A 57775-nucleotide genomic window follows, 5' to 3' on the forward strand; every position below is an offset into this window, starting at 1 on the left:
AGTATGAAAAAAAGCGTTTGTTGATCAAACTTGGAATGAACTGAATTGATGCACACATTATGTAATCGGTCATTTCTTCCCAACCAGTCAACCGAATCAAATAAGTTTTTCGTATGTGATGCACAACAAAATAAGCTATACGCTACATTTTAAATTGTGTGATTCTGATGTCTATTTCTTGACTTACGTTCAATTTTATTTGCTCGGTAATTTTTTCTGGGACACCCTGTATGCACTGACATTAGCTGGTGTCTATAGGGTAAACACGGATTTTGAGTTCAAGGTCATGAAGGGGTAAAATAGGGTTGATTACTGAAAATCACCTTAAAGTTCACTTTTTCCTGCATATTAAGTGCTGTGATCATCATAATAAAGCCAAAATGACTATAGCATTGGGTGCATATAGGGTTATAATCAGATTTGGCTTGGACATGGGAGGGGTCTCTTTTGGGGTAAAAAGGGGTAAAATTTTGAAATTTGCCCAATTCAATTGAAAATTAGTATATATAATCACGGTAGGATTCAAAATATGACGGAGGTCATTTCAAGGTCACCAGAGGTCAACCAAAGGTCAAAAGGGGGTAAAATTGAACATTTTATCCAATTTAAATGATTTTAAAATGAAAATTGCAATTTCGCAAACCAAACACTTTCTAACGGTGATTGTAAAACAATTTGCCTAACTTAACAGCCAATATAACAGAGTTAGGCACTAATGCAGGCTACTCTACACACCGTTAAAAATCATAAGATGTATATAAGATGTATAGCAGAGAGTTGATATTCTTGAGAGGGCACTCTATTCACGTGGTTTCTTTTCCAACGCTAAAAGATCACGAATTTTGGTGGTTTGCAAATGAAAAGTGTCCGCACTATCGATTGATTACGTAACTGTTATGAATAATTTATTAGGTTTTTCAATGCAATCGCCTCGACCCATTAATACATATTATCTGTATTATCAAAGTACTTGGAATAGCAATCCGGTGAGTTCACTGAACTACGCCCTAATACTGATGGCGTTTTAATGGCGTTTAATGGCGCTAATCCTCTCCATACACAGATGAACAAATACAATAGATGAAGGTCAACACGTATGACCTCCTATGTGACATGTTATATGTGATGTACAAAAACCTGAATATCATAAAGATCAGTATTCGTTTGTGCATATGAACTGCACATTTACGTTGCTAGATATTACTCATTTAATAATGACAAATATTGGTATTATGACAATGCGGTATATGTAAAACAACTAATAGATCCTACTATCATGGCGTCAGGTCAATGTTCATCATACCCCGTATGTTTCTTAAAATTCATTCATATTTGAATTTTGTATTGGTTTTTTTTAATTTTCATTTCCTTTTAATGAAAGAATTAAGGTTTTCCACTGCACGGGGCCACAAGGGTGATACTAATTTTAATGCTATATTTTCAAAACGAATACGTGCTCCTGGTTGGCTCTATAGCGATTTCACAGAAAAGGTATTTCTAGTGCAATGCAGCGTCGGACTCTAGCTGAGAGCGTAGCCTAAGTCATTCCGGACTCCAAAAAGGGCTCTCCATACACAAATGAACAAACACAAAGGAGGGTAGTCTCCTCCGTGACCAGCTTGATTTCGATGGAGCGGAACCAAATTGGCTGCGGAGGAGACGGGTCATTTTTCCATGCAAATTTTTCAGTGTCAGCCGCCTGTGTATAGTTAGGCAAAAATTTGAGAGCATACCGCACTAAACTACAGAGTAGATCACAACAGGAATAATAGACAAAGGGATAGGCATCCTAGTCTGCTGCCCTCTTTCGAAATATGTATCCTAGGTCTCACAATAGGCGGATTAGCGGCCATTTTGTCTTCGACATCACGTGTCCTTATATTTTAGTACACAAATATATAAGTTAACAGGTTTACTATTTTAAAATTATATTTTGAGTATACAATATATTCTGTGAGTAAATAGATCAAATGACGATGATTGCTTAGGTATTATATGCTTGATAGAATTAAACTGTTTGACCAGCTAGTATTCTCCTCCGCCGTCAGTGTGATTCCAGTCACTCCACGTACCGTGTTGCGAAGGTGGAGGAGTCTAAAGCTGTATTGACGAACACGCATGCGTTAAAAATATGTAGCCTAGGTCGAACAATAGCGTGACGTAGTTTCCGGCATTGTTCCTATGCACTTTCACCCTCCTGATCACAAGTTATTGATACAGTTACATAATCATCTTATAGACATCTATTCACAGAAGATAATCTATGAATGTAGATTGTCCCGCTTTGGTACACAGATAATAGTCCTTTCTATTCAGAGGTTCTATTTACTCTTGGTCAGTCATGCATGTTAATAATACTAAAGAAATTGACTTGAGGCGTTTCATTTAATTCCCATATAGAGTGCTTGCACGGAAGGTCATTAGTTCAAACATGGAAATAGTAGATGAGAAGGAATCACAACGAAATCGATCGCCTGTGACTAATCCCTCTTAGCTATTCTTCATTACAAAGGAAGAGGACTCAACAAATTCCCTTTTGAGGACACTCATATTGCCGCCAACAGCGTGATTTGGTAGCATAACTGGAAATTCATAGCGATAAATCTTTGCGCACAAACAAAGTTTGAACCGGGTGTTGTGACCTTAGTTGATGAAGCGCACTATTAACGTTCATTTAGACTGGATTTTATAAACATTTGCAACAGATTTCTGCATTTCAGATGCAGGGAAGTCAATACAATACAAATATTGGGAAATTTAATCAAAATACGTTGTATTTTCGACTAAAGACACTTTTAAAAAGGTTTTACATTTTGTAAGGATAATCGTATTTTTCCTGACCCCAAATTTAATTAAAATGTAAAGGTATAAAACAAGTTGTTCCGATTGTTTCCGAAAAATGGGAACAGATTCTATCATAAGACAAACGGAAAATCAATTCTATCAAACTGCCCTCACATGTGCCCCAGACCGCCCACATAGGTAAATTTGCCCCTAAATGTTTCAAATATATGACTTTCTACTTCCGATTTTGGTAATACATACTTCCCACAAGGCATTATTTTTGGCTATGTTATCCCATCTGTCCCATAATGCATTCATATTTCCCGCCCTTTCCTGCTCACAAGGCCGCATGTAGTCCATAAGCAATGGTCCTTGACTGCAGCTTTAGAATTGAAAATGTCATGTCATAGAAATGTTACGTCACCGATGACCATCGTATTGGGATATAATCCCGAGGATTATGATATAACAATAGCGGTTGACGTGTATAGAAACGTCAATGTACATGTCGGCAATGTGTTTGGAACTTTGATGATGGTTAGTTGTGATTCCTTCTCTAGTACTATTTCCATGGTTCAAATCATCCTACAGACACGCTCCAACAGATATGCAAGTGCATGGAGTACAAAATATTGACTTTGATCAATACCAGTTAAACAGGTGATTGGTATTGTACTGCGTGCATTTGTATGTCTTCTGGAGCGTGTCTGGAGGATGATTTGAACTAATGACCTTCCGTGCAAAACCCTATGGCACTGATCGATTACGATCACTTTAATTATTTTCTAAAGTCGGACGCCATATCACATTTTTTTTTATTGCAACACATTGCTATATGCTATGAGCTCTCGTATAAGGTATGTACATTTTGCTGTGTTCTTTTTTATACCGTCTTTCAAGGAAAACAACAAGACGATTACGCCTTATATTAATGTTAGAGATATGTATGTTATAAAAATCACAATAATAAACTTCATAATTTAGCGTATATTCGCCACTTGCACGGTTCCGCCATTATGCACTATATGCGGGGAGAGCCTCGAACTGGCAGCATACATGAAAGGAAGAATTACGTAACCTTACACAGAATGTTATATGACTGGTTCAATTCCCATTCATGTATGCTGCCAGTTCGAGGCTCTCCCCGCACATAGTGCATAATGGCGGAACCGTGCAAGTGGCGAATGGGATCGAAGGCACCATTTTCAAACACTGTCAGATAACTGTGAAGTCACTTAAAGGTCACGGCTGGACTTCGCAGCCTTACAGGGATGCAATATATCTAGTTAGTCCAGCCGAGCAACGGTTGGACTCTTGCATCCCAGTGGTTTCTGCTTCTTTCTTTCTTTCTGTCAACATTTGACATAATTGGCTCTAGCTCCCTAATTATTCGACCGATTCTAACCAAACTTGGGCAAAGGCTCCACTACCCCAGCCTTTACATTTGACATGACCCATTTTGGGTCAAATGTCACGCATGAGTAATTTTGGCTAAAAATGCGAATTTTACCAAAAATGCTTCTTCTTTTACAGATTACATGGTAGCGCAATGGAACTTGGTCATCGGCATCGACTATAGTTGGAGTCTATGGGGTAAACACAGATTTGGGGTCAAAGGTCATTAAGGGGATTTTTTCTGCACATAACCAAATACTTTCAAAATGCTTCCTTTCCTACAGATTACATAGTACAGAGATGAGATTGACACATATGCACTGACATTAGCTGGTGTCTATAGGGTAAACACGGATTTTGAGTTCAAGGTCATGAATGGGTAAAATAGGGTTGATTACTGAAAATCACCTTAAAGTTCACTTTTTCCTGCATATTAAGTGCTGTGATCATCAGAATAATGCAAAAATGACTATAGCCTTGGGTGCATGTAGGGTTATAATCAGATTTGGCTTGAACATGGGGAAGGGTCTGTTTTGGGGTCAAAAGGGGTAAAATTTTGAAATTTGCCCAATTCAAATGAAAATTAGTATATGTAATCACGGTAGGATTCAAAATATGATGGAGGTCATTTCAAGGTCACCAGAGGTCAACCAAAGGTCAAAATGGGTCAAATTCCAAAATTCGTCCAATTTAAATGTAAATTAGAATATGTAGTATTGATATGATTTAAAACAAAATGGAGGTCATTTCAAGGTCATCAGAGGTCAACAAAGGTCAAATTATTTTATTAGGTAGATTGTTATCAAACGTAATGCCAACATTTTTTATGAAAAGGCAATTGTGTTCCAAATCTTTTCAAGGTCATATAAGGTCACGGCTGGACTTCGCAGCCTTCTGAGGATGCAATATATCTAGTTGCACAGCCGCCATCGGCGCTGTGCATTGTTTTTACCGCGTTCTTTCTTCTTTCTTCTTCTTCTTCTTCTTCTTCTGTCAACATCATAATCAGCCATCGTAGCCACATGCTTTCAGGCATGTTGACCATACTTGATCAACTTCCGGTCAAATGTCATCCACTTCCGGTCAATGGCCAAAACTTGGATTTTCACTAAAAATGCTACTCCTCCCACATATTACATAGCACCGTAACATCACTTACACACATGCATCATCTATAGCCAATGTCTAAAAGTTGTTAACAGAATTGGGATCAAAGGTCATTAAGGGGTCACTTCCGGTAAAAGTCTGAAAAATTGGTCAAAAATATTCAAAAAATCACTGTCTTTAGAAATTACATAGCAGAGAGTCGCCATTAGCACACATGCATTGCTACTAGCCAGGGTCTTTAGGATGCCTACAGTTTTGAGGTCAAAGGTCGTTAAGGGGTTACTTCCGGTCAAAAACCAAAATTATCAAAAATGTTTAAAAAATTTGTATCTCAAAATATAAACAGACCAGAGTAATATAATCATCATACATGAATTAGTGTTACCTGTTGTATTACACCACATTTCGCCATAATATATTCTAGAAACGCTTGCTGTTAGAATAAGGAAAATTTTAATTGTAATTATTGCACAGGTCACGGCGACCCTGTGACCTTTCCGGAAATAGCCGAGTGGCAGGTTTTTCAAATAAATATTTTCTGTGTAAAAACTGTACCATCAGATAGGTAATGGAATATATGAATATTAACTGTACATCTATCACAACAATTTTTGATAACAACTTGCGTCACAATTGATCTAGTATAGAAGGTAGAGAATTTATTTCAATCTTATATACGCCATTTTTTTTTGGAATTAAGTGAAAATTAATTCTGTAAAAACTGTATTTTTTAATGTAATTTTCACATTAGACCCGACAAAAGATTACCGTTTTGTTGTTATGATAATCTAATCTTTTGATTTTGTAAATAAAATTAGGGTCTAATGTGGATTTAGGATGCAAACTGGAACAATCCAATGCCTTGTCAAAATCATTTGCTTCAAAATGGAGTTCGGATGCACTTCGTAATACAACTTCCGCCACTGCGGGAAACCACATGCACAGCAGAGCACATGGCCGATATCAAAATCGATTTTATGTATTGTGTATGTAGGCCTATTCATAGGACCCTCGTATTAATTGTCTCTATGCGCTTGAGAATTCAACAATATAAATAATGGTAGCTTTATTATAATACACATTAATGTTTTAAGCAGATAAAATTCCAAAATATGATGCAGTAATGAAGTTGCGATTTATTAATATTATATGTATAAATTTTCACGATGACACTATCAAGTTCTTCGTGGTCGAGCGGTCTAAGGCGCTGGACGTATGGTATATGTGATACTAGCCAAAGCGGTGAGCCGTGAGTTCGAACCCCGCCTCTGCCAAACTTTAAAAGAATTAAAAGTAAAATTTTACTTTTTAAAAATTTCATATTGGGGAAATGTGACTGGGAGAATTTATGTATGGCGTGGAGTGGTGTGCTGTTGTATGAAGGGTATTTTTATTTTGGGTGTCAAAGGTCATTAAGGGGTCACTTTCTGTTTTTAGCTAAATAACTTCAAGAATTTTTATCTCAACGACTAAACATAATAGAATTTTTAAATTAAAACTGGAACAATACCTTTTGTCGTTGTACATAAGGGTTTTTTTTCATTGAGGTCAAAGGTCATTAAGGGGGTCAAAAGGTCAATCATAAATTTTAAAAAAAATCAAAGTCCATGTATAAGTTCCGATTAAGCTGAAATTCACCAGGAATATTCCTTATGACATCCTAAGCACTATGTAATATTTTTGCGGGGTCAAAGGTAATTAAGGGATCACTTCCGGTTCTCACAGATTCGGGGTCATAGCTCATTTGTCACTGCTGGCTGTGCATCCTCGCGGTCGCAGGCGAACGCAATCAGATCTCGTTCTTTCTTTCTTTCTGTCAACATTCGACATAATTGGCTCTAGCTCCCTAATTATTTGACCGATTTTAACCATTATTATGTTTTGATGGATCCAAGTTGTGATAATATTGGATCCAAAACATAATAATGATAAAATTGATGCTTTACGCCAATATTTATTGGTCTCGCTATGAGTTGTAAAATATTGACTCGACTACGTCTCGTCCAATATTTTAAAACTCATAGCTCGACCAATAAATATGGGCTCAACTGATCCAATTTTATATCAAACTTGAGCAAAGGCTCCACTACCCCAGCCTTTACAATTGACATGACCCATTTGGGGTCAAATGCCACGCATGAGTAATTTTGGCTAAAAATGCGATTACAGATTACATGGTAGCGCAATGAGACTTGGTCATCGGCATCGACTATAGTTGGGGTCTATGGGGTAAACACAGATTTGGGGTCAAAGGTCATTAAGGGGACTTTTTCTGCACATAACCAAATACTTTCAAAATGCTTCTTTACCTACAGATTACATAGTACAGAGATGAGATTGACACATATGCACTGACATTAGCTGGTGTCTATAGGGTAAACACGGATTTTGAGTTCAAGGTCATGAAGGGGTAAAATAGGGTTGATTACTGAAAATTTCCTGCATATTAAGTGCTGTTATCATCAAAATAATGCCAAAATGACTATAGCATTGGGTGCATATAGGGTTATAGTCAGATTTGGCTTGAACATGGGGAGGGGTCTGTTTTGGGGTCAAAAGGGGTAATATTCAAATGTTTATCCAATTTGAATAAAAATTGTTATTTGTAATCCTAGTATGATTCAAAATATAATGGAGGTCTTTTCAAGGTCACCAGAGGTCAACCAAAGGTCAAAAGGGGGTAAAATTGAACATTTTATCCAATTTAAATGATTTAAAATGAAAATTGCAATTTCGCAAAACAAACACTTTATAACGGTGATTGTAAAACAATTTGCCTAACTTAACAGCCAATAAACAGAGTTAGGCACTAATGCAGGCAACTCTACACACCGTTAAAAATCATAAGATATATGTGAGAGCATACTGCACTAAACCACAGAGTACATCACAAGTTATTGATACTGGCTCCCAATTGAAGAAAGAATCCAATTCAAAATCCTCCTCCTCACATACAAGGCGTTCCACTGTATTGCTCCTCCATACTTGTCTGAATTGATCACCCTTTATATTCCACCTCGTAGCCTTAGGTCAGGTAATGTGCGCCCCAATGACCATCTGCAAATTGTCCGTTCCCGAACAAAGACCTATGGTGAACGGGCTTTTGCTGTTGCCGCCCCAATACTGTGGAACGCCCTCCCGGAACAGATCCGCAAATCACCCAATCTTGCTCAATTTAAATCACAGCTAAAAACCCACCTGTACAGAATTGCTTTCCTTGTTTAATTTATGTCATGTTTTTCCCACATTATTTATTTTGCAATGTAGTGAGTACTCTTTGTTTGTTGCTTTTGTCATTTTGCTTGTTAGCGCATTGAGATGTTTTTTACGTTTATGCGCTTTATAAATATGTTTTAATAATAATAATAATAATACTGTTACATAATCATCTTATAGACAGCTATTCATAGAAGATAATCTATGAATGTAGATTGTCCCGCTTTGGTAAACAGATAATAGTCCTTTCTATTCAGAGGTTCTATTTACTCTTGGTCAGTCATGCATGTTAATAATACTACAGAAACTGACTTGATGCATTTTATTTAAATCCCATATAGAGTGCTTGCAGGCGGCTGACACTGGAAAATTTGCATGGAAAAATGACCCGTCTCCTCCGCAGCCAATTTGGTTCCGCTCCATCGAAATCAAGCTGGTCACGGAGGAGACTACCCTCCTTTGTGTTTGTTCATTTGTGTATGGAGAGCCCTTTTTGGAGTCCGGAATGACTTAGGATACGCTCTCAGCTAGAGTCCGACGCTGCATTGCACTAGAAATACCTTTTCTGTGAAATCGCTATAGAGCCAACCGGGAGCACGTATTCGTTTTGAAAATATAGCATTAAAATTAGTATCACCCTTGTGGCCCCCGTGCAGTGGAAAACCTTAATTCTTTCATTAAAAGGAAATGAAAATTTTAAAAAACACGGATCTACTTGTGCACCAATAAAATTGGCACAGCAATTTGTCTCAAATATGAATGAATTTTAAGAAACATACGGGGTATGATGAACATTGACCTGACGCCATGATAGTAGGATCTATTAGTCGTTTTATATACAATGTATATACCGTATTGTCATAATACCAATATTTGTCATTATATATAATGAGTAATATTTAGCAACGTAAATGTGCAGTTCATATGCACAAACGAATACTGATCTTTATGATATTCAGGTTTTTGTACATCACATATAACATGTCACATAGGAGGTCATACGTGTTGACCTTCATCTATTGTATTTGTTCATCTGTGTATGGAGAGGATTAGCGCCATTAAACGCCATTAAAACTCCATCAGTATTAGGGCGTAGTTCAGTGAACTCACCGGATTGCTATTCCAAGTACTTTGATAATACAGATAATATGTATTAATGGGTCGAGGCGATTGCATTGAAAAACCTAATAAATTATTCATAACAGTTACGTAATCAATCGATAGTGCGGACACTTTTCATTTGCAAACCACCAAAATTCGTGATCTTTTAGCGTTGGAAAAGAAACCACGTGAATAGAGTGCCCTCTCAAGAATATCAACTCTCTGGTGCTTGCACGGAATGTCATTAGTTCAAATCATCCTACAGACACGCTCCAGAAGATATGCAAATGCATGGAGTACAAAAGAATTACTTTGATCAATACCAGTTACACAGGTGATTGGTATTGTGCTGCATGCATTTGCATGTCTTCTGGAGCGTGTCTGGAGGATGATTTTAACTAATGACCTTCCGTGCAATCACTCTATGGCACTGATCGATTACCATCACATTATTAATGTTCTAAAGTCGGACGCCATGGTACATTTTTCTATTGCAACACATTGCTATATGCTATGAGCTCTCGTATAAGGTATGTACATTTTTGCTGTGTTCTTTTTATACCGTCTTTCAAGGAAAACAACAACACGATTACGCCTTATTATATTGATGTTAGAGATATGTATGTTATAAAAATCACAATAATAAACTTCATATGACTAAAAAATTAGCGTATATGGGATCGGCGGCACCAATTTCAAACACTGCATGTCAGATAACTGTGAAGTCACTTCAAGGTCACGGCTGGACTTCGCAGCCTTCTGAGGATGCAATATATCTAGTTTGAAATTGTATCATAATCCGAGACCTCCGATTTCATCCTGCTTTAAAAATCGGCGATAAGTTGTCAAAAACTAACTTCACCCAATGGAATTTGGGGAACTGCTGACATAATATTGGTGATGATTAGACGTTCGCTTTTCGTATCTCTTTCCTTGTTGGAAAGGTATAACGTTGAGGAGATAGGAACATGTACCGTCATCCGGGACCTACTCTGCCATGTTTGGCTGAGTAACGGTACATGAACACGGTCTTTTGTGCCTATGTAAATTAGTCATTGTGTAAAGCTGTGTTTATACCCATGGGTTGCTCATCATCAGACTGAATCCTTGACCGACAGAGGGTGTCAATATAGACCTACGTGTCGCTTTTGAAAAACAGCGATTTATGCGCATGCTCAGCAGGCAAATACGACGGCGATTTAGTACACTGATCATGCGTGCGATTCAGATTTCTGCAAAAGCGATTGAGTATAAATGCGTCTTTAGAAATGACTGGCGATTGTATGTTCTCAAGTGGGTTTTATCATGTTAATTAGTGACCTGACACACATTTGTATTGGTTCGATCAAGCATTGACTTTTTGTACTGGATCGTTCAAGCATCTCCAACAAATTTTTCAATGTAAGTGCCTCTGGCCCTAGTGGAAGTAAAAACGGATACTATGGCCAGAGTTCTAGGGCTAGTGATGATGTTACAATCTAACAGCGGATAGGTGTGCGCTAGCTCGAGATACTCTAGCTAAAATACAGGTTTACATTTACTCCCGCATTTACTATCTTACATTATCGTGCTGTATTTCAGCTAGAGCTCCAAACGACAAGCTTCCGGGTTTTTTTGGAGAACAGTACTGTTACGTAAGATGAAGAAGAAACCCGCCTCGGAGCCCGCCCTACTCATTATTTCATTGTACTTATTGCAATTTGCCTCCACACATTACGTAATCAACACAAAGCTTTTGTGAGGATTAGTGAGTGGATAAGAAATTGACAGTGGAGGATACGAAGGACACGCCGATTGTTAAGCTGAATTTATACTCAATCGCTTTTGCAGAAAAGCGATTTTCACGCATGCTCAATGTTTACTTACATTTCCAGAGCGTCAAGCCGATCAATCGATTCAAATCGCGGAGGCAAAAACGACATCGCTTTTGCAAGTTGAAGAAATCTCAACTTCCCAGCGATATCGCTTGACACGTGAATGCGTCAACCAATCAAAGACAAGCAACTGGATCTATTATTTTGCTAATTAATTTACCTTTCATGGTTATTAATTTTTGGTGATGAATTATTTCAAAGCAATAATTATTGACAGTATCTGATGTTTTAAAAATGTATTTTGTGGCATTTAGAATATTTTAATTGTCGTCTGCAATCGCTATCGCCGTGATAAGTATAAATGCAAAAGCGACGAGCGATGCATCGCAAAATTCGGCGATTGCAAATCGTTTTTTCAAAAGCGATTAATCGCATCGCTCGGCGATCGAGTATAAATTCAGCTTTAGTTGTCAATCATGAATTGCCGCAACGTATTAATATTTTACTGCATGGCATTCCGCAAACACCAAGACAAATTATGCCGTATTTTTCCAAAGATCATCTCACATGAAGTAATGCGATCTGTACTTTTGTAACATTCCGATCGCTTTTGATCACCTATTATCGGCGAATTTGCTTGAAAACACGTGAGTTCATGTTGTGTAAACATAGTTAGCATAGACACAAATGAAATTACGATGCAATACAATGCAATTTGAATGCGCAGCAGATCTATAGAAATAACTTTGCCCGGTTTTATGCAGAATTAGACCCTGTCTGGTGTGCGCCGTGTTCGGCTGCAACCGGCCTAATTTTGTATATATATTTTCAGGGCCGGATTTACCTTTTTTGGGGCCCTGGGCCAGGCCAAAATTCGGAGGCCCCCAAACTCACCGTGGGGAAGGCATGTGCACTCAAGTGACCAAGTTTTGGTTTACAAATAAGGGACCTACAATAAGATGGGTTTTACTAAGACATTTGCGCAAGAAGCGCGAGAAACATTTCGATTTCAGACAATTTTAGCCCAAAATGAAGGTGAAAATTATTTTGCTATAATTATAAAAGGCCAGTGGGCGCGAAGCGCGTAAAATTTGCAATGTTATTTTGGTGCAAAATATTGTGTATTCGGGCTAAAAAGAAACATGCACATGCCAAATTGGGGGCCCCAGATTTCGGGGGCCCTGGGCCCTGGTCCATCTGACCCAATGGTAAATCCGGCCCTGCATATTTTATAAATATTTTTTGTTAACATAATCTACTGTGGTGCTTAGGACTACTACATGTGGAACCGATGCGGAAGGTCGGGTCTGCAAAATAATGATCAGTGCATGATGGCTGTATAGCTTCATCATGTCCATGTTCAGTGTAATCAAATGAAATACTAGGCCTATATAGCTGGATATCATAAAATCGTGGACAACGGTATCGCCTATCGCAAACCACCAAATCTGTCGTAGGTTTGAATTGCTAATAGAAAAACCGTGAATTTAGTGTCACACATCTACGACTTGGTTTGAAATAAGGCGAGCCTGACGCCATTAACAGTTTTGGGAATATAGCACACCGTTCGGTGTGCAAACTTGTGCTAAAATGTAATTAAATAAGGAGTAAGGACTACGTGAGAAGTTTGGGGTAAGTAAAACATTTCCTTGTTATAAAAAAACAACCAAAAAGCTGTCCAAAATTGCACTTTTTATCACAAGGCGATATATCTCGAAACTAAATTTTGAGAGGGCCTACGCTGATTCTTTTAATTCTAGTTTAAAATCTATTCGTCACCTGCAGTCTGATATGGTATCTATGGTTTCATCCAATTCTTGGGAACTAATGTGGAAGGTATTTTGGTTAAAAAACCCGATACTGTTAAAAATATCGGTATTTATGCAAGCGACATTTCTATCGTGTAAAATGCATAAATTGTCGGCTAAAGAGTGCATAAATAAAAATCGCGAACAGTAATATCAACAATAACTATCTACATTCCAAGCTTAAAAATGGCCCCATCCCTTAAGGAGTATTTCGTGATCCTGGCATCCTCTTTTTGTGACATTTTTCAGTAGATATTCACGAAAAAGCTTATTCCCAATTTTTCAGTTGATTCCGATTTTGCGTTTGCGAGTTATGCATGATTATGTGTATTACCCAGCAAACACACAAACGTTTTAAAAACGTTTTAAATAAGTTATATTTTGGCTTTTGGTTTAGGTAAAAACGTTTTAATCACATTAAAATGTCGGGTTATATAAAGGTCATGATAGCGTTTCAAAACGTTTTGTATGAAAAACACACACTACAACAATATTTTTTAATGTTTTCAAAAATGTTATTTAAAACTATTTTGCAAACATTTTTGCCAAATATTTTGTCAATACTTAAATAACATTATGTTAAAATATTTGAACCCAGCAAACACAGAAATGTTCTTAAAATGTTCTTTTCAAAACCTTTTAATATTATTATATTATTACCCAGCAAACACACAAACGTTTTAAAAACGTTTTAAATAAGTTATATTTTGGCTTTTGGTTTAGGTAAAAACGTTTTAATCACATTAAAATGTCGGGTTATATAAAGGTCATGATAGCGTTTTAAAACGTTTTGTATGAAAACACACTACAACAATATTGTTTAAATGTTTTCAAAAAATGTTATTTAAAACTATTTTTGCAAACATTTTTGCCAAATATTTTGTCAATACTTAAATAACATTATGTTAAAATATTTGAACCCAGCAAACACAGAAATGATCTTAAAATGTTCTTTTCAAAACCTTTTAATAACATTTAAATGTCGGGTTATATAAAGGTCATGAAAACGTTTTTAAAACGTTATTGCAAATATTTTGGGCAAACATTTTCGCAAAATATTGTTTCAACTCCCAAAATAACATTCTGTTTAGAATGTTTTGTATCAAGTTTTCAAGAATGTTTTTGGAATGTTATTAAAACGTTTTTATACCCTTTATATAACCCGACATTTAAACGTTTTCTGTAAAACATTTTTGTTTGCTGAGCAGTAGATTATCAAAATATGTTTTTAAGGTAAAGAAAACGTTTTATACTCTTAATATACCCTTTATATAACCCGACATTTAAACGTTTTCTGACAACCTTTTATAACCTTTTGCGAATGATGTCGAAAACGTTTTGTGTTTGCTGGGACACTGCTCCCTAGGCCACTGTGTGTACGTGTAATTGTATACCAGAACGAAATTCAAATTTGACGATATTTATCCTAAACGAATTAACCTGCAAGAAATTTTTGGTACATAAATATTCTGTAGCCAGAGGTTTCCAGTGGTATACAAATGGGAGGGGGGAGGACGGAACTGCCTTGCTTTGCTTAAAGCCATGTCTTTCTTCACTCCTCCTTTTCCTTGCAAACACCTCTTGACTCTTTCAAACTTGATCCTCCCTTTAGCGGGCCAGACAGTAAATTCAAAATAGAACAGCTGAGATGCTAAGTCATTTTTTTAGTCAAAATATGTTTTGAAAAACTTAGATACTATGACATCAAATTTAATTATGGTAGCGAAGTTTAGCAAAGTTGGAAATATAAACGTTACGAAAGGTTCCTGTAATAATAGCCGTAAGGCAAGCCTCTATTTAATCTTATTGGAAAGTATACTGGATACACATGGTGAATTTTAAATGTGATTATGAAGGTGACTTCGCTAAATCAGAATCAGAATAAAAAACGATCAGATTTGTGAATCCTTGTAGCATAATGTGCGCAGGTGATCAAAACCAAGAGCGATCTTATAGGGATAAAATGTGACATTTTGCTCAATGGCTAAGGTATCTGTTAGTACAGACAAACGGAAGATTTTCGGACGTGGGCAAGGTATGTGCACGTGAAGTAAATTTGATGTCTTTTTTGTTCAAATGCTGTAACCAATCAATCATATCAGTGCTCATGTACATAGTCCCTTCAATCATGTCAATCTCAACAAATTAATGGTGTCACCCACCACTAATTGCAACAATTTTTTTCACTTTTATTCATTTTGGATATGCCCTTGAACATCATACCAAAAGTATACTGAAATATATTAAATAAATATATGAATTTCAAGTTTGCTTCAATATTTATAAAAACTATACAAGGTCAAATTTTGGGCTTCACATGGGTCAACTTAAAATACTCTGATCTCCTTAATATGGTCTCAATTTGTTCGTCCTTGGAAAACACTCCAAATTGAGAATAGTTTGCAATATCTAGGATGCTTTGTTATTGGATGCTTTGGAACTGAACAGGTTTGTACAATACGTATTCGCATACATCCCGGGCGTTGTGTGGCCGATTGCAATGATTTAAAGTCGGGGTTCAAGTTTACGTTGTTGATAGTCCAAATGTCAAGGAATTTTTATCATAATTTGATTGTTTTTTACCTTAATTTAATCCCCAAAATGTGTCGTTTTCTGCACTTCTCAGCATCAGTGCAGTCGCCGAAGCAGATCAGTTACAATATTAAATGGCCCCGCAGGGCAAGAAAGCTAGTGTGACCGCTGTCCCCACCATCAACAAAAAACCATCAAGGCCGCAGGGCCGGCAGGCCCGAGGCCGGAGACTTCCATACGACAACTAAAGACTCCAAGTGAGTTCCAATATATAAGGGCCCCGCAGGGCAACAAAGCTACTGTGGCCGCTGTCCCCACCATCAACAAAAAACATCAAGACCGCAGGGCCGGCAGGCCCGAGGCCGGAGACTCCCATACGACAAATAAACACTCCAAGTGAGTTCCAATATAAAAGGGCCCCGCAGGGCACGAAAGCTATTGTGACCGCTGTCCCCACCATCAACAAAAAACATCAAGGCCGCCGGGCCGGGAGGCCCGAGGCCGGAGACTCCCATACGACAAATAAACACTTCAAGTGAGCGTTCCAATATTAAAGGGCCCCGCAGGGCAAGAAAGCTAGTGTGACCGCTGTCCCTAGCATCAGCAAAAAAGCCATCAAGGCCGCAGGGCCGGCAGGCCCGAGGCTGGAGACTCCCATACGACAACTAAACACTCCAAGAGAGTTCCAATATAAAAGGGCCCGCCGGGCAAGAAAGCTATTGTGACCGCTGTCCCCATCATCAACAAAAAACATCAAGGCCGCAGAGCCGGGAGGCCCGAGGCCGGAGACTCCCATACGACAAATAAACACTCCAAGTGAGTTCCAATATAAAAGGGCCCCGCAGGGCAAGAAAGCTAGTGTGACCGCTGTCTCCACCATCAGCAAAAAACGCCATCAAGGCCGCAGGGCCGGCAGGCCCGAGGCCGGAGACTCCCATACGACAAATAAACACTCCAAGTGAGTTCCAATACCGCAGGGCAAGAAAGTTTGTGTGACCGCTGTCCCCACCATCAACAAAAAACATCAAGACCGCAGAGCCGGCAGGCCCGAGGCCGGAGACTCCCATACGACAACTAAACACTTCAAGTGAGAGTTCCAATATTAAAGGGCCCGCAGGGCAAGAAAGCTAGTGTGACCGCTGTCCCCACCATCAGCAAAAAACCATCAAGGCCGCAGGGCCGGCAGGGCCGGCAGGCCCGAGGCTGGAGACTCCCATACGACAACTAAACACGGCAAGTGAGTTCCAAGATAAAAGGGCCCCGCAGGGCAGGAAAGCTATTGTGACCGATGTCCCCACCATCAACAAAAAACATCAAGGCCATGTTGAAAGCTTCTCCACTCTCTGAAAATCCTCCTCCACGACGTGTCTGGCTCTACAAGAAAGCTAACTGGGATGGCTTGAGAAATGAGCTAGCTGGTGCACCCTGGGACCGTCTTCTCACAAAAGATGACCCTGAAGGGGCTTGCAGTAATGTCACCAACACAATCACTGATGCCATGCACCGATTCATACCACAGAAATCTGCACCCTCATTTGTCGACCATCCTGCGTGGTGGAATGAGTGCTGTGAAAAGGCTCTGGAGAGAAAGAACAAAACATGGAGAAGATGGAAAGCCCTGCAGTCTCCTGAAGCTCGCCTTGATTATAACTGAGCAAGGAATGAGTATACCACAATATCTAGTAAGGCATGCTCTCTTCATAAAGCTAGGGTCAGAGGAAAGATGACAGAGGAGCTCCAAACTGGTTCGAAATCTTGGTGGTGGACAGCACGCCGGTTGATGGATAAGGGTGGAAAATCTGAAATCCTAGTTCTGAAATCTGACGGCCAGACTTTTATCACTGCCAAGGAAAAGGCAGAGTGCTTCGCCTCCTTCTTCAGTGACAAGTCAACCATTACTGAAACTGAAAATAGCAAGCAATTCCCTCACCTTCCTCCGAGGAAGACCACTAAATGCTCCAGTGTGACTTTCCTTTCTGGCCTAAGAAAGTAAGAAAACAGCTAACCAAACTGGATATCAACAAAGCGTCTGGGCCTGATGGGATTCCCGCTCTAGTTCTGAGAACTGCAGCTGCTGAACTGGCCACTCCTCTTGCACGGCTCTTCCAGCTCTGTTTCAACAGAGGACACATGCCAGCCCAATGGAAAGTTGCCGATGTGGTCCCTTGTTTCAAGAAAGGGGACAAACACTCTCCAAGCAACTACCGACCCATCTCTCTCCTCCCTGTTCTCACCAAGATCATGGAGAAGTTGGTCAACAAGGCTATGTAGAAACATCTCAACGATTAGAAGCTGATATCCAAACAGCAGTTTGGTTTCAGAGCTGGCCACTCAACATTTCGTTTCGTATATTTATCAGCATTTCCAACCCTTTTGAAACCATTCTAAGGCATTCCATGCGCTACAATGTCAAAATTGTGGCTACAGCCGTGTTGTGACCCCTTTAATGACCTTTGACCCAAAAAATATATGAAAACCCCATAGACATTGGCTAATGTCAATGTATGTGTGCACGTGGCATCACTTTGCCATGTTATTTGTGGCAGAAGGGGCATTTTGAAGGTTTTTGTCTCAGACCGGAAGTGACCCCTTAATGACCTTTCACCCCAAATAAAAAAAGGTTTTTTGAAGTTATTTCGTTTTATACCTGAAGTGACCCCTTAATGACCTTTGACCCCAAATCTGTGTACACCCCATAGACACTGGGTAATAACAATGCATGTGTGCAAGTGGCATCACTGTCCTACGTAATTTGTGGGAAAAGATGCATAAAGGTATTTCGTTTTATACCGGAAATGACCCCTTAATGACCTTTGACCCCAAATAAAAAAATACCATTTTCACAATTCATGTGTGACAATATATTGAAGAAATAGATATGAGAGATTTTGCAATTTTGATATGGAAAGATAGCCCGGACATGTTGTCTCACCAGAGAAGATGAGCAGAAGTCTTCCTATCTGATGATAAAAAAAAAACTCTAGGTATGATTACGAAAATGTTTAAAATAACTATTAAAGTCTTATTCAGATTCCCTTTTACAAATTAAGCGTACTGCTAGCCGTCCAGCGCGTATTATTTGCACATTAAGGTACAATGCACACGCTTGACGTCGCGCGCGTATACGCGATGGTTAAGCTGTTAAATGAAATCTGAATAAGACTTTATCTACAAAACTTTTATAACAATGTTTTATATAAAATGCTAATATAAAACGTTTTCTGTTATGATGTGAAGGGGTAATATAAAAACGGAAAATCTGTTCCAACTGACCAGCAGGGAACCAAATGATGGATCCACGGATACAACAGTGTCACACTAACAATGGATAAGATTAAAATCAGGGAAAATATGAAACAACATCCAATGGGGGAATAACATAAACGTATCAAGTTAAAAACTCTTTTAACTTTGTTTATACGTTTTGTGTTATACTCCCCCCATTAGAAATCGATGTTATGTCATATTTTCCCTGTTTTTGATTGTGAAGGGTTACTCATTCTTTCATTTTTCTTGACAATTTTTCATTTGCCCGCCCTATTCTTTTTAAAGGAATTTTATTTACTGAGTACCTGTCACCATGTCTGTTTCATAATGATATTAAACTCAACTGTGTTGATAATGGAAACAAGATATTCCTGAAAAAAATTGGTGTCAGTTCCAATTTACAATGTAATTATTATTTGAATGCAATGTTAAAGAGAAGTTGTGCACTGCAGCACTGATAAGAACATTTAGTGGTAGTTCATTTATCATTAAATATGCCTAATTATACACTTACATCAGTCAGATCCGACTGCCTGATCAGGAAGTACTGCCGAATCAGGCAGCATGTTGCCGAGTCAGGCAACACAGGCTTTGGTAACCCTTCCGAATTTGACAGACTAAGGACTAAATTGTTCATGGTGATTTTATAAAAGATCGGTGGAAATTTTACTTTGACACACATGAGCTACATGTAAGTTGACAATTTTTCACCGGGCGAAAAAAAATTCCACCGGGAGGAAAATAATTTAAATAACAAAACAATTTCTAACGGTTTTTTAAACATTTGATTTAAATATGCAAATTAACTTTATTTTAACTAGAATTAATGAAAAAATACTACTAATTGTACATCCATTGATAATTTTATATATTTTACCTACTTCTTTACCCTAAACCAAGAAATAACGGTATATTAAAAGATGCTCTATTTGAAATAGAGCATTTATGCATTGTGGGATACCATGCTGCCTGACTCGGCAACATGCTGCCTGATTCGGCAGTATTTCCTGATCAGGCAGTCGGACCGGACTGTACATAGGCCGACGTGTTTTGGCGCAACGTCAGCCTTCTATTCTTCAAAATTTTTCACAGGACGAAGATGGCGAATTCTATCATTCGATATCAGCAGCTATCAGCAAATTGTCAGGCCCTTGCAACTCCTATACCAGCGCAATACAAAAAGATGTGGACACCGCACACCGACACCGCCTGGCTAATAATTATTTGGTGCAGCAGAGACACTATAATGAATACACGGGATCGATACACGTGAATTGCTATGCACGATTTTGATATCAGACGAAAATCTTCGGATACCGGGTTAGAAAATGATGAATATCTCCCGTAAATGAATTTTTCTCAAGAAACCAGATGTGGTCTCATACACTTGAAAATACGTGTTGAACAGATATGATGGTCGCTAGAATGCGCTTTGAAAATTGGCCGTGCGCTTTGAACTCAAAATCGGACCAAAACTCTAATTTTATATTGCGTTGGTCCTGTATGGACTACATCGTTGTTGTACAGCTGCACTCACTACTAGGCAGTATAAAATTCGATGACCATTGACCTCAATGGGGTATACAAGCTTATTCACGCACAACCAAGATCAATAACCCGGCTATTGTGAGTAGCCTTAGTCATGTCCCTCGACTAATTATTCGTCTCAAAGAGCTTCAAACGTCTGAACCAAATGGCCAATCGTGGCTGTGGATTCAACCTACCATGGCGATTTCTGCCATGAAGATATAGGGTCGATGACACTGTGCACCGTCGGCTTCCCCCGTGTATTATCGGCCGGTGCCGTTATCACGTGACTGAAGAAAAATGCTGCTGCCACCAGATATAGGCTAAGTAAAACAGCGTACTACTATCAAGACTTATGTTTGAAAGCTGTCCTCAGATCGATGCGTCAAGTTCCAGTCCACCGCACTACGTGCTCTATATTATTAGTCCATGTCGATATTATCAAAACAGAGATTGCGACTGACGTCATCTGTCAAACTCGTTGATGATGACTTGCTAAACCCGGCGGTATAACCGGGCGCCTTATTTTAAGCTTATTGTTAATAAGCTTCAAACATACAAACCACCTCAAAAGTTAGGTCTTTATAGCAGGAAACTTTCTTTCGCGAAGGCACCATGCACACCGTCATCATCCCTATACCTTCGTGCTAAAAATTGCCGTGATAGTACGATGAATCCTCACGTTTTTCAACAACTACGCATGGTGATTTTATTCGAGATAGGCCGTGCAACTCAGGCTAAGCATACAATTTGAGATTTTGAGCGCCTGCCACACTGTTTCTATTCTATGTTTTACGATTTTCGCATGATCAATATATGGCTGGCCGTAACCGCCACAACGTGGAGCTGCTACGCGTAGCTTACTTTTCGCTTCGCGGAGCTAAATTGACCAATCATGTTAGATCTTTTCATTACGCGGAGCCAGTGGATGCATCCTCGTTCCAGAGTGAGAAAACTCTTGCCAAAATTAATGTTTACTATGGGGATTTTAAATGAATCGATTGTAAATAAACCACGACCAGTTGTACAGGATCAATACCATTGTTTGATTAGTGTATAGTCAATGTTACCTTGCATGCATGTGTCATGTGTGTGGCGTGTTTGTTTGTTTGTTTGTCTACTGTGTCAGGCCAGGATCACTGACACCCACGGTACTGATACTCTCATACTATCACGGTGATCATATTGTTGAATGTTGTTGACTTAAAAATAATCATGATGCAGTCATGTCTACAGTAGAACTCACCACGACCTTTGAAGGACTTAAACCCTATTAAAAGCTATTAAACCAAGATAACACTCAATGAAAACGGCTCAACTATGTTACATCAGATCTTCTCTGGTTAAATACACACTGCACTTGTGTCTGTTTTACCTGTGCAATGAGCAATGAGCTGGTATTATAGTTTCAGTTGGGTGAACGATTATAAAGCGAACGCAAGGTAACAATACTGTGGGCTTTTGTTTACGAAATGAGACAATAGTCTGCTTATTGTTAACCAGCGTTCTTGAAAATGAGAAGCTTAATGACTTAACACGGTTAAGAAATAATTTCTTCATATTTTTTGGTACAAAAGTACCAATATTTCCAAACACCTAAATTAGCTAAAAATTTAGGACATGTTACAAAACTATATTTTCTAGAATTTCAGAGAATACTTTAAATATTGGCCGGTTATTTTTTACACAGTAGTGACGTCAACTAGGCAATGGCCTTTTTTTTTTTTTTTTTTTTTTTGATTTGTTCGGGTTGTGACAACCCTGGATAACCCAAGAAAGCCTCTATTGAAGCTTATTTCCATTGGGGTCCATTTGAACACCGGGACGGGTTGGGAACAGTCAGGGTTAACACCCTACTCTTTTCGAAACTGACTGCGAGATATGTGTACAGGTATGGCTCTCTGCACACGGGACCGACGGCTTAACGTCCCTCCGAAGGACAGAAGTACTTTCATGATTCATTTACCCAATTCTAAATGAACCATGGGGAGAGCGGAAGTCTAAACTTAATCTACAGATGTTGCCAATTAATTTCAGACTTTTTTTTTTTTTTTTTTTTTCCAAGTCAATATCCCAGCAAATCGCCACCGCCGGGAATCGAACCCGGGACCTCATGCACTAAAGGCAAGTACCCTAACCATTGCGCCACGCTCTCCCTCTCCCTATACTTCTAACATACACTATTTGTAGAGGTCACGCGTCAATGGTGAGCGCACTGAGTATTGTGTATTGGAAAACGGACAGTAACTACAGTATGTATGGCCTACTACTAGTATATAAAGTAAATCCGAACTGGTTTGCAGTTTGCTGAAGGTCGAATTCCGCAGGGACACCGCGCAAGTTATACAAATTAGCTCCCGGCGATACACTGCAGATCGCAGAACTGTGTGCATAGTTTACCACCACTCTGCCTAGCTATATAGTTATGTACAATACTGTATGAGTTTCTTATGAGTGCATGTCCATCTTAATAATAAGTCAGTTCGTACTTTTCATAAACTACTTTTTGAATCATAACTTTCGTGACCGAGGATATCTTGCAACTACGTGACGCTCGTCTGGCAAATTCTTAATGAATAAATTCGCTTCACGTAATGAGTAAGTCGTACTTAATTAGTCAGTTTTACCTCCGAGTAATGAAAAACTCTAACATGAATTTGGCTCCACGGAGCAAACAGTCAGCTACGCGTAGCAGCTCCACGTTGTGGCGGTTGCGGCCTACCATATCAGTATCCCATATGATATTTCTATTGCAAGAAAATTTTATTTGTTGTCAGGTTTTATCTTAAATACACTAACTGGAAATTAAATACACTAATTAGTGAGGACCGGTATTTTGCTGTGGATAGGGGGCCTATGTTTAACTGCAATTTGCGGGTAAAAAATTTGAAATCCTGAGTAAAAATTTTGATCATATTCAACTCTTTGAGAAAAAATTTATATAAAAGAATGCATGTAAAATCCAGCTGCAATACAATGTACATTATTGACACACTATCACTCTCTTTATCTACGGCAATAATAGAATATCGATTTCAATCGAATTGAATACGATGCTCAGTTTTGAGTTTGTAGTTGACTACTAAGCGACCTAAGCGATCGATTGCTAGCCAATCAGATAGAACTCCTTTTCTTGCATTCGGTGAAATACCAGTCGCCCGTCGCTCACCAACGGAGTATTAAATTTATATTTATCGAATAGGAAGCCGACACTGTGCCATGTCAACAATGCCTAGAAAAGTTGCTTTTTGCCTTGTTAAAGTACGTAATTTTTCGCCATTTTCTCCTATCAGCATGGAACCAGGTCGATTCGGACCCAAACCAATTCGTCCACAGTTGACTTGGCCATATGCCAATTCATGTATTTGGTCCCAAGCTAAGTCAGCCACAAACCAATTCGATATTGACCAAAGGGATAAACGATATAATATGTTAATGAATTATGTGGCCGTCAATCACGAAACAGCTGTAAAGTCGGCTCGCGGTCAATTTTGTTTTATTTCGTGTTTAGAAAATATATATAAGCTTTAAAATGAAAAATCATTTGACTCCAAACGATATCCAGAAGTAAAAAAAGAGGGTTAAGTGCACAACGTACAAAAACGTGACTATATCTCATTACCCAATGATCCTACAGATATGCGACCACTAACCTTTTTGTTCCTTATGACCAGAGGAAAAGTTCGACATATGGCACGACTCTCTAGGATATTTGGTTAAAAAGATAGAGGGTTAAGTGCACAAAATTAAAACAAAAGTGGCTATATCTCATTAACCAATGATCCTACAGATATGCGACCACTGACTTTTTGTTCCTTATGACCAGAGGAAAAATTTGACATATGGCACGACTCTCTAGGATATTTGGTTAAAAAGATAGAGGGTTAAGTACACAAAATTAAAAAAGTGACTATATCATTAACCAATGATCCTACAGATATGCGACCACTGACTTTTATTTTCCTTATGACCAGAGGAAAAATTTGACATATGGCACGACTCTGTAGGAAATGATGTACATCATCATCTATACATCATCATTTTATTTTCATTCAAATCAACATACAATATATATATAAAAGACACAAAATTTGAATGAGGAGATGCTCAAAAGGCCACTGCTCTAAGTTACAACATACAATTACACAAAGTTAACAAATCAAATAAAAAAGAAAGAGGAGAAGAACATGCAAAGAAAGAATCAAAATAAATATTTATAACATTTCAATAATAGACATTCCACAGTTCACACAAGAAATTGATAGTTGGGGTGGAGATGGGTGGGAATGGGTGAGGTCATTAAATCAATGCCTAAATATTAGATGTAATTTTTTATTAGACTTTTCTTTATTTGTAACTGAAACTGGTTTACTGATTTTGCCATCTTTATATATTTATTCCATTTCCTAGGACCGGCAGCTCACCCGAAGCCCGTGATGTGAGGGCCACAAACTGCGGCTACGTAGGCCTACAGATACGCGAACGCTGACTATTTTTTGTTCTTTATGACCAGAGGAAAAGTTCGATATATCACACGACTCTTTAGGATATTTGGTTAAAAAGATAGAGGGTTAAGTGCAGATTTGGTGTGAAAACAACGGTTATGGAGAAAATCACGAAAAAGTTAAATTTGGCCAACTTATTTTGTACATCAATTATACAGGGTTCGAATTGGCATGTGGGCGAATTGGTTTGGGGCTGAATTGACGAATAGTATTGATATCGATATTGATATTTTTACAGATCACGTGATTTTTCGATATGATGATTCGAATTGTCACGTGATCGTCAAACCTGTAGGAGAAGGTGTCAGTTCTGCAGGAACTGACACACAAAAAAAAGAAATTGTAAAGAGCAAGTTTCTTTAAATTCATGTCCGCCGCTCCATGAGGTAGTAATTGCGCCCTCTTTCTACGGTCTTATATTTCAAGCATCGTTAGGTTTTGAATATTAATGAGATGACGTTAATGCAGTCCAGCGGACCATTGAGCAAAACGCCAATCAAGTCACAATGTTCAAAATGTGTCCAGAATCCAGATTCCATTGTGGGCCGAGTTTCAATACGTAAAAGACTAAAAATGCAAGGTTTTTTTTTAATAACCGAAGTCCTCTTGAGGCTATTTTGTCCTGATGAAAATAAACATCATGTTTTAATCAAATTTGACAAAAATCGTATAGGCCTAACAGCTTTAAAGCTGTAGGGGGCTGTCATTTTCTTCGGAAGGGGGGTCACTGAGAATTTTTAGACCAAATAGGGGGGTTATAATTGTTTAACACCCAAAATAGGGGGGTTGGGTTATAGAATTATTAAGGGCTGGTTATTCAAAATTTTACGCGCTATGGGCGCATTTCTTTTAATTTAACAATCAAAATGTGCGGACAATCTTTCGTTACACACACGATCAAAATTTTAACGCACCCACACACTTTCTTCGCTTTTAAGTTTTGATGTGCTTCTTGCCTTTGTTCTGGCAGGGAATAATTTGTCTTGAGTCTATGTAGGCGGAAGGGGGGTCATAAATATTTTCGACCCAAGATAGGGGGGTCGTAAAAAATGTTGCCCGCGATAGGTGGTCATAAAAAATTGAGTCCGGTCACCGACATATTCATGACCCCCCCTCCTGCCGAAGAAAATGACATCCCCCCTTAGCCTATGTCAGCATTCAACGCAGCTGTATGGACGTGGACTTTTTACAACACAAATAATAAACGGACCACTTTAAATACAGCCTGCCTTGTAACAATATTAGGCCTATTTTAAATTGTTTGCTATTTGCTTGACCAGTTGGTCCACTTGATGGTTCTGACCGGCTATAGGCTAAGCAAAAAGCCAATAAAAGTATGTTCCCTGAGAGAATCATAAAACTTAAATATCGTCTATCAGATAATGTCGCCGGTTTTTACATGTCTCGTCCCAGTGTAAACTTGGGTATAACTATCATATTTTTGCTTTAAATGATAAGTTTCAGGTGTGTAGATGAAGAATTTGACGGGTGTACAGTGGGCACAGTTGATATGCAAATATCTTACCTATAGGGCAAACTATTCTTTTTATGGATTGTTATTATGAGACAAACAATTTGAGACATCTTCATCAGAAACATCACATACAGACCACGACAGCACAAATACCTAAACCAATCAATCAAAACACACCAACCAACCAGAATCACCATGATCACGCGAAAGTCGAGAACCGCTCTAGTTTCAATTTGGTTTTAACCAAATCGGAACAATTCTAAATTTTGACCACTGCAGTGTAAACTTTGATACCTAGATATCTCGGAATAGCCAAGGGAGCCCACTGGGCACCTGTTATGATTCGATCGCTCATTGGATTAATATTATCACGTGGTAATAAATTTGCGTTGGACAATCGATTACTATAATGGTTTAGTACTGCATATCTCGGTTTAATCTTCACTAAGCGGGTTTATGGCTGGAAAGGTCACGGTGAATTTGCCGTGTACATAAGTGCACTATGTAGTCATTAAATAAAATTTACACTTGACTCACAATCAAGTATTACCTGACACGAATATTACTAATTTCTAGTAATTCGTACAGGTAAAAGGCGCCTAAAAAACAGTAAAGAAAATGGTTTAAAAAAAGCCACTTTTATTAAATGCAGACAAATGAAAAATGATTGATGCGCTTAGCCCTTGGCCTTGGCCCTTAATGAATGCACTGCAGAATGGGTCGAGAAATAAGAAAGAAATTCGAAGTTCTGGTTCTAGTTCTGGTTGTATACTGCATACAATAGCCCTGAAAAGGATCAAACAAGCGGTTGGTACTAGGCTGCTGTCGGGACTGCAGCTGTTCTTAGTTTATTGGTTGCTTTTCTTTCTTTGTGTGCTGTAATAATTGCTTCTTTGAACTTCTTCTAGTCTGGAATAGATGTTATGGTTGCAGGTAGCTTGTTCCAGTCGACACTCAACAGACGTGGTTTAAGAGAGTACTTCAGGCAATTCTTTGATGTTTGTATTTGTATGAATTTACTATGTCTGGACATGGCCGATGTTTCCCATTGGTATGGCGAGGTGACCTATTAGCGCTTGGTGGAAGATGATTACTCGGTAAACATGGTAAAGCAACTGCAGCTATTTTTCTAGATTTAAGAAAAGCGTTTGATACTATCAATCATCAAATTCTCTACATTATATGACTATGTATTAGAAATCACACCCTGAATTGGTTTGTATTTTATTTAAGTAACAGGGCACAGCGAGTTAATGTAAATTCCTCTTTGTCAGACTTCAAAAGGATTAATATAGGAATTCCACAGGGGTCAATATTAGGGCCACTGTTATTTATTATGTATATGAATTCATTGCCTGATAGTGTGTCATGTGTAATGTATGCAGATGATACCACCCTCTTATGTTCCTCCTCTGACCCCGCTATACTCCAGCAAGAATTAGATAAAAATATGAGTTGTATTGGTAAATGGTTTCATGAAAACAAACTTACTCTTAATGTTAAAAAAAAATAAACTCATGATCTTCGGTACTAATCATGTTCTCAACAAATTTGATGATATTTCACTTTCTCATGCAAATAATATTATTGAAAGGGTTGCATTTGGGTGTTGTACTTGACCCAAAATTAAGTTGGAATGATCATGTAACCTTTGTATCAAATAATATCAAATTCAAATTTGATAATATTTTTGCTAAACGAATTAATCTGCAAGAAATTTTTGGTACATAAACATCATGTAGCCAGAGTTTCCATCCAGTGGTATAAAAATCTCAACTTTTTTTGAAAAAAGTGGGGGATGAGGCTGTGGATCACGAATCGTTTATAAAATCGGAATGGGCCACAGTGTCATCGCCCCGGTATCTTTATGGCAGAAATCGCCATGGTAGGTTGAATCCACCGCCGGCATGGCCATTTTGTATCGACCTGTTTAATAGTTTTTAGTTGCATAATGGGCCGAAGGACATCTGACTAAGGCTACTGACAATAGCCCTGATTAGGCCGGTGACTGACCTCGCTGTGTGTGAGTCGAGCATGGTACGCTAGGTCATATGCTTTTAGACTACCTCCACGATTGGCCTATACACTGCGCTATATAATTCGGCACATATAAAATCAGAATTATTGTCAGTTTTTGACTCAAGACACAAGCTTCTTTCTCAAGACGCAAGCTAACGACTATCATATCTGTTCAAAATATATATCCAAGTGCAAGGAACCATATCTGGTTTCTTTATACGAAATCATTTACGGGAGATATTCATCATTTTCTACCCCGGTATCCAAAGATTTTCGTCTCATATCAAACTCGTGCATAGTACATTCACGTGTACGCGTGTATCGATCCCGGGTATTGATTTTAGTATCTCTGCTGACAAAGTAATTATTAGCCAGGCGATGTCGGTGTGTGGGCCGCCGGCCGGTCACTGTCCCCTGTGGAACTCTAGATTTGTCATCTACCCATTCAGATGGTTCGGGCCCACAGACACCTGTTGTTTTCTTTGTGTCAAAAATGCTCTAGTCCAGTTGAATGTTTCCCATCTTCATTAGTAAGAGCTGATGTGGTAATTGCCAAAGGCTTTCGAAATCCATTTATGACATTGACCTGGTGTTTCTGGTCAAGATGAGTGGCTATGTCTTGAATGGTAATATATGAGCTGAGTTTCACAAGTATATAAAGGCTGGCTGTCCATTCTTAAGCCAGCCAAGTGTGTTTTCGCGGGGGGCACTTCAATTTGAAATGGATATAGGTGTAGCTGTAGGGCTGGCATTTTGCCCCCCCTTTTGACATGAAAATGTAAAAATATGGGGTCATTGGGTGATTTTGGCATTTGGTGAGAGCAAAATGGAAAAATAGGGGGTTTTCGGGTGACAGAGCATGTGTTCGAAAAATGGGGTCTGGGTGACAGCGATGCTGAAAAAGGGGGTCTTAACCAGTAGCGTAGCTAGCGGGGGGCAGGTGGGGCATAGTGCCCCCCTGACAAAAAATGAAAGAAAAAAAGGGCCCGCTCTGACAAAAAAAATGAAAGAGAAACTGAAGAGGGCAAAGGAAAAGAAAAAGGGCAAGGAGCCCCTTTTCTAGCAAAATTCAGGGCCAAATAGTGTCAGTGTGTCACAGAGTAAAACACAAACTTTTTCCGTGCTAAGCGCACACATTGTAACAACAAAGCCCTTTTCAGCCGGATAATGGGCGAAAATAGTGTAAAACTAGATTTCGCGGTTCTCGGGTTGGGTGGTTCTTGTGACTATCTCTAATTACCCAACACCTGTTACCCATATAGGCCTACTTGCCCTGACCTTTTAAACTACTATAATATACGTCTCTCAATGATCAAGACCCAATTTGACACAATAATCAACTTAGTAGTTTTGTAGCTGTGATGCTTTATACTTGCCTGTAATCTGGAAACCCATCGTTCGCCTCTTCTCCTGCTACCACATATGTGACCGTTCACGGCGAATGAGCCGTAAATTCCTCCCCGGTCAATTTTGTTTTATTTCGTGTTTAAAAATAAACATCATAAACTTAAAAATGGTATATCATTTGACTTCAAACGATATCCAGAAGCGGGGTTATGGTTTGTTAAACGTTGCTCCTTCAACAAAATTATAGCTTTTACGTTTTTACATGTGTCTCTTTTTCCACATTGTTGGTTATAAATATCAAACAGTCATAATTGGCGGTCATTTCAAATCATCCCCAAGTCAACGAGCTTTAAGAAAGTTCTCTCATTGTTAATTGTTGGTTATGCATACCTGTACAAAATACAATGCCTGGTAACCCACCACTTGAACAGGATTTAGCAATATAAGCAAACAAAGACCAGAGCTATTAAAAGTTATATAGCCATCTAAGGTAGAAGCTTATTATCCACTTCAACAATAGGATTATTGATTAGTTTTTGACTATAGAAATGAGACGGATGTCGGGCCAGCTTAAGTTACCGATGAATATGACCTTCGTACACATTTTACACCGTAACTCAGAATACAATTTAGGGAATTTACGGCTCATTTGTGCTGCCGGGTCACATATGAGGGCCCCCAAATACCCCGAAATTAGTAGGCCTATATCGATGTAATATCGAGTAATAAAATCAATCGGGATAAATGCCCGGGATAAATGTGAACGCATTAGGCTGATATAACGGGTTACAGGTTAACGTTAGGGTTTAACTACGGAAAAAAATATTGCACCCCGGTTATAGTCATGTTCTGCTACTAATAGGCCTCTGCACGTGTGCCGTTTTGAAATATACAAATATTGACTGCTATGAGGGGCATGGTTAAAAATTATAGGCCCAAGGTGATCTCAAAACCATGACTATACGCCTCGGGGCATAGTCATGGTTTTGAGATCACCGCGGGCCTATAATTTTAACCATGCCCCGAATAAAAAGCAGTCAATATTTGTTTTATATACCAAATCTTAAGATTCTTGTCATCTGTTTGGTTAAAAGCATCGATTTTGGGAAGAGAAATTAATAGTTTCAATGCGAACGGCACACAGATTACAATCTGCGATTTCTGCGTGATTATAACGCGTGAAAACATCAACGCGTGCGTAATATCATTTTACGCTAGGAAAAACGCGCAGTTTGATCGTGACGCACGTGACCGGGCATAGTTCATTTCCATGGACCGGTCCATAGTTCATTTTGCGGGCATAGTTAATTCAATGACTGCATTTTCAACCAATCAGATGACAGGAATCTATGAGGTATATAATTATATAGGCTATATGTGTTGAAAATAGGCCGATGCAGCTGCACGATTAACCATAGACCCCCGTCCCCGTCTAGTTCACCACGTAAACTTGTATGGCTCAAAATTCGGACCGCTCGCCATTATCAGTTTGTGAATGAGGACATCGTATAAGTTCCTTGTACTACTGTCCCCGTCCCCGTTCTTTCCTCCGCGCTTCATCTATTCACTGGCTTTCTTTTCTTTTTTGTTTTGTTTTTGTTTTTGTTTTGTTGATTTGTTTTTGTTTTTGGGTTGTTGCTTTTTTTAGTTTCTGATATTAATTGCCATTTTGAGATCCTCTTTCTCACTTTCCTAGCGCTTTTTGACTCGAATGACACGCTATAGTTTGCAATTCTGCAAGGTGACGTCATAAACTTATTATTCATTATACGCATTAACTGCAAGGAATATACCATTTTTTGCGTACCGTCATGACGTGACCGTATGTTTTTATCTTCATGTTTATTATTTTCGCACGTGGATTCCACACAAGTTTAAGTATGTTTTTTAAAATAACATCGATTGCTGTGAGTAATGTCAGTTGATTCAAGCAGAGCGCGAAAGATTTGCATCAAATATATTTTTCGTTGGAGTGGATAGTGTAAAAACCTAGAAATAAACGTTAAAAAGTAAGGTAAGCTTAAACATGACATGTTGTGATGCATGATGCACCATTTGCAAATTGAAATTGCATTTTTGCAATGCCAATGCTTACAATACATCATACACCGAGTTACACTGTCACTGCATATTCACCTCAGGGATGATCAAAATCTTAGCAATTAAGGGTTCATACCACTAAATGAAATCCGCGTGTGAAGCGGTTTCCGGTAAAAGTTTATCACGACTATAGTCCCAACTTTGCATAAAAATTGTGCAAAATCGGTACAATATTAACAATTTTAGTGTTGCAAATCGTGTTTTGCTAGAACTTGTGAATGTGATCTCTACTAATTGAACATAAAACGCGAAAATTTGAGTGATGTTTACGATGATGAGCGCATGAACACACGAGGCCAAAACGCGGTTTTTAGCAGTCAGACGTAAACACGGAAAATCGGGTCTTTTATATAGCGCTATTTTTCTCAAAAAGTAGACCTAAAATATGGTGTCATTTTCAGATATGTTATGCAGAATTTTGTTCTGATTAAAATGATATCAAATATATATTTCAAAGTAAAGACGTAACTCGACTTATAGCCTCAAACGTGACCCCTGTTTTGCACGTAAAGTCTATGGAAAGCTATTTGGTGGCATGTACCCTTTAAGGAGCAATTCCATGCGTTTTCCGCGCATCTTTATCTATTTAAAATGCACGGGAAGAAAAGAGGAGGGACATCAACAAGCGCGTTCATGGACGCCGCCAGGTTTTTCGCTGTATGTGCGTTTGCCGCGAATAGGCCTGCTTTTATTTCCAATTTAATAAAAGTTTCGATTTTGGTAGAAGTTTGAAACCTTTTGATATGAATAGAGAAGAGTTTCAAAATATTGAAAACATTGTTTATTGGTGTTTAAATTACAAAGAAGTTTTTCAATTTCATTGTTATTTTTTAACCAATTTTTTTGTCATTTAATAAAATTTCATAAAAAATTAGATTTAAGATATTTAAGTTTCTAGTTTGCTTTATTTATACCACTGTCCAGTATTTCAGTATTTTAAATTGTTATAACATTCAAAGTTTAATATTAATATTTAATTTCAAATAGCCATTCATTACATTTGCTTTTTGGACAAAACGGATTAAAAGTGACGATGGGGGGGTAGGCCTACTTGATTGACATTTCTTGTCTTTTTAAATATTCTGCAGGTACTGAGAATGTTTTAATTTTGAAGTTATGCACTTGCAAAAGATGTTCAAAGAACGTTTACTATTAACATCAATTAATATCTTCATGAAAATAGCAAATCTGCAACCATTGTGCATTCATGTGCATCAAAATGACGAAAAATGGCAATTGTCGGCTATCATGCTTGTGCTTGAAATCGGCATCCTGTCTAAAGTATGAAAGAAAATAACCCAAAATTTCTTACAATTAATTCAAAATGTAGTGAAAAAGATAACAAAATCATTTTCAAGGCCTAAAAACGATGTTTTAGCCTCTTCAAGGGTTCATACCACTAAATCCGCGTGTGAAGCGGTTTCCGGTAAAAGTTTATCACGACTATAGTCCCAACTTTGCATAAAAATTGTGCAAAATCGGTACAATATTAACAATTTTAGTGTTGCAAATCGTGTTTTGCTAGAACTTGTGAATGTGATCTCTACTAATTTGAACAGAAAACATAAAAATTTGAGTGATGTTTACGATGATGAGCGCATGAACACACGAGGCCAAAAAAAGCGCGGTTAGCAGTCAGACGTAAACACGGGAAAATCGGGTCTTTTATATAGCGCTATTTTTCTCAAAAAGTAGACCTAAAATATGGTGTCATTTTCAGATATGTTATGCAGAATTGTGTTCTGATTAAAATGATATCAAATATATATTTTAAATTTAGACGTACGGCGACTTATAGCCTCAAACGTGACCCCTGTTTTGCACGTAAAGTCTATGGAAAGCTATTTGGTGGCATGTACCCTTAACGTCTAAAAATGAGCAAAACAGCCCAAAATTCATCATCCAGGGTGCAGGGTCCAAAAAAATACTGTACCGTCGGTTTAACCAGTCCAAAAATATTGCGTTTAAAGTTGGTTTTTTTAAACTTCCGTGGTCGTGCCTGTGCGTATCGCGTACACGAGCGTAATCGCAAAAGCATTAAACAATCGCGCTGATTGACTGATCAACACACTTGACAACAATCCGGTTTACCCATTGGTCGTTGGTGCGGCGCGTAGTAGGTGACCATGTCACTTATACGCGATCGCAATTCACCAGCGAGTACCCCGACCACGGAAGTTTAAAGAAAACAACTTTACCTCCCAGGGGGGCCACTCATATAAAAGTTGTAAGCATGCGTGTGAATGCACTTCAGAAAAGCACCCTTAACAAGGACAATCATTGTGTCTTCAAAATGACCCTTAACAAGGATAATGGTTTGTTAACCATACCCTTAAGGGGGTACTACACCCCTGTCCAATTTTGTGCCTATTTTTGCATTTTTCTCAAAAATCATAGCACATAGGTGACAAGTAAGATATGTATATTATAGGGGCAAGGACTACAACTACTGCACTGGAAATTTTATTTCAGCACAGACAACAGTTGTGGAGTTACAGTCAAAAATGAGGAAAACCAGTATTTGATCAATAAATCAATAACTACATGTACTTGCCTTGAGTTGCTGAATTTTTCAGTGCAGTACTTGTAGTTCTTGCCCCTATAATATGCATATCTTATTTGTCACCAATGCGCTATAATTTTTGAGAAAAGTGCAAAAATAGGCACAAAATTGGCCAGGGGTGTAGTACCCCCTTAACAAGGACAAAGTTACAAGTGGATTAAATCCAACCCTTAGCAAGGATGCATGATAGCTCATGATCAATTTTGAAGAAAAAAGTAAAAGACATCAACTTTCAAACGGGCTTTCAAGGACAGGTTTCTTATTTCCTTTATTATTATACTCTAATTGGATACTTCCTAACTGGATTTGGTAGGCTTAGGCCTACTCAGTTATCATTATTCAACATAATTATCGCCTGCATTATTAGGGCAGTATATTTTATTATGACGATTGTAGGGGTAGGAATGTGATTAGATTTAACTACCCTTAGCACGGACACATGGTGTCAAAAATGACACCCTTATTTGCTATAGTCAATGATTTTGAAACCTTTAACACGGGCCCGTGTTGCAGTAGAAAAAACCACCCATATTCCGTGTTTTTGTTCACACGCATGCTTGCAACTTTTTATATGAGTAGCCCCCTGGGGTTTACCTAAGCAAGCATCGACCGTTGTTTACACACGCATTTATTACGCGATAACCGCGTCCGCGGGTTGCATTGTTTTTTCACACATATTTAATTTACAATGTATGCGATGGTTTGCATTCAATTGCGTAATATAAACCCATGCCATAATAATAAAATGAAAATTGAATGAATAAACACAGGAATGAATGTGGAGAGTGCATATAGGTTGGCGATATGTGACACGATCAAGGGAAATGAGTCGCATGTCGCTAATATAGATTTTGAGGTATTGGCAGTGTCCGATTTACAAATTTTTTCCTACCTGCACTGGTGCATGTAGCCCAAAATTTCTACATGCACAGCAAAAGTGTGCATGCACCAAAATTAAAGCAAACATAAAACCACATTGAATCACGATCATTGTCAGTTAAGCTTGTAATAATATTCCCGGCTCCACTGTCATTGTCATTTTTATGCCGATCACTCGCCAACGAGGTGCACAATTTCCAGAATGATGCAAGTGTTTTTTGAGCTATTTCCTTTTTTGCTGGACATTATTAGGATTATTTTCCGTACGTAAACAAATATTTCCCACGGTTTAAATTCCGGTTCTTTTTTTTCAATGAAATGAAAATGACAGCTTCTAAATGTGCGAGGGTATCGGGAATTGGTGGATGACGTCACATTACGCTAGCCCCTCTAAGGGAAGTCATAGTCTCGGACCAGACTGTATGTGGCTATCTCGAATGTTCGTTAGGATCGACAAGTATCAGACCGACGCAAACTGGCTGTGTAGGAGACTAGGGAAGTCAATGAAAAAAGTGACAGTTCTCACGTGATAGGGGTATCGGCAATTGTCGATTTGCGCCAGCCCTTCTAATGAAGTCAGGATGTTGCGCTAAAAATAGATTGGGTTTTTCCAAATCGGACTGACTGCTTGTTTACTTTTGTATAATTGCCTTGTCATATCGCTAGCACTAAAATCGTACATGCACACGTGCAGGCAGGTAGTGAAAAGCTGCATGCACAGAGGGAATGTTACATGCACTGGTGCAGGTATGCAGGTGGTAAATCGAACACTGGGTATTGGCAAAGAAAGTGTTCAAATTCTTTTGTTTTACATTGTTTTCAGCAATTGGTAAATTGACGTAACTTCGCAAAGGAAAGTCGTATCAACATGGGGTTTTCAGTTTTTAAAAGCTCTAAATGTCAACCTATGCAAAACTCATTTTCGACCAGGATCGACACGTGACTCATTCCCCTTGATCATGTCGCATATTATTTAATAATCTGCGGAAAAAAATGTACATTCAATGTTTTTACATTCACATATTTGGTAACAGTTGATGGGGAAGAAGTACTAGAACCATACTAGGGACTAGGGGTGTGATTTTCGGTAATTTTGTGCCCGGGTACCAGCGCATTTTTCGGCGGGTAACTGGTACCCGAAATTGCAAAAAAAGGGTTTTTTTGGTTTTGTAGTGTCTCTGGACCTAGACCTAAATGCTAGGATCATGGTTGACCTAAAAAAAAATTGAATTTTGCACATCGTTTTGTAATTTTAATATGAATATTGATACATAGTTTTCATGTCATACTCTATTAATGATATCAAAATGCATTGAATTTGAATGCATTTTGATATCATTAATAGAGTATGACATGAAAACTATGTATCAATTTTCATATTAAAATTACAAAACAATGTGCAAAATTCAATTTATTTTTTTTATTTTTTTTAGGTCAACCATAATCCTAGCATTTAGGTCTAGGTCCAGAGACACTACAAAACCGAATTTTTTTTTTCTTTTTCGGGTACCCGGGCAGGGAATTTCCTGCCCGGGTAATAGGATTATCGGGCGGGACTCGAATTCCCGGGACTCACTCACACCCTTACTAGGGACAGATAAAAGAGGGAGAGAGATAAGAGGAAAGATGGATAGGAAACAGATAAAAGTGGGATAGGGGATCGGAAAGAGTGAGTAGAGAGATGTGAGCTAAATCAGGAACAGAGGAAGGTAGGGGAGACGAGGAGACAATGAAGGAGTTGATTAAAATAAAATTAATTAAATGAAATGACTGTTCAGATCAATCTTTGATCAATTAGAAAGTTTGTAAAATTGTTCTCAATGAAAACCTCGGAGGATGGTGATACATTTGCAATTTGACTGCTAGTTCTGTAAAATATATGTTAGGTGACTGAACGACCGACTGTTCACATAACAGCTTTGTTCAGCCTAACATCTTTCTTTTTTCCTTTTACAGAATTTGTTCAAGATGATCAACTCATCGTCACAGGGTAGACTGTACAAGGTGGTGCTATTCTCATCCTTCTGTTTGTGTGCAATTCAACTAGCAACCTGTCACATTGCCGACATCTATCTAGACAATTTACTCAATAGGTGCTTAGATGGCAGACATCATAAGACTAAACCAGGCCCTGAGGCAGACCTATTTAAACAGGTAACTACATATTGCAGGCACTATTGTTTGGAATCTGCAGGGGAGCATTAGATAACTCTTCTGGAGCCTGCAAGGAGAGCTGTTTAGAGCATTTACAATAAAATGTAAGGAGAGAATGGTCAAGAGTGCTAAAAATCACTCTCCTAGTCCTATATCAGATTTTAAGGAGAGTAGCTATCTTCAAAAGGCAGTCCCTGATTTTGTGAATTGTGATCAAGCAATGGTGTAACTGTAAAGGGAATTGCAAAGGAGTTCCTGGAATGAAGGCTCGATCTTGCTCTCCTACAAGGGAGTTTGTAGGCTACCTGAAATTAATGAATTTTTTTGTGTACATTCCTACAAACAAATTTCATAAACTCCCTGATTCCTACAAACAAATTTCATAAACTCCCTGACCCTGATTCCTACAAACAAATTTCATAAACTCCCTGATTCAGGAAGGTTTTGTACCTACACCTGTACTAGGTTGCAGGTAATTCTGAAAACCTCCCTGATTTCTGTGTGGAATCTCCCGGATTGCTAAATGTAAATGTTGGCATCTCTGGCACCTGTGTGTGCAGAGGGGTCAGCTTTTATGCTTCCTCAGACACTAATGTCGGAGACATTAATGTAAGTGCCTTCATCTTCATTCTTATTCAGGGATGGGCACTGATTAGGTTGATAACGGTATACCTTATCATTTATCAAATACTCATCAAAATGCACTTTCTGTGTATAACATGTAATATTTGCATTCCCACACAGCGTCATCATCCCTATATCTTTGTGTCAAAAATTGCTGTGATAGTGCGGCGAATCCACTCATTCTTTAAAACCTACGCATGGCGACTCAGGCTAAGCATATCACATATCATTATACGATATGAGATACACGTTTATACCATCTGCGCATGCTCAGTACCCCATACGTTGGCGTTGCCATTACAAGAAAATTCGATTTGTTGTCAGGTACGCAGGTTTTGTTTTCAATACACTAACTGGAAATTCAATACACTCAGTTGCGATTGCTGTTTTCTTTTTAAAAACACATATATTTAACTGCGTTTTCACCGTTTTTGTTTTTAAATCGTACGTTAATAATGTGATATGTGACCATCCACCATGAAGTGGTAGTAAAGTCGGCTCTAGATAATTTTCTGTTTATTGCAGATTTTGAAAGAATTCACTTTCAGCTTTAAAATGACACCTCAACCAGCTTCATCTGACATCTGGAAGTGAAGTTATGGTTCATCAAAGGTCAAATTCCTATTATACTTTACATAAAAATCCATATACTGTTTTTGATTGTATCTCAAAATGGAAAATGCCGATTTTACGACCAGTTTGTGGTGGATGGGCACATATATTCACCTGTTTGGGAATAATTATACTGGAATATTGACACCACCATGCATAGCCCATTCAGCTCAGACCTGCACCATCAACATACATTTGTCATTAGGTCTATAGATAAATACCAGAAATACTTTAACCTGCAACATGCTATATGAATAAAAATATTGGTACGATTACCGAATAGGGAGCAACTTGCTAGACTTGAGTCCAGTCCTCGTTTACGGAGTTAAGGGTTAGAGTTGCACCCTATTCGGCAATCACGCCAAAATATCATCAAGTGGAGATCTTTTCAAATCATAAGCTCTTGTATGTATTGTATGAATGAAACTGTGTGCGGTCTAAATTCTAGACACAATGAGAGAGTGCAAGCTTCAATTATCCTGTTCAATAAAGGATTATGTCTCTTTACATTTAAAAATGGAATTGAAAGATATCTCTAGAGGTGAATTTTATTTTATTAATTCAGTTTATTTGTAATCCAGCGCAGGATGGTGTGTTTATTTCCATGTGATTCCGTCTTTACAAATGTATTTATTGACCCGAGGATGATACTGTGTCCCAGTATACAGTTTGGTCAAATAAGTTGACTAACCTACAGGTTAATCTGCCAACATAATCTAATTAAACCCATCATGTTGTAACTTTTAACAATATTATTACAGTGCAGTCCATGGAAAGACAGAGCCTGTTGCACAGAAAAGATAGCCAAGGATTTGCATCTAGCAGAGACATGGCACCGCTTCAATTATAGCCACTGTGCACCAATGTCTGAACAATGTGAAAAGTTTCAAAGGCAGGACTTGTGTTTCTATGAGTGCTCTCCAAATGTGGGTCCTTGGTTGATACCGGTAAGTTTATGTTCCCCAAAGGTATGCTTTTGGGTGAAACCAGCAAAATGAGAATACATGCACCTGAAAAAAATTTCAGAATTGTAAATCATCATATAACCATATGTGATGCGATCAAGCAAAATCAGTCGGTACTAAGAAATATTGATTTCGAGATATAGCCAAACAAAGGAAATATTTCCTTTTTGTTTTCTGTTGTTTTAGAAATTCTTTAATTGCACAGTATATCTTTGGAACTGGTTGTTCAATTTCAAAGGGGTTTTCTGCAAAATGCAGCTTTGTAAATGTTTTTTACTATCCTATAAGAAACTGAAAATTTAATATTTCCGAGTTCTGACTGATTTTGCCCGATCGCATCACATATTTGGAATCAGCATGAAAATGTAATAAAATGAGTACAAACAAGTCCAGTATTGGTTCTTGAGATAGCTCTTGATATTTTGAGAAAATATCTAAAAACTTGGAACTTTTTATATTGAAGCCTATGGTTACAGTCAGTCTACTCTGAAGTACAAAGTACCGACGCGGACGCAAACATTGTGCCGACTTTGAAGGCACGCATACCTGCAGCAGAGACGCAGCATTACGCACTGTTAACATGCTGTATACGCGCGTGTTGTCACTTTGTACTTCAAAGTGGACAAACGCAGAGCATTAAGACCAGTAAGTTAAAATTCAGATGGTACCCAAAGTTACGGCTTGTGTTTCTATTACAATGTAGCATTCACAGGATAGTCGGTAATACTGGCAAGTTTATATATACTGGAAAGAAGGATTATGTTTCTACTAGCATTACTATTTTTTTAAATAGTAATGATAAATGATAGTAATAGTAATCAATATTGGGAGTATAATGCACTCAAATGCCCTCAACTGACATTATGACATCGTTCGTGGCTAGCATTCATTCATTTTAAGTCGCTGGTAAGCAGTATTTCAAAAACGGGTGTAGCTTATGATTGATGTGATGGGAATCAATTTTATATCTATGCTGACCAACAAATCGTTCTACGGTTTCATGATTTAAATTAATATATGGCCCGAGAAGGCATTGAGGCAATTAGCATGCATGTGAAATGTTCCAAATGTTAACGATCGAGAATGAAAAGAACAGATTAACTTTATCATGTTTGTCTCCCTATGCATAAGTGCGTATATCTATGGCCTTTACAATATTTTCTTATGTTCTTGATTGGGTACAGTATGAGGTATATATTAAAATCAAAAATAGTTATATTAAATGAAATCCTAGTAGAGCTACAAATAAATCGTCTTCATTCAATCAATTTGTGTTCTCTTTAAAGCAAGTACAAATATAGCTTGTCAACTTTCAACATAGGAACACGTTATGAGTAGGCCTATCTATAATTAGTGAAAAAATATAGCTCAGCGGCCATGAAAAAGTAATTGTCTATAGTAGGCCCCATACGACAAACAAGATTTTCTCTCTGAATGGGCCATATTTTTACGCGTAAGAAAATCAATCGCATTATCGTATTCACTCTAGCGTAAGTTTGGGCCCTATTTGACACATTGGAACGTTCTTAAGGACCCCCTGCAACTGTCAAGGTAAAATGAATATAGTATAGCATTGCACTTCTGCTGTCCTGTAGTGTACCACATGCTGGTTTGGATACAATAATGAATAATGAAAAAGTCATTTTCTCAATTTTGAAAACAAATGTAACAGGGAAACTTGGAATTGACTTTCACTAACCTAAAACTAAATCTAAACTGCAGTACTTATATTTTTGTTTACTTACTTTTATGTTTGCAGCAAGCAAAGACAATAAGAAAAGAATATTTTGTAGGAGTGCCATTTTGTGCCAGTGAGTGCAATGCATGGTGGGATGCATGTAAAGATGATTACACCTGTGTCGAGGATTGGGGATCAGGATTCAGTTGGACAAAAAGTAAGATTGGAGTGGTACTCTTTGTATTGTTGTTGTTGTGGCTGTTGTTGTTGTTGTTGTGGCTGTTGTTGTTGTTGTGGCTGTTGTTGTTGTGCAGATTGTAATGTACAAGGGGTACCCAGGGTTGGCAGCATTGGGCTATTCCAGTTGAAATCCATACACCCCCTATGGAAGACATGGCCTTAATCTCTCACACAGGGATGTAGATTCCATAGAGTCACCCATTCAGCTAATCCCAATTTGCAAATTGCAATGCACACTCCCTGTTTGGGAGAGATTAAGGATACATACTCTTGAATTCCATCCAACTTGTCCATGTTTTACATTTTTGCATATTTATGAAGTACATACATGTATTCAACACTTCAGATATTCAATTTGCAAAATTTGTGCCTAAAAAGTGCTTTTAAAAATGATTGTAGTATATTAATTTTTACCCTACATAATATGTTGTTTACAGTTGCTAGGTGAGGCAATTGGGATTGCCTGACCCAGCCATATACATTTCTAAGACAGCTGAGCATAAAAATCCCTCTCATTCACAATATGTAATATCACAAGGTAGAGAAAATCCATAAAAATCAATATATTCAGACAATGACATAACACCAGCCCTGTTTCAGCATTATTGAACACCATCCCACAATTCACCTGCTTTTGACACCTCGATAGCAGTGTATTATAATACATGTTAGTTTGTCACACATCAGCACACATGTATTGACTGCATTGATTTGTGGGAAGTGCTTTGACTTGAAAGATTAGGCTCTTCACCAACCTTCAAAAGAATTCATTACTGTACTGTTGTATGCATGGCTAGTTGTCAATAGTGTGACTTGTAAATGAGGCTTTTGTGTGGGTCAAATACTTGAGGTCAATTCTGGGCACCATTTTGAAATCAATGTGCTTTTTATATGACTGGAGACATTTGAGATTTGGTCTATTTAACCTGTTCTTGAACCTGAATTTGGATATAATATAAAGGATGTATACATTTTGCTTGGGATATAAATGGTGAGTACAATTGAGATGGTAAACTTAGAACTGATTTGACACATAATGGCAAAACAGGTACCTGAATCACAAAAATGATTGAAACAAGCTTTTGAAAAAGTGTGTGATTTTGCAGAATGGTGGCAAGAAATGTGACTATTTTTCATCACTGCTGTAGTTTGGACATACAAACTTTGTACCTATGGCTTAAGTAGGATTCAGTGATATATTGCAGCTAGTTTAAAATAAAAAATATGGGTCAAGAAAGAAAATAGAAGAACTTTAATGAATAAGCTTATGACCAAATGTGGAGCACTGAAAATTTACGTTTTCTAGAACTTGTAAATTATATTTCGGAGGTTCATATACCAAAGTTTGATAGCAAGAATGTAATTGTGGAATGTTTGACATATGCCTACAATTTGGTAGAGAAATCGATGTGAAGTATGGTATGATATCAACTGTCCAAAAATAAAATAACGAGTGGTGAGAGCGGGGACCCAAGTCATAGGCTTCCAGTGAAAATCTGATGAAGGCTATAAAAATAACAATAGGAAAATAATAATATATAAGCATTTACCTTTAAGATGAGGTATAACTTTTATTTTTCAGATGATTATTTCTGGGCCAAATTTGATACTTAATGTGGCAAATTCATCCCATTTTTTTGCTCAAAACCTCAAAAGAGGCAGTAACCTTAAAGGCATGTCTTCCATAGGGGGTGTATGGATTTCAACTGGAATAGCACATTTGACCAAAGTGTGACATTTTATTTGTTGAGGAATATGACTGAATCATTGTCGTTAACTGCACAAGTTATGTGTGCAATTCTAGAGAACGTTGACCAACAGAGGGTGTCAATATAGGCCTACTTGTCGCTTTTGAAAAACGGCGATTCATGCGCATGCTCAGCAGGCAAATACGACAGCGATTTAGTACACTGATCATGCGTGCGATTCAGATTTCTGCAAAAGCGATTGAGTATAAATGCACAGGGGCGTCGCTAGACCAATATGATTCGGGGGGTGTACAGTATGGTTTGCCGACGTAATTTTTTTGTAATTTGTTGGCCCAAATTTTTTTTAGCCAGGACGGCGCTCAGAAATCTAAAAAGTGGGGGGGGGGTAGGAGTCAAAAAAATTTCAAAATATTTGTTTTCAACTAGTAACTACTATACCATTCACAGTAGGTCTATTACGTTACAACAAAACAATTTTGTAACACATTAATCTGTTATATCGCTCTCACAATTTGCCGACAATCACACATAACTTTGACTACATTTGCCGACAGTCACATCGTTTTGCCGACAGCAGTCTAATTTTGCCGACAAAATTGTGTATTCGGGGGTGTCACACCCCCCCCCCCATATCCCCCTCTAGCGGCGGCCCTGTAAATGCATCTTTAGAAATGACCGACGATTGTGTGTTCTCAAGTGGGTTTTATCATGTTAATTAGTGACCTGACACACATTTGTATTGGTTCGATCAAGCATTGATTTTTTGTACTGGATCGTTCAAGCATCTCCAACAAATTTTTCAATGTAAGTGCCTCTGGCCCTAGTGGAAGTAAAAACGGATACTATGGCCAGAGTTCTAGGGCTAGCCTGGGCCTATTCAGTCTATGTAAGCAAGGCTCAAATAATACTAGTCAGTGGGACAAATTATCTTGTGGCATCATCTGTACATTGCATCCACTCAACCTCTCACCCAAAGGTCATAACTACATAATTACTCTTTGTATGTTTTGATGGTCTTAAACTTGTGATTGAATTTGTATGCAGGCGGCAACCAGTGTCCAGAGAATTCAACTTGCCAAACATTTAAGAAGATGTATGGCTCAGCGAAGAACATGTGTGAAAAAATCTGGAGTGATTCATTTCAAGTTAAGCCTGACAACGAGCCATGTATGAGGCTATGGTTTGACGGGAACGGGACAAATCCTAATGAAAAGGTAGGTTCGACTCAGATATGGAATAATTATTATTTTTGAGAAAATCAGGATTCCTGGTTCAGTCCTTTTCAAAGCAGATTGTAGTTTTTCTTCAATGCTGTTTTCTATATTGTGCACATTTTCAGTGTGGATATTTTCAGACATCAGTCTAATTTTCATGGTTTAAGCTTCATGTTACCCTATCATATTTAATGATACGGACTTGGGGGCAATAGTTCAAAACTAGGGGTCTTTTGGTGAGAGAGTGACACGAAAGAGGTCATTATGGTATATGGGGGTTATTCATTGAGAAGTGAGACTGGAGAAAAGATTTAATTGTAACATTGCAAAATATAAAAGTTGACAATTTAAGTTATCCAAACTTTTATGAAAAATTTGAAGAGAAATAGTCTGGCAGTCTGTGAATTTTACAAAGATTGGGGTCTTTTGTGGCAGAAAAACAGAGGGAGTTGGTTAAAGTAGCTCAATGTAGACAGCATATCAAGGCTCTCCTCGCATATGGCCGGGGGAAATGTGGTCCGCTGTGAACAGTTTAAATCCAATTGCAACCAAACCTAGGCTATTGCTGCACTTTGGGAACTCTCATATATGGTGGTATTTAAGGTAGAGTGGCAAGTTTTCCGTGATTTAAAACACTGAATTCCGCGGTTTTCTGTACATGGGTTTTTTGTGCGGAATGGTTTTAAATACTAAATTTTGTGATTTATTTTCAATTCCGTGTTCACATTCTGGGTGAAAAGAAGTTACTTGCATTATCTTTTTAGTTGTTTTAAGCCTGATATCTTTGAAGACGGACTTCATATTCATTATTTCAACCTCACATCTCATTATTTTTTCTTTATTTTTTTTTTCAGGGAAAAAACATGTTTTCCGTGAATTTCTGTGTTTTCCGGTTTTTTTTTAATTCTGTGAATTTGTCCGTTTTTCCGTGACACCGAAAACTTGCCACTCTAATTTAAGGTCACACACTAAGGTCAAAGGTCATTTGCGGTCAACTTGTAAAATGAGTTGAAAATGAAAAAAAAAAATTGTTTTTAATGAATATTTACTATATACATGGTGTTCACTACCCAATATCTTTAGACGACCTATATGGGACCACCGTCCCTATTTTGTAACCAAAAGTAAGATTGCCAAAGCAGGCAGTCGCAAAAGGTGGCAAGTCTTGTGGTTTAAGAACTGCCTTGTTTATAGTTTATGTGTTTCCAGTTTTAACTGTCATTTCATCCTCCTGAAAGAGGCTGCCTTTAGCATCGGGGGTGCTTATTAGGTCGAATACAGTAAATCTTGGTAGACTAAACTTGTTTTATTTTAATGAATGCTCACAAGTACTCTGTACTTCTTCACTTTCTTATAATTACATTACAGGTAGCCCAGCTCAAAGCTGCAGAAATAATAAGTGCTTCACTAGGAGGAACAACAAGGTTTGCTGTACACAACATTTTAATAGTTATATTTACATTATCTTCACTTATTGTGCCTATACTGTTATGATGATGTCATATTTTGTAAACTATTTGCCACAATTCCTGGCTGATTTGAAACCGTATGGACATGGTTGCAATTTGTCTGTTGAATGCCTTAAAATCAGTCAGAAATTGTGGTGAACAATATAGATAGTTGTGAATTATTTTATTTTACTTAATTTGTTAAAATATTTAGTTAAAGGCCCATTCAGTGATTTGCTCATCCGGACGATCGTAAAAATCATCAAAATTCAGATTTTGGTACCTTTGTAATTGGCATAGATGTGCTAACATAGCCTGCTAGTGGTTCGGTCGAAAGCCGTGTATTTCAGACAAAATAAAGCATTTACATGAATCTGGACTTTTGATACTGACAGTACAAAAAGTCCGACTCGAGATCGAAAGAAGCTCACTCTCCACCGTACTAACGCGCGTTGCGTATTGTTTCTACTACTTATTACATCAGTAGCTACTATTTTAAACAAAATACACAATTTTAACTGTTTTTCATATTTGAATTGACCGTTAGTTTGCCTCGGTGACCTTTAATTGCTTATTTTGTTTTCTACTACAAAAATTAAGCGTCTGTTTTAAATCAATTTAGACTCTACTTCCCCGTGTTAGAAACACTAAACTAAAAGTTTTTCCAGTCGATTGGTGGCGCACTGTACGAAAATCTCGAGTCCAGGCTAGAAAACCTTTCTAAAACTTCTGTTTTTGACTAATTTGTCGATGTATTCAGGGAAAAGTGGTTTAATGAAATTCTGTAGACTTATTCTTTATTTCTAAGCAACTCTGACAAATTTCCATTTTTTTAATGTTCCTGTGAAATCACTGAAAGGGCCTTTAAGCTTTATTATATGTGACACAATCTGCTCCATGGGGACCAATGGAAGCATATTTGAAAATTGAGTTACTATAATTATTACCTTATACAAACATTGGGCTATCATATACTAAAATACCAAAATCGGAGTTTTTGCGCCCGTCGCAAAACCTCCGATATTGGAGTTTTTGCGTATCAAAACTAATGTTATAAAAATTGTTTAAACATGCTTAATCTTAATTACTTGCAATATACGCAAAAACTCCAAAATCAGGGTTTTTGCGCCCGTCGCAAAACCTCCGATATTGGAGTTTTTGCGTATCAAAACTAATGTTATAAAAATTGTTTAAACATGCTTAATCTTAATTACTTTTAGTATACGCAAAAACTCCAAAATCGGAGTTTTTATGCCCGTCAAAAACCTCTGATATTGGAGTTTTTATGCATCAAAACTAATGTTATAAAAATTGTTTAAACATGCTTAACTTCATTACTTTTAGTATACGCAAAAACTCCAAAATCAGAATTTTTATACCTGTCAAGAAAACCTCCGATATTGGAGTTTTTAGCATCAAAACTAATGTTATAAAAATTGTTTAAACATGCTTAACTTCATTACTTTTAGTATACGCAAACACTCCAAAATCGGAGTTTTTATACGCTCGTCATAAAACCTCCGATATTGGAGTTTTTAGCATCAAAACTCATGTTATAATAATTGTTTAAACATGCTTAACTCCAAAATCGGAAAACCTCAATTTTTTTTAGTATATACGCAAATACTCCAAAATCAGATGAGATTTTTTTTTTGTGGGGGTGACAGACCTGCTATTGAATATATCGGACCCCTTGAAACGTCGATAATGTATTCAAGTCATTACAATTGAGAAATCCTTTGTTGGTATATGTGATGCAACCTCATTGAAACGTCAATAATATATTCAAGTCATAGCAATTGGGAGATCATTTGTCGGTACGTGTGATCCGCCGACAATAAACACCGCTAATAAGTTTCCTATTCACCTTGGCTTATCTTATAGGAGAGTAAGACGCTCTTTATGGGATTAGCTTATAAGACGCTCTTTAGGCTGAGTTCACATAGAAGTATACGGTATACGGTATTTGCTATACGAGATACGCTCATTCGATAAGGCTGAGTTCATATAGGAGTATACTATGTGAACTCAGCCTGATCGAATGAGCGTATTTCATATAGCTGAATAGCGAGTATGTCAGTTTACCCATTTTCTTTGTCTTATCAAATGCTTGTAACTTTACTTCTTGAGGTCACATTGCATTCAATGAGGTGTCATAATGTGCAGAATTAGATAGTGCATCTATTAAAAAAATGAATTTGCCCACATATGGTTTAGGTTTTTAAAATTTGGACGGTATACGCTGCACTAAAATCGAACACGCGCGATTCCCACTATACTATACTATACGCAGGTATACAGCCTTTTCGAATAGCTCTTATGTGACCCGGTACTATGAAATTACCTTGCTTGATTTAATCTATACGCGTGCACCTGCAAAACGTGCATCATATACCCAAATAGTATACTTCTATGCGATCGTAGCCTTATGTGACCCGGTACTATGAAATTGCCTTGCTCGATTGAACTATACGGTATACGCGTGCACCTGTAAAACGTGCACCGTATACCCGAATAGTATACTTCTATGTGAACGCAGCCTTATGGCAACAATTATCAATGATTATTCCTACTTTACCCAAGGTTATTTAGGATAAGCCAAAGTTTATCATGTTTATCGATGTTCTTTTGAATTAGTTATTCATACAACACTTTTAAGTTTCATGCTCCGAAAATGTCAAACTCAGTACTTTATCTCCAGAACAACCAGCAGAAATAATCGATATTTCAATTGTTGTCAACCAGGTCCCTTTTCCATTGAAAACCAGGATTGCCTGACCAGCGATTTGGTAGCCCAAATCCCCAATTCTGGTAAATGAGGTGAATTTTGGAAATTTGCTCCCGTGATAGCCTGCAATTTCAATTTATAGGGGCTATGGATTCCATGATTAGTTTTGATGCGCAAAAACTCCAATATCGGAGGTTTTGCGACAGGCGCATACTAAAAGTAATGAAGTTAAGCATGTTTAAACAATTTTTATAACATTAGTTTTGATACGCAAAAACTCCAATATCGGGGTTTTATGACGAGGCTAAAAAACTCCGATTTTGGAGTTTTTGCGTATACTAAAAGTAATGAAGTTAAGCATGTTTAAACAATTTTTCTGAGACCATATATTAGTTTTGATGCGCAAAAACTCCAATCTCGGAGTTTTTGACGGGCGCAAAAACTCCTATTTTGGAGTTTTTGCGTATACTAAAAGTAATGAAGTTAAGCATGTTTAAACAATTTTTATAACATTAGTTTTGATACGCAAAAACTCATTATATCGGAGGTTTTGCGACGGGCGCAAAAACTCCAAAATCTGAGTTTTTGCGCACGTTGTGGTGGTTTATTAACTATAATAATAGTCACTGTCGTCCATGCGCAAAACCTCAAAACGGAGTTTCTCTGCGCGTTATACGCAGAACCTCCGGTTTTGGAGGTTTTGCGCTCGGGCGCAGAACCTCCGGAAATGGAGTAACTACATACATGCATATTTTGTCAGTTTTACTCCCATATTTTTGCCTTTATCTCAATTTCAAATGTTGTTGCCATTGGCACCATGGACCAGTTAGTGTCACATAAAAAGTAATTACATTTGAAGACAACATACACATGTGTGTACCGATATTTTGTATTCATGTATTAAAATGTACAATCAGTATTTTCCTCAGGTTTACATCATTGTTATTTATCACTTATTTGAAGCAATATATGGCAGGCAGGCTGTGACTTTTAAAATGGGCCATTCCAGTTTAATTCCATACACCCCGTATAAAAAGTATATGCATTTCAACTGGAATAGCTCAATCTACAGCTGTCAGGAGAGTGATTTAAGGCGAGTCGGAGGGGAGCATGACGTAGCGGTGTTTGCACTCAAATATTTAGGCAAATAAAGCTGACACACAAGAGAAATGGTATGGTATGGTTTTATAAAGGAGATCCCTAGACTTGATATAAAGGGTGTCATTCCCACCCACATGTATGACTTTTGTTTCGATATATTATTGGCCTTAGCTGCAAGATCAATGGAAATGTAATGTGATTATTGGCTTCCTTAGCACTTAAAATTAATGTTTTGATATAAACCGTAACCACACTAAAAAAATCACTAGGATAACCACTGCGCATGCATGCATCCCACATGATGCCATGACACAATCTCCTTAAGTCATATACATACATACACAGAATTGCTGGTCGGACCAGTGAACCTGTGGGCTACCGGTCAGTGATCTTGTGATTGGCACCAAGTGGTCCAATGTTCAAATCCTGGGGGCACCAATCATGAGTCCGGTTAGAGTTAAGAACGCGCCTTAATGAAATATTGTGTTTTTAAGTAAAAACAGGCACCATGTATCATTCATATAACTTCATGAATATTCATGTTATCCAGTCACAGATAATATTTGCATCTGCATATTAATAACTTTTAATATGTGGACGCAAATGCAGGTCATTGAAAAAGTATAATGGCTGCATCTTGTGACCAAGCTAAAAGTACACTTTACAATGACTGAGTTGCGTGATGTGTTATGCATTCGAACAATTTACCCTGACGCTGTCCACCGTATTTGGACATCGCATGATTGCGCACTAGTGTGATTGGTCGCGGTATTTCGCTTATTGGCTATTAATTTTTTTACAAACAAAAATGAAAGACACAGTTAAAATTGTGTTCTGTTTTCAAGTTTTACAGAAAATGTGATGAAAATTGAATTAAGAAAGTGAAAAGTGACAGTTATGAACAAGGTTAATGACTTTGCATCAGTTATTTTTCGGGTATTGCAAAATATCTGAACAGTGTGCTTTAGACCTCGTGAGTATCTTTCGTTCCAAAGCACAATGTTTAGATATATCCTAGAAACAATTGATGCACAAACATTAACCTCTAACTCTCCTGGGAATGCTTTGGAGAGCTTTACAGAGAGTGATCAGTCTTGCTTGTCTCAAAAATCAAAGCCTTTAAATAGGGTGTCAAACACAATATTTGTAGAGGTTTACATTGTATACAGAATCATGTTATTTTGTTCTTCAAAATCTTTAAAATGTATAGTATAGGTATGTTTTCTACCGATGGTATATATGCATGTGTAAAAAAATTGTCTTGCCTACCGTATTGTTTGTAATAAACGCCCCCCCTCTAATAAATTCCCCTTACAATATTTCCGTGAAAAACTGACAAAAATGCAAACATTTCCATATCATATCGTGTAAGTAAGCTTAAAACTTTCATCAGTCAGACGATCGCTTAATTGCATGGACAAATCTTATTATGACTCAAACGTGCACCAATTTCATTTTCTAGTTATGGTAGAATTTCACTAGATTCTTGCTTGATGATGCACTTACAGGTGTAATTTTGTTGTATTTACCACAAACCACTCGATTTCCATGGGCAGCGCCATGGAATGGCATTAGTATAGTCGTAAATCCCTCCTTTCTACACGAGCACCATCGGGAAATTGAACCCAATTTCTAAGTTTTTTTATTGACAATTCACTTCCAATAAACGCCCCCCCTTTTGGAAAAATGCAACGCCCCCAGGGTGTTTATTACAATTTACAACAATACGGTATTTTGTTTTTCAATTATTGACATATGATACCAAATGTTGTGTTTGAAAATTAAGATTTGTGCTATTCCAGTTGAAATCCATATACCCTATGGAAGGCATTACCTTAATCGTCCACACCCAGGGGTGTAGATTTCAAATGGAGTCGCCATTAAGGTAACCCTATTTGAAATTCACGCTCCCTGTGTGGAAGATTAAGATCATGTCTTCCATGGGGGGGGGGGGGATTTTAACTGAAATAGCCCAATCATGCATGTCATTGTAGAATGTTCTTAGTATCATAACATTAGTCAGAAACTGAAGTTTGTTCAGCTTATAATTAGCGAAATTTATTAGCTTTTTGTTTTTGCATGCGTCAAGGTCCCGACTTACGCTCCTGTAAATTCACAAAGCATACTCCAGTCACACATTACGCAAAGCGCAAGTAGCGTAAGTGGAAGTGCTGCACCCTACTGTGTGCATGCCATTCTATCAATACACAATGTTATGAGTCTCTTTTTTTGCCATTATAAGCTGAACAAACATTACAAGCCGTATCAAAATGATTTGTACCCAGCAGAACTAAATAATAAAAAGTCATAAACTATACATTTGGGACATTTCAAGAGTATCCAATGTTGCGTTTTTCAATAGACATAAAAATTGACTGGTGGTACCAATGATTTTGATACAGCTTGTATTGTAGTGCATGTAATTGATATATATTTTGTTTAGAATTTTGAGCATAAGGCTCAACCAAAACGACTTTTGTCCACCCATCCCATATTGGATATTAATTTCTTAATATCGACTGATAATCAAACTGATCATATTATCTTTGAGTGTAGTATCTGTGGTCTGCCCCAAAAGGAAAAGGTAGTTAACTTGTATTATTATTTATATCAGGCTTTTGAGCGATACAATAAAACTGTATATTGTACAATATTTGCAAAATACCCGGATGCAATACAATATTTTTTTAAATATTGTATGCGTATCGCGTACGAGTTACCATGGTGACAGCACCAACACGCGTCATTATACAACAGCACAACAATACAGACACTGTAACGGCTCACAGGAGATTTTGTACTGTATAAACAAGTAAAATTACAAACTTAATTCGCAACAATTCTGGATGATGATAACCTTAGGAAATATAATCCACATCTAGGCCTACAAATAAACCTGGCTGTCATTTATGTATGTGGAGACTTGTGTTAAAAACCTTTCTCAGAACTATATATAATTATTCTGAAATTGTCTTTGGAGAGTAAAGAGCAGAAAACAAGAAGGTCAAAAGGTAAGCTTATTACAATACACATTGGTTAAACCCAGTGGCTAGGTAAGCTTAAATTCATTTTACCGCATAGCAAAAGCCTGATATAAATAATAATAATATTGAATGGCTTATTTTCGTGTGATACAAGAATATATTGCACTCGATAGAAAAACATTGCCCTCGTCTTCGACTTGTGCAATATTTTTTTATCTCGCCATTCAATATTATATAATTAGTACTAACAAAGCTGGCACTGTGTGGCAGATTTGCTTGGCATTGTTGCATATATCTCACTAAACTGCAATGAGCTAATTTATTTAAATCCGGTGGTCCGAGGGTGTATGAAAGTCAAATGGACCTATAATTAAAGACAAAGATAAAAAGACTAGTTTGTGTCTGACGTCACTGTCAATCAAATTCTCTACGATCCTTGATTGGCTAATAGCGTGTATAAGGAAGGTCGATTCATCTGGCTGGTGCCGATCGGAGAAAAGGAATAGCAGTGAATGGCTAAAATTACGTACTCTTACAAGGCAAAAAGCAACTTTTCTAGGCATTATTGACATGGTGCCTTCACCAAAGAAAGTTTCCTACTATTAAGACCTAACTTTTGAGATGGTTTGTATGTTTGATGGTGCAAAATTAACAATAAGGCGCCCGGTTTTACCGCCGTGTTCAGCAACTCATATCATCACGACACTTGTAAACAAACCGTGCTCGGAGTTTGATTGACAGATGACGTCAGATGCAAACTAGTCTTTTTATCTTTGTCTTTCATTATACCCATTTGTGTTCCTTCCATTTGAAATGCATACTTCCCTTTACAGGAAATCACAGGGATAGTGTGGATTTTAAATGGAATAGCCCAAGGTAGACAATATTATTAGGGCTTTCTGAGGTATGTTTTATAATTATGATTTAAGCTATGCAGATATTATGTAATAAGCATCAATAAGTCATTGATTGGTACCCATCAGTTTTTGAGCATACATGTATGGACATAACTGCTGCAGGGACTTCGTTCCGTAACACACATGAGGTAGAATCAAAATTAATTTTTGTTTCTCACAAAGCCATTTGAGGAGAATCATTGCGAGAAATGATTTGCACCTTTTTGCTAGGTCCGTCCAAATGTTACATGTCGTCACTGGGCGGGAAAAACCTCATATGTATGTGTTGCCCTTGAACATGGATGCAGCAAACCATTCAATATGAAGTCTACACTTACAAGGCTTTATCCATTTTCAAGGGCCAAAAGTAAATATGAGGTGTTTCCTGCATGTACTTTTGGCCCTTAAACATGGAAAAAGCAACCTCTTCAATATATAGTCTACACCTACAAGGCTTTATCCATGTTCAAGGGCCAAAAGTACATATGAGGTTTTCCCGCCCAGTGACGATGTGTAACATTGAATTGATTATTGCTGATCTTGAGGTGCATTCAAGTTGCTACCAGTGATCCTTGCAATGGTTTACAAATATTTTTTAAGCAATGGCTTTAAAAAGTGAAGGGAAAGTCATTGCAATTGTCGTTAGGTGTTTTCATATGGAACAATATGGGCGAAACAGGAAGAAACGGTGTTGGTAAATATGAAGTTCCATTCAGTTGCGTGTAGCTACAAGTGTCTGTATGGACTAACTCCTCCCTCCACATTGACTATTGTGACACTTTACTTTGTTAGGTTGCATTTGGCCTTATTACTTGACATAATATGTGACGTGTCATGTCAAGAGCAGACACTTTTGGGCAAGTTATGAATTTTGAGGTTTTTACATATCTTAAATATAGAGATATTTTGCTCCACAACGACGCTTTTCCCCAATGAAATCGGACATTCCTAAGCGAAGATATTGAGTTCGGAAGTTATTTTTTATGGTATTATAAAATTGGAAATTGAGATATCGGCCTTTAAAAATATTATTGACAATGTTGAGAGTAGGAATTAACTTGAAAAATGTCTCAAAAAATACAAGATGCCAGTTATATTCCGGTCTGAAACTATCAGACAATATTTTTAACATTGATAACATCACAAATTCGCAACAAACCCAAATTGTGAAAAAAAACACCCACCGGCAGAATTTTGGCTATTTCTCCATTTACGATCCTGCCCAAAAGTGTCTGCTTTTGACATGGCACGTCACATTATAGTTCGTTATCTAGCACAAACTCTGTACAACAATGCAAACTAAATATTTTCTGATTCAGCGAAGCATCGATAGCATCTTTAATGTCATGCAAAGTTTAAAACTTCATATTTTAGTTTTATGTACTACATCCATTGTTGCTCTTGTAAGAAGAAATTTGTTTAGTAAGTATATGAAACTGATGGGTATACTATATCAATGATTGGTCTATTCCAGTTGAAATCTATACAACCCCTGTAGAAGCCATGACCTTAATCTCCCACACAGGGTAACCCCACTTGAAATTCACACTCCCTGTGTAGGAGATTAAGGTCATGTCTTCCATAGGGGGTGTATGGATTTCAACGGGAATAGCCCATTGTCATATACTGTAAAAGTAGAGGTTTTTATTTTCGAGAATTTCACAAGTGGACATAAAATTGCGAAAATAAAAAATCGCGAAAATAACCTTTTGCATTAGGTTTCTATTCAGAGGATGTTTAAAGACATTCCCACAACCAATGGGGTTTCTGACCTTGTATGTCTGGCTTTTGTACACATGTGGTACAGTTGATCATACCTTGCATTGGGATTGTGTGCAATATCTGGTGTTTTCATCCTATTATTTAACATTCAAAACATCGAGACTTAGGAATAAAATTAATGCAGTGGGACAATATGAATGTTTCCTGTAAGAAAATCAAATATCAGTCATAAGTCTCAACTATTAGCTCGTTGGCTGCAGTTTTAAAATTACCATTTTGTGTGTGTGGCAATGGGGACTTTGCCTTTAAAATTAGGTTATATTGATCAAATTTCCCAATCATAGTGCATTGTAGGAATGCCTTTAAGCCTCTGGTTTCTATTGTATCAATATCAAAACAGCGTAATTTATTTCTCACGCAATTGACAAAATCGCGAACATATCTTCTCGCGAAAATATTGACTTTTACAGTATACAACAGTATACAGTTTTACAACCATGGATTTTTAATCATATGTAGTTTTGTTCAAAAAATTAGCTATGTTGTTTGAAATTGTAGATATTTGTTAAGAATCATGCAAAAACACAGTGACTTAGCTTGAAATATGCAACAAAAAGAGCTTTTGATGTTCAAATTTTCATCAGGGGCCTCACTGAAAGTACCTCCTTTGCTAATGAATTGGTTACCCTACATGTAGTTCTCCGAAGTCTACATGCATATTTCATTCTAAGCTACTATGTGAAGAAATATTTGTACATGTAGTAAGGTGGCAAAGAAAAAACAAACCCTGTTCTACAGGCGGACGGAATGATGGACCTTTCAAGTAGGGCGTTTTTTCTGGAGTTTTAAAATGACTCTAAAATATTGCCAAAATCTTTTTAAAAAAAAAAGAATTTGCAAAACATTTTCTAAAAAAGTTTTTGTTCAGCCATGGTGCCCAAACAGCTGATTTTATATGATTTTAGCAAAATTTAAAAAGAAAAAGAAAAAAAAAAGATCCAGAAATGCAAAATTCTGGGGCAGTTGGGGGTTTTTTTTATCGCCTAAAGGGACTTTTAAGAGTTATTATTTTGAATTGGAAAGTCTTTCAGATATTTTCATAAAGGACATGATATAGTATTCTTCCCATAATTGAACAAAGTTTAGAGATATAGTATTCTTCCCATAATTGAACAAAGTTTAGAGATATAGTATTCTTCCCATAATTGAACAGAGTAGAGACTTACAAACTGTAGATAGATGCAATAAGTTATTCAAAACGAACAAAAATGTTAATACAAGGTCAACTCATTAAGCTACTTGCAGGTTCCATTATGCCCTATGTGGGGAGAGCCTCGAACTGGCAGCATACATGAAAGGAAGAATTATGTAACCTTACACAGAACGTTATGACTAGTTCAATTCCCATTCATGTATGCTGCCAGTTCGAGGCTCTCCCCGCACATAGGGCATAATGGCGGAACCGTGCAAGTAGCGAATTGCCTGTATTCATGTAAACTTAAGTCACCTTGAGCCTATAATAAAGGACATGTAATAACTCTCAGTGGTGTGAAGTGTCATTTTTATGTCGTACGTACAGTTTTCCCCGTGCTGGAAATATCCACTACACCATTAGATGCAAGACAAATTAAAAATGTTTTGTTTGGTGTAACCGACCAACCCTGAAAGTCCGGACACAAATATTTTTATTCCATTTGCAGAAAATAAAAGTGGACTGATTGTTTTCATGGGTTGAGTAAAGATGTGATGGAAGTAGAAGAGTTTGAACGAGCAATTTAGACTGAGATATCTTACACTTCCCACAATGCAGTTCTTCAATTTAAATTTCAATTTTCTGTACTGGTTTGCTGATTTTCTGTCTAGTGCAGCATGAGTCGATAATGACAAAAAATAATTTGATGAAGAGAGCTCCAGATCTTGCAAAATATGTGACACGATCAAGGGAAATGAGTCGGATGTCGCTAATATTGATTTTGAGATATTGGCAAAGAAAGTGTTAAAATTCTTTTGTTTTATATTGTTTTCAGCGATTGATAAATTGTAACTTCACAAAGAAAAGTCATATCAACATAGGGTTTTCAGTTTCTGAAAGCTCTATATGTCCTCTTTAGAAACATGTAAAACACATTTTCGACCAAGGTTGACATGTGACTCATTCCCCTTGATCATGTTACATATGTTGATTTCTGGACTATCGACTCATGTTTAGCCCCAGGGTTTAGGCAGTCTATTCTCAACATGAAAACAAAGGGAACTTGTACT

At 37.6% G+C, this 57775-nt stretch overlaps 1 protein-coding gene across 3 annotated transcripts; it reads left to right on the plus strand.

Annotated features, from left to right (window-relative positions):
* The first annotated feature begins 10000 nt into the window (after nt 1-10000).
* LOC140161055 (folate receptor gamma-like) lies at nt 10001-46294 on the plus strand. Of its 3 annotated transcripts, none has more exons than XM_072184442.1 (6): nt 10001-10133; nt 37395-37592; nt 39590-39775; nt 41553-41688; nt 44465-44634; nt 46003-46294. In XM_072184442.1, the coding sequence occupies exons 2-6, from the start codon at nt 37407-37409 to the stop codon at nt 46126-46128; spliced, it is 804 nt and encodes a 267-aa protein (XP_072040543.1). In that variant the 5' UTR covers nt 10001-10133; nt 37395-37406; the 3' UTR covers nt 46129-46294. The 3 variants fall into 3 exon arrangements, with proteins under 3 accessions (XP_072040543.1, XP_072040541.1, XP_072040542.1); XM_072184440.1 differs by lacking the exon at nt 10001-10133 and adding an exon at nt 31705-31803; XM_072184441.1 differs by lacking the exon at nt 10001-10133 and adding an exon at nt 31743-31905.
* The last annotated feature ends 11481 nt before the right edge of the window (nt 46295-57775 follow it).

This window comes from Amphiura filiformis, chromosome 9, assembly GCF_039555335.1.
Source record: "Amphiura filiformis chromosome 9, Afil_fr2py, whole genome shotgun sequence".
In the NCBI taxonomy this organism is placed as follows: domain Eukaryota; kingdom Metazoa; phylum Echinodermata; class Ophiuroidea; order Amphilepidida; family Amphiuridae; genus Amphiura; species Amphiura filiformis.

Excerpts from the sequence above, each read along its gene's own strand:
- LOC140161055 (XM_072184440.1), top strand. The coding sequence starts at position 31,735 with ATGTTTATTATTTTCGCACGTGGATTCCACACAAGTTTAAGTATGTTT. Across the intron at positions 31,804-37,394 it reads TTAAAATAACATCGATTGCT|AATTTGTTCAAGATGATCAA; the intron begins GTGAGTAATGTC and ends TTCCTTTTACAG. Across the intron at positions 39,776-41,552 it reads TGGGTCCTTGGTTGATACCG|CAAGCAAAGACAATAAGAAA; the intron begins GTAAGTTTATGT and ends TTATGTTTGCAG.